This window comes from Amia ocellicauda, chromosome 9, assembly GCF_036373705.1.
Source record: "Amia ocellicauda isolate fAmiCal2 chromosome 9, fAmiCal2.hap1, whole genome shotgun sequence".
NCBI classification, from domain to species: Eukaryota; Metazoa; Chordata; class Actinopteri; order Amiiformes; family Amiidae; genus Amia; species Amia ocellicauda.
In genome coordinates this window covers 16,313,118-16,370,522 of record NC_089858.1, presented here as the reverse complement: position 1 = coordinate 16,370,522, position 57,405 = coordinate 16,313,118, and the positions used below count along the sequence as shown (strand labels likewise).

Here is a 57,405-nt window from a genome sequence, read left to right as displayed (position 1 = left end):
GCTTCGGGTTGCTGAACTCATTTCCTTGGCTATCATCCCTCTTACCTTGAAAGAAAGCACCCTCCTCATCTTTTAAATGCATCTTTTTGATCTGCAGGCATAAAGGCAATTGGGAAAAATACATCATTTTTAAATATATATTTTTTTTTTGGTTGCTGTTTTTTTTTGTATGTGTGAAAAAACCCAGCAATGCCAGATTAATGTTTTTTTTTTCCCTTTCCCTATGTGAGATTTTAAGCTCTAAAGGGGGGTGGAGATGAACCCTATTATGCTGTTGCCAAAAGCAGAGAAGCAATGATATTGACTTAAATGTGGGAAAATTAAAAGCGGCCATATGTTTTCACTTTGTGCTTTGTTTCCAGCAGATAGGGAGAAGGCTTTGAAGTCTGGATTGGCACAGTGGGGTGCTAGCTTCTGTAGAGAGGAGATGCTAAATGCTAAGGATGAGAAGGACATGAGGTACTCTATTACCAATACAGAGGCAAAGAGAAAAAGGCAAATCCAATGATAATGTACATCTGTTCCAGGGTATTTATAAGCTTTGAACATTTTTTATGTGCAGATAAGTGGATCCTTTTTCTTACAGTATCTTAGAACTTCAAAGCAGATTCGAAGGATAATGCAAATCACTGGAATATGCCAGTTTCTGCCGACTCCAAGCAAGAAAAGAAAGAAAGGAGAGGGGAAAAAAAGAAAAAAGAATTAAGGCTAATTGGTGTGGTAGTCTTTTATGTGTAAAAAAGAAGGGGGGAAAATACTTCAATAATTGTCAAGTTCGTTAAATAAAGAACTAATTGACAAAGTGTTACAGATCAAACTCGCGATCCAGCAGTTGTAAGCATACAGTTCCAGTTTTTCACATTTACTCAGAGCCGCTGAAAATTCCACCGGGTGTGTTATTAAAGTTTAATCAGAAAAAGCTTTAAAGACAATTGGCCAGTTTAACATCCTTTATTTAATCGAGCTGTGTGAAGTACAAAGGGCAGTCTGTCCTCTTCGCTTCAGTGGACGCTCTGGGATTGCATGGCTGTTCTTGAAGTGTTAGGAAACATTGTGACTTTGATGAAGTGGCTCTCCAGTGCCATGGGAGAAGCCAGGGTGACTGTAGCCCAACGTTGACTTGGTGTTGGCTGTGCATTCGCATGTTAGTCTGTGTGCTTGGATAGAGTCTTTCTGTACTGCTCCAGTGCCTCGGCACAGCATGATTTAAACTTAGCTTTACTTAATCCTTCTACATAAAACTTTGATTAAATAAAAAAATCCGCCAAGTCATTCAGCATAAATTACAAACCCAGTGCTCCATGGCTGCTTTCTGTGGAGTAGAAGCTGGAATTAAGGAATTGATCAAGGCCTGGCATTTTGAATTAGCTTTTTGTTTTGATTGTATCTGGATTTAAGGCACTGAAAAGCTTTTCAATTGGAAAAACTTGGTAATTATGTGATGTGAAGGGATCACTATGGGCCCACCCTCCAATGTCTCCCTGTCTGGAGCGCCACTATGATCTGTCTGTGATTTGGAAGTCCTGTTTCAGATTAACAATAAACAATGACCAAAAGACAAAGCAAAAGAAGTTATATTTTTCCCCACAAAGTCTTCTTTTGCTCTGTGATTTGCTGTCTGACTTTAATAACACATTTTAATTGCACAACTATTGTGGGAAAAGGAATAAACACAAACCAATTTGGCACTGCAAAAAACGACTGAAAATCCTTTGGGAATGTAAAGAATAGAGCGGCATTGAAAGTGAATGAAAACAACTTGTTTGGATTCATCGGTTTTAGTTTTTGTGTGTTTTCTCGCATGTAAAATCTTACAAGATGTATATTATTTAAAAAAAGATATAGTTTCCTACTATTTTTTATTAATTATGAAGTTTTTTGTGTTTGTTTTATAACAAATTATAGTCGTAATAATCATCATGATAAAGGATGATACTACTGTCAGTGAGGGAGGTCAGACATGTGGGAGGTCTAATGGTCAGTGTTCCTCAGGACACCAGGAAGCTGATACATCTTCATGTCCGTTAAATGGCTGGATTTAATTTGCCCAGTAAGGGAACAACAAGCCCCCCAACTCATTTGTTGTTTATGGATTAACTAAGACCACAGAGATGTGAAGGATGGGGCAGAATGAAAAAAGGAAGAGAGAAAATCATTTTCAAAGAGAGTGGAGAAGAGGAGAGGGGGGGGAGCAACCAAAAAGTTCCATTGGTTTTAGTAAATCATTGGGTTCTTTCTTTTTGTTACATCAAAGGCAGCTCTACCTCTTTGATGTCGCAGCATGCTGTTTAAGGTACAGCGTGAATGGAGAAATGTCAAGCTGCAAGGTGCCTGTGTAGTTTATGTTGAGTACTGCAGAGGACTCGAGATGAAAGGAGGAAACCGGGTTTGATAATGAATGTCCAACAAGTAGGCAACGCGTATCTAACAGCAAACACTCAGCACGATAAGTTTTCACTAACCTTGAATGCCACTCCCAAACTCTGGAAAGTGCTGGAGACGAGACTTTCCTTACTTTGAAAGGAAGAAAAAAAATCAACTTTTTCTGCTCTTGCAAAACCCTTAGATGTGAGCTTTAATCTTCTCGTCAATTAAAGCGCCAGATCGACACGCGTGCGCGGCACATGGGCTCTTCTCCCGCAGCGCTGCTCTCCTCTCCCAGCCTTGGTCTTCATTGCAGGGCTTTCTGGTGATCCTTTTAAGTTGCCGCAAAATGTTTTCCAAAAAACGAATAATGTGCCTGGAATAATTTCCTGCTTTTTGGAAATCATTGCGGGGCACTCTCATTTTAGTGCTCAGTAGGCTTTCTTCTTTGTTTGTTTGTTTTTCTACATGGACATATGGAAGCATTCCAGTGCATGGTTTTAAAATCCCATGCATGTCCCGGGTTATTTAGCTGGAGTCTGCTGTTAAAGATCATTATCGACTCTTACAGTCCACAGTAAGCATGCTTGAAAGTTCACAATATAATCCCAATATCCCCATTTGTTTTTGTTCCATCTTCATATCATATAATATATATAGACACACACAAATATAATTCATTTTTATTTTTAAAGCATTTTGCTGATCTCTGGTTTAGTCTCCTATATGAGGCTCAAAGCTGTTTTTACCTCCCATGTTTGGTGTTTTTCATTGTCTTGTATTTTGATGGATCCGAGATGGAGCTTACAGAAACAAAGACAAACAAATAGAAAATAAAAGAACAGAACTGAAGTTTGAGTTTGTTACATAAGCAGGGAGTGGCAGTACTGTGATGTGTAAAATATGTCCAGTGACAGAAGGTATACAGCCTTTAGATATTTCATTGAGGTTCAATGTGGTTTTAATTTCCTTTCCTTTGTACTATAACATTATGTGACCATTGTAGTAACAATGGGAACACTGACAAACTGCCATGTTGGTGGTGCAGAGTTGACATTTCCCAGAGCCTGGAACATTGTAAGTGTAGCTCTTCAGTGAACATTTTGCAAAAAGCTGGCAAGTTCCGATGCAAAGCTGTCAAAATGGAACACTGAACCTCTTTTTTTCTGGAACCCCTGTGTCTCCCCATTGGTCTTCCGATTTAAACTCACATTTGCACCATCCAGCACATCAACACAGCATTGGGCCGGACAAGATGGCACGAGCAGTCCAGATGTTTGTTGCTTTGTGTCGTTTCTTCCCTCATGCTTTTAAAGAAGAGATCTGAGTGCGAGTGGAGGGGATGGCCGCAGGAATAATAATATTTCACTTGCTGTTCAGCTCTGCATTTAACTGCATCCCTTTCTAGTCATGACCTCCTTTCACTTTTATCTTGAGTTGAATAGCATATGGCTTTGGCTGAAGAACCCCCCCCACACTAATGAACCTCTCTGGTATCATGTTACTAATGAGGGGAGCAGTTGGTCTGTCCTGATACTGTAAGCTGGTGGGAGATATCGGGCTTGAGAGAGCAGGGCTCGCTGACAGAGGGCTGTGCTTTGATTTGCATGTGTGCTGGAGTTTTCTACTGCCTCTGCTTTGTGTCCAGAGCAGCCCTTGCATTTATAGTTTCTGCAGATGTTGCTTTGCAGAGCAGTGTGGCAGCGTCCACTTCCCGCACCAGTTCAGCTGTGATGTTGAGGGCAGGGTTTTGGAGATTGCTCATACTACCCAAAGACATGGGACTATTCTTCCTCCAGCAGTCTGACATTTACCATGGCCCACGAACTGTTCAGAGCCTGCTTTTGTCAAGGGGCATTGTGCACTCTTAATATATATTTTAATATTTTTGGAAAACAGTGTATTGTCCGCATGTATGGAATTTGATGACGCAGGCCTTGCATAAACCTACCAGCATAATAACGCATCCTTTCACAAAGCTGTGTTCCATTCCATTCTTTTATGGTCCAAGATGGCACAGAGCTGAAAACATCCCATGGCCAGATCAGAGTCCCAACCCCAAAACTGTGGGATGAACCAGAAGGGACAATGAGTAAAAACAAACAAAACTGATATGCCAACTTTCTCCAAAACTTCTGCACTATTAGAAAGTTTATCCTTGGCACTTACCATGCAGGTTATATCAATTAGCATGACCGAGACCTACCCTCAAACAAAACCGTGTCCTACATGCTAATCAGAAATGTACAAACCAGAACCCAAGTATTGCACTGTAATTTGTGGTTTTGCAATTAGTGTGCAATTTTCCAAAGCTCTGATTGGGTCTTGGCCCAAACAGAAATGCAAATCATAAGCAGTTGTGAATAATGTGATGATTGTGCGATTACAAGCTTGCAATCTGTGAAGAAATGGTACATTTGGAAATACTGAACTCAACAGTTTTCCACTGAAACACTTGGCTAGGGATGTGGAGTGGAGCACAGCTGTGCACCATTGCGCTGGTGCGCAGGTGGAAGTGGTCCCAATGCAGTCCTTGATCGTAATCACGCTCTTAAAATGTTGCACGTTCCAGCACTGCTCTCTATAAATCATGACCTACAGGTACCTTCTCCTTTAATGTGTGCAGAGTGAACCTGGCCTGGACTGTGTGTTATTAGATGTGTTTTTAATATTTGTAGTGGAGAAATACATGAGGCTGAATGGCATTTGCAGAGCAGGTTATTTATTGGTGTGCTGCAGCTTTAGTGTGCTGAATGTAGCCCATATGGAGCACAACTTCACTGTACTGTCAAATAAACCACATTCAGATGAACACTTCCTCCATGTTGGGCATTGGCAGGGCTAGCTGTGCGTTCGATGGAAAGAAATGCGCATTATCATCATCTCCACGTCAGAGCCCCCTCTCCTTCCCTCTGGGCTTCCTTTTTTTTTCTTTGGAACAAATTTAAAACAAAAGATGTGAATGTATCTGGCCGTCTGGGCTTGGAGAATGAAACTAAATCCTCCTTGATTTTTCTCTGCACTTTCACACGTTTATGGAACATCTGTGTTTTAAGCAAGATGCTGCGTCTCCCAAAAATGACGCTACATTCTGCTGATTAGAAGAGTGTGTGTTTGTGTGTATGGTGTTATACCTAGCCTGTTGCCAGCATATACACTGTATAACATATTGGAAGACATATGTTCATAATCCTAATAATAATACTGTAGTAACAATACAGCAATTAAAAATAAACCAGTATTTATAATGCCTTCACACACTCACACAAAAACACAGACACACCTACACACTACTACTAAAACACACACGCCTACACACTCACACCCTCGCACAAACACACAGACACACCTACACACTCACACCCTCGCACAAACACACAGACACGCCTACACACTCACACCCTCGCACAAACACACAGACACACCTACACACTCACACTAACACACAGACAGACCTACTCACTCACAGACACACCTACACACTCACACCCTCACACTAACACACAGACACACCTACACACTCACACCCTCACACTAACACACAGACACACCTACACACTCACACCCTCACACTAATACACAGACACACCTACACACTCACAGACGCACCTACACACTCACACTAAAACACAGACACACCTACACACTCACACCCTCACACTAACACACAGACACACCTACACACTCACACTAACACACAGACACACAGACACACCTACACACTCACACCCTCACACTAACACACAGACACACCTACACACTCACACTAACACACAGACACACCAACACACTCACACCCTCACACTAACACACAGACACACCTACACACTCACACCCTCGCACCCTCGCACAAACACACAGACACGCCTACACACTCACACCCTCACACTAACACACAGACACACCTACACACTCACACCCTAACACTAACACACAGACACACTCACACCCTCACACTAACACACAGACACACCTACACACTCACACCCTCGCACCCTCGCACAAACACACAGACACGCCTACACACTCACACCCTCACACTAACACACAGACACACCTACACACTCACACTAACACACTAACACACTACAGACACTACAGACACACCTACACACTCACACTAAAACACAGACACACCTACACACTCACACTAAAACACAGACACACCTACACACTCACACACTCACACCCTCACACTAACACACAGACACACCTACACACTCACACTAACACACTAACACACTACAGACACTACAGACACACCTACACACTCACACTAAAACACAGACACACCTACACGCCCACACCCTCACACTAACACACACACACCTACACACTCACACTAACACACAGACACACCTACACACTCACACCCTCGCACCCTCGCACAAACACACAGACACGCATACACACTCACACCCTCACACTAACACACAGACACACCTACACACTCACACTAAAACACAGACACACCTACACGCTCACACTAACACACAGACACACCTACACACTCACACTAACACACAGACACACAGACACACCTACACACTCACACCCTCACACTAACACACAGACACACCTACACACTCACACTAACACACAGACACACCAACACACTCACACCCTCACACTAACACACAGACACACCTACACACTCACACCCTCGCACCCTCGCACAAACACACAGACACGCCTACACACTCACACCCTCACACTAACACACAGACACACCTACACACTCACACCCTAACACTAACACACAGACACACTCACACCCTCACACTAACACACAGACACACCTACACACTCACACCCTCGCACCCTCGCACAAACACACAGACACGCCTACACACTCACACCCTCACACTAACACACAGACACACCTACACACTCACACTAACACACTAACACACTACAGACACTACAGACACACCTACACACTCACACTAAAACACAGACACACCTACACACTCACACTAAAACACAGACACACCTACACACTCACACACTCACACCCTCACACTAACACACAGACACACCTACACACTCACACTAACACACTAACACACTACAGACACTACAGACACACCTACACACTCACACTAAAACACAGACACACCTACACGCCCACACCCTCACACTAACACACACACACCTACACACTCACACTAACACACAGACACACCTACACACTCACACCCTCGCACCCTCGCACAAACACACAGACACGCATACACACTCACACCCTCACACTAACACACAGACACACCTACACACTCACACTAAAACACAGACACACCTACACGCTCACACTAACACACAGACACACCTACACACTCACACTAACACACTAACACACTACAGACACTACAGACACACCTACACACTCACACTAAAACACAGACACACCTACACGCCCACACCCTCACACTAACACACACACACCTACACACTCACACTAACACACAGACACACCTACACACTCACACCCTCGCACCCTCGCACAAACACACAGACGCGCATACACACTCACACCCTCACACTAACACACAGACACACCTACACACTCACACTAAAACACAGACACACCTACACGCTCACACTAACACACAGACACACCTACACACTCACACTAACACACAGACACACCTACTCACTCACAGACACACCTACACACTTACACCCTCACACTAACACACAGACACACCTACACACTCACACTAACACACAGTAACACCTACACACTCACACCCTCACTCTAACACAGAGATACACCTACACACTCACACTAAAACACAGACACACCTACACACTCACACCCTCACACTAACACACAGTAACACCTACACACTCACACCCTCACTCTAACACAGAGATACACCTACACACTCACACTAAAACACAGACACACCTACACACTCACACCCTCACACTAACACACAGACACACCTACACACTCACACTAACACACAGACACACCTACTCACTCACAGACACACCTACACACTCACACCCTCACACTAAAACACAGACACACCTACACACTCACACTGACACACAGACACACCTACACACTCACACCCTCACACTAACACACAGACACACCTACTCACTCACAGACACACCTACACACTCACACCCTCACACTAAAACACAGACACACCTACACACTCACACCCTCACACTAACACACAGACACACCTACACACTCACACTAACACACAGACACACCTACTCACTCACAGACACACCTACACACTCACACCCTCACACTAACACACAGACACACCTACACACTCACACCCTCACACTAACTCACAGACACACCTTCACACTCACACCCTCACACTAACACACAGACACACCTACACACTCACACCCTCACACTAACACACAGACACACCTACACACTCACACTAACACACAGACACACCTACTCACTCACAGACACACCTACACACTCACACCCTCACACTAAAACACAGACACACCTACACACTCACACCCTCACACTGACACACAGACACACCTACACACTCACACCCTCACACTGACACACAGACACACCTACACACTCACACCCTTACACTAACACACAGACACACCTACACCCTTACACCTTTTCACTAACACACAGACTCGCCTACACACTCTTTTCCTTACACACACACATCCACACTGTCAAACCGTCACACCAACACACACTCATGCGCACACTCATTGCGCTGGCTGCGGGGTGCTTGGAGAGGGCTGCAGGCATGTCTCATTAGACTTGCTGACATCTTTTATCGCTTATCAGAGGAGCAAGTGAAAGAGAGCGCATCCCTTTGATCAGAGAGCGAGTGCAGAAGGTGCGGATAGCAGCCGCGCTGTGTGCTACGTGCTGCAGATGCCACATGGCTCCGGCGCAGGGGGCTGCAGGGAAGGGCAATTGGGTTGTTTTGAATGTTCTGACCCTTTCTTTTAGGTCTTATGCTTGCTGCACTTAGCACTGGGATTTACAGGACAGGACCACATTTTGTTTTTAGGAATGTGTGTATGTGTATATATTTGTGTATATGTATGTGTGTCTGTTCCATAACCTCTCTGTTTTGTTCAGGCCTGGGTGATTAAGAGCTGAAGACCATTTTCTCGTTTCTGATCGTTGTATGATGTTAGAGGTCGAGTGCTTCCCAGATTCCAGCTAGGTCTCAGAAAAGACCGCTCCTGCACAGCGCTGTGCAGCCAAGGTGTTCGCTCCTTGTTTTCTGCCTCTTTGTTTTATTTGTTTATTAAAGGAAATGAATAGGACTGTGTTCTGCCGGACTCTGCAGGTGTGGGGATTTCTTCAAAGGGCATCACAGTCATGGGAGAACAGTGGTCTCTCAGTGCTGGGACAGGTCCCACAGCTTGTCTGTTTTGCTGAGTTCTGCAATGTGAAAAGAATGCCCTTATCTGAGCTGCAAAATAGAGCCCGTAATTCCGTGGCTTACTGAGACTAAAAGTCCTGAGTCAGTCTACATTCCTCTATCCTCAAATGGAGGACCTACCGGTAATACCAGTTAGGAAACAAAACTTAAAACATCACCCGAGTTCTGAGGGTAGAGATTGGTTTCCCTTTGTTATATAATTATTTTCTAAATGCCTGGGATTTTGGTATTATGAAAATGGCATGTGATGGACGTGGCTTCATTTGAAACCAAAATAAATTAATTAAAATGAATAATAAGCACAATAACAGCCTACCTCTCAAGCAGTGTCTGGGGTGAAATGAATCTGTTTGCTGATAGAAAGCTGTTCTCTGTAAGTAAAAAACTAAAAAGTTATATGGCAAGTATTCATACAATTGCCGTACTAGATACTGGGATTGCATGAAAAAAAAGTGCTTCTTCATCCAAGTTTTCTTTTTTTTCTTTTTTTGCATATCTTTATAGAACACATTTAGCTGAACAAAAAGGATTTTGAAGATGCCAAACTTCAAACAGCACCAAGCCCCAGGCATCACAGTCTGTCATGTGTGGAGATGTTATCTGACTGTGGCTTCATGATCAATACTGTGAACGGCAGCACTGTGGGGGACATGTTTCTTTAGTGTTAAAAAACGAGAAGAAGAAGGAGAAAAAAAGAAGGGGATATGATTATAGCAGTCTGAAAGATTTCTAATATTGTGCTGGTAAATCTTTTGAAATTAAACTTGAATAATGCATATTTTTCTTTCATTCTTTCATTCTTTCCTTAATGGAACAAATTTGAGTCTTTGCGTTCTATTTTCAGTGGTATGTTGTTGTCCCCCATAAGAACTGTCACGTTGTACACTGCGAGAGTCCACCGAGGCTAATCTAGGAGTTACAGTGAGAGTGTGTGAGTTTACAAAAAAACTAAAACAATTGTAGGGCTCAGAAGAAGAAAAAATGCATTACAGTCCCTCACAGATTTTCCACAACTGTTAAAAGAACATTCATAATTGCTCTTTACATAGTTAACCTCCATTTGTTTTAATCCCAGTAAAAGGCAGGACTCTATCTGACACAATTTTCTTCTCTCCTGTTCTGTGTTTTCAGTACAGGGAGGCATGGCCTTCTGGTTGGCGACATTATAACTTCCAGTCTCTTTTTACTGTCATCTTTGCTTCTCATCTAGATTAAGCAGTGCTGTGAAAAGCCTGAAGGATACTTAGAAAATGGATCCCTATGGTCAATGTCTTGTTGACTAGCGAGGCCTCATCCTGCTTCTCAGAGCCTCCCTGTGCTCACCTGTGCTTCGCCATGTGCGCTCCTGAATTTTATCCAGTCGGTCACGCACAAACACACAAACAAACATGCTATTCACACGCGTTCGGCACTGTGCTATCTGAGCTCTTTAGACAGGGTTTGAATGCTTTTTGTTGTTGTTTTTTAAGCAATTAACTGTCTAATCATTGAACACGAGCCGAAATCAAAAACTCTGGCAGTAAGGAGGAAAAAAACTAAAATAAAAATTATTTTATTTCCATTAGATCAAAGAAAGCAGAGAGATGGAGAGTAAATGGCAATCGCAGTGACCTGCATTTCCAGCGATGTGCTTTTGATGAGTGCTTTCAAGATTGCATCAGAAACACAGCGTGTTGAATACGCACCCTCAAGGCCAAACAATTATTATTGCTTTATTTATTTTTTTCCTCCTCGCAGTTGGTGTCAAAGATTTCCACCAGACTCAGCCTGGCTTGTCAGTCTGCAGGCCTGTGTGCGCTGACTGAAGTCAGGGCTGTGTGAGTTAAACAGCCAAGGTGTCATGTGTAGCTCATTGGTTTAACAAACTGTGGGGAACTAATAAACTGCTTTTCTAATTGTCACACCTATATTTCAGATTAGTGTGCACAGCATCTGAGTAAGCAGATCAGTAACAAGAAGCTTATCTGTGAAAAATTACATTTTTATTTTATTTCATTTTTATTCAGTTTTTTTTTAGATATTTAACTTCCCGCATTCATGTCTTTCCTTCAGCACAGTCAGGAATGTATTATAAAACACATGTGAAATCCTTACATTGATAAGTGTTTGATTAACTGGTTTATTTGTAAAAATTCCAGGGAGTCAAAAAGCAATTAAAGTTGCACTTAACAGTTCACCGCGCTGAAGCTTTGCAGGGAACATCTAAGTAAATACAACAGCCCCCTCGTGTGGTGAATCTAGAAGACTTCAGCCTAACTTCGTGTACATGTATGCATCTGCAAATAGCTGCTGGCCTGCTGAGTGTGTGAGAGGGAGGCACGATTATACAGGTGTTGCTGTCCTGCAGGGGGACACGGGCGGTCTGAATTCTGCTATTGCACTTGGTGGGGGAAACGCATGGCCTAACTCCAGCCATCTGTGTGTGCTAGGCGTGCTCCCTCTAAAAACATCACTGTTGCCAAAAGGTAGGCTGCAGTCTGTTTTTATTTGCCTCTTACATGATGCGTGTCAGCAATATATATAAAAATATTTGGCATCAGACCTGCATAAAACTGGTCAAAGGCTTGGCTATAGTTGTAGAATGCGTGAGCGTATGTGCGCGTGTCCGTGTGTCCATGTGTCCTGTGTCCGTGTGTGTGTTCGTGCGTGTGTGCGTATGTGCGTATGTGTGTGCGCGCACATGCTCATGCTCATGTAAGAAGGTAAACAGGGGAGACCAGCAGAGTGTGTCTGTGCCTGTGTCTATTTGAGGCAGCAGGGTGAGGGGCAGGGCGTGGGGAGGGAGGAAGCGTTGGTGTGGTCAGTATCAGGTGAACTCCTGCACCACCAGCTCCTTGAGGGAGAGCTGGGACACACGCCCTCGCAGGCTGTCCTGGAGACGCTGCAGCTCCTCCTGCAGCACGGCAATGGGCCGGCCCAGCTCGTAGCCCAGGTCAATGAGTGTGGCCAGCAGGGGGGCCCTGTAGAGGTGTCTGTGAACCCTGCGGGTCAGCGCCAGGGCCCGCTCACCCATGGAGAAGGCACTGGCAGAGTCGTCCAGGTCTCGGTGGCACACCAGCACAGCACATAGCGTAGGCACCAACAGAACCGGGCTGTGCTGCACCAGCTTCTCCTGCAGATCCAGCACGGGCAGCAGGACCTGGAGTGCCCGGGCATACTGCCCCCCCCGCAGGCAGCTATGGGCCAGCCGCAGCTCGTCGTGGGTGAAAAAGGCCAGGAAGGCTGGGGAGCGGCGCACACAGTTCAGGAACGACAGCCGCGCCAAGTAGTCCTTGAAGGCGGCACGGCGCTCGGTGATGATTTCCGGCGCAAAGTTGCCCGTCACCTTCTTTCGGGGAAAAGTCACCTCCTCCAGTTCCTCGCTGAAGTCCTGCAGCAGCTCCTGGTGCAGCCGCTCAAAGTCAGAGTAGCGCCTCTCGATGGACACCTGCTTGGCATCATAGCTGCCCGACTTGATCACCACCACTTGGTACATCTGGGGAGAAAGGCACGACAGCACTGACTATCTGGATATAGGCACCTAAGGCCGCATTCCTCATTCAGGGGGTTATGGTTGTAATTAATTGTTAGTTGATTCTTAATGTATTAAAGTTGTGGGATTAAAGGATTTGCTTGTTTCACTCTTAACCGCACACTCAGGTTCTATTTAGATGATTGATGTCAGGTACCAGTCCAGGTTATGGGTTTTATCCTCACCCTATTATTGCAAGGTAGTGATGGAAAACTTTGCAACAGTCCATCAGCACATGCAAGTACAAAATCTTCATCACCTTCTAAGCATGTTAGAAGCCATCATTTCTACTGTCTGTACAACAGCCCACTGTGTAGTCAGCGCCACAGCGGACCTGCTGCCTGTCATTTGGTTTGCCTGGCCTCACAGTGAGCTCACCACATATCTGCAGAGAGGCAGCTCCACGATGCGGGCGGTGGGAATCTCGAACAGCAGCTTGACGGGCTTCCTGTGCGACTTCATCTCCCGCCAGTACTCCTGCAGCTGCTTCGTGGTCATGGTGGAGCTGGGGCCAGCGCTGCAGTCATCTACTACAACACACACACATGCAGGAAATTACTCAGTACACCTACAGAGACACACACACACACACACACACACACACAGGCAAATACACAGTACCAGCATGGAGGCACACAGATGGCATGTAAGAAAAAGAGTATAAATATATATACAGTTAGGTCCATAAATATTTGGACAGTGACACAAATTTGTCATCATTTTGGCTCTGTACGCCACCACAATGGATTTGAAAGGAAACAATCAAACTTGAAGTGTAGACTTTCATCTTTAATTAATGGGTAGCTACATCCAAATTGGGTGAACGGTGTAGGAATTACACCCATTTTTATATGTGGTCCCCCCAGTTTTAGGTGCTCAAAAGTAATTGGACAAACTAACATAATCATGAATTAAATTGTGAGTTTCAATACTTATATATATATACACTCACCTAAAGGATTATTAGGAACACCATACTAATACTGTGTTTGACCCCCTTTCGCCTTCAGAACTGCCTTAATTCTACGTGGCATTGATTCAACAAGGTGCTGAAAGCATTCTTTAGAAATGTTGGCCCATATTGATAGGATAGCATCTTGCAGTTGATGGAGATTTGTGGGATGCACATCCAGGGCACGAAGCTCCCGTTCCACCACATCCCAAAGATGCTCTATTGGGTTGAGATCTGGTGACTGTGGGGGCCAGTTTAGTACAGTGAACTCATTGTCATGTTCAAGAAACCAATTTGAAATGATTCGACCTTTGTGACATGGTGCATTATCCTGCTGGAAGTAGCCATCAGAGGATGGGTACATGGTGGTCATAAAGGGATGGACATGGTCAGAAACAATGCTCAGGTAGGCCGTGGCATTTAAACGATGCCCAATTGGCACTAAGGGGCCTAAAGTGTGCCAAGAAAACATCCCCCACACCATTACACCACCACCACCAGCCTGCACAGTGGTAACAAGGCATGATGGATCCATGTTCTCATTCTGTTTACGCCAAATTCTGACTCTACCATCTGAATGTCTCAACAGAAATCGAGACTCATCAGACCAGGCAACATTTTTCCAGTCTTCAACTGTCCAATTTTGGTGAGATTGTGCAAATTGTAGCCTCTTTTTCCTATTTGTAGTGGAGATGAGTGGTACCCGGTGGGGTCTTCTGCTGTTGTAGCCCATCCGCCTCAAGGTTGTACGTGTTGTGGCTTCACAAATGCTTGGCTGCATACCTCGGTTGTAACGAGTGGTTATTTCAGTCAAAGTAGCTCTTCCATCAGCTTGAATCAGTCGGCCCATTCTCCTCTGACCTCTAGCATCAACAAGGCATTTTCGCCCACAGGACTGCCGCATACTGGATGTTTTTCCCTTTTCACACCATTCTTTGTAAACCCTAGAAATGGTTGTGCGTGAAAATCCCAGTAACTGAGCAGATTGTGAAATACTCAGACCGGCCCGTCTGGCACCAACAACCATGCCACGCTCAAAATTGCTTAAATCACCTTTCTTTCCCATTCAGACATTCAGTTTGGAGTTCAGGAGATTGTCTTGACCAGGACCACACCCCTAAATGCATTGAAGCAACTGCCATGTGATTGGTTGGTTGCATTAATTGCATTAATGAGAAATTGAACAGGTGTTCCTAATAATGCTTTAGGTGAGTGTATATATATATACTGCAGTCAATGAAGTCTGGAACCCATAGACATCACCAGATGCTGGGTTTCTTCCCTGGTGATGCTCTGCCAGGCCTGCACTGCACTGCAGCTGTCTTTAGTTCCTGCTTGTTCTTGACTTAGAAATCAAAACAAACCAATCAGAGAGATAGCAAACATTAGGTGTTGCCAAATCAACTATTTGGTACATTCCTAAAAGAGAGAACGCACTGAGGAGCTGAAGAACACAAAAAGCCCCGGAAGAACAACTGTGGTGGATAACAGAATAATTATTTCCCGGGTGAAGAAAAACCCCTTCACAACTGTTGGCCAGATGAAGAACACCCTCCAGGAGGTAGGTGTATCTGTGTCAAAGTCAACAATCAAGAGAGGTCTTCACCAGAGTAAATACAGAGGGTTTACCACAAGATGGAAACAGGAAACGGGAAGACCAGATTAGAGTTTGCCAAAAATCATCTATAGAACCCTGTACAGTTCTGGAACAGCATCCTATGGACAAATGAGACAAAGATCAGCTTGTAGCAGAATGATGGGAAGAGAAGAGTATGGAGAAGGGAAGGAACTGATCATGATCCGAAGTATACCACCTCATCTGTGAAGCATGGTGGAGGTACTGTTACGACATGGGCATGTATGGCTGCCAAGGGAACTGGTTCCTTGTATTTATTGACGATGTGACTGCTGACAAAAGCAGCAGGATGAATTCTGAAGTGTTTAGGGCTGTATTATCTGCTCAGATTCAGCCAAATCCTTCAAAACTCATTGGATGGCACTTCACAGTGCAGATGGACAATGACCTGAAGCATACTGCGAAAGCAACCCAAGACCAAGGCGAAGAAGTGAAATGTCAATCAGCTGACCTGAATCCAACTGAGCATGCATTTCAGTTGCTGAAGGCAAAACTGAAGGCAAATCGCCACAAGAACAAGCAGGAACTAAAGACAGCTGCAGTGCAGGCCTGGCAGAGCATCACCAGGGAAGAAACCCAGCATCTGGTGATGTCTATGGGTTCCAGACTTCAGTCATTGACTGCAACAGATTTGCAACCAAGTATTGAAACACACAATTTAATTCATGATTATGTTAGTTTGTCCAAATACTTTTGAGCCCCTAAAAAAAGTATTTATATGTGGGGGGACCACATATAAAAATGCGTGTAATTCCTACACCGTTCACCCAGTTTGGCTGTAACTACCCTAAAATTAAAGATGAAAGTCTAAACGTAAAGCACAATTCAAATCCATTGTGGTGGCGTACACAGCTAAAATGATGACAATTGTGTCACTGTGCAAATATTTATGGACCTAACTGTACTTGCCATTAAATCATCATATTCGGGTCGAGGCCCACACACAGCATTCAAGGCTGAACGACACCGATACAGATGTCTCCATCTAAACAATGGAAAGGTTACACCAACCTAGATCTGTGCAGTGCTCGTAGTGTTGCTGAGCTGGAGCGCAGGCCTGGGGCAGCTGCTGCTGTGTCCTACTGTCAGACTGGCTTCCCCCATTGTCCTCTGCCAGGCTGGGAACGCTCTGCTCGGGATCGCAGGAATCTCCCATTGCAAACAGTCTGGGCCACCCTAACATAAGTAAAAGACTCTGAGTCAGCACAGAGAGAGAGAAATTGAAATATTTCTGTATAAAAGTGATGAATATTCCATTGCTTGGTTGCATTGCTTTTTGTGTCTCCTTTAAGGTTTGTAGGGGTTCATTTCCTCTCCTCTCCCAGTCAATTCAAACTTGAAAAGCCATCTCTTTTTGAAATGCGCTTAGTCTAGAGTTAAACTAAGCTGGGTAACTGAGATGGAGAAGTTGTGTCTAGCTGGAAAAAGGTTAGTAGAGGTCAAATTAAAAAAGGAAGAAGAACCACACTAATAAGTACTGTCTTGTATGTGTTTGACAAATTTGTGTTAATAACAAGCCCCTGTTATTATTATTATTATTATTATTATTATTATTATTATTATTATTATTATGTATTTCTTAGCAGACACCCTTATCCAGGGCGACTTACAAAATAAGTTCACTATTGTCACTGGAGTGAATAGAGGCCGAGCTAACGGGACTTTGTAGTTTGTTTGTTAAAGCAACTTTTGCTGTGGTCTTGCAAAAGGAACTGCTTTCTTAGAAACTGACTTTAGGGAATTACCCAGCCACAGGAAAGATAAAAATGGAATCAAGAAACCACGAGCTCTCAGACTGCACTGTCTGCTGGAAAAAGAGAAGGAGAAAGATGAACTCATGTCATCAGGCCGACTGCAGTCTGTCCCCAGATCCCTGTGAAGGAGAGGTCTCCGCCATCAACACCCTCCACAGTGGGTAAACTGGGGCCTTCCTTATTTTAATTTGTCTTGCTTTGCTTGTTTGCGTTGCCATCCAACTGAAATTCTGCACTTCCTCAATCGCTACTTCCCTGCCCTGTGCCCCCCGTCAACAGGGACTGCAAAAGAGGAAGTCTCCCCCTTCGGAGCCATAGCACACAAGCAGCACTGTGACCAAACGCGGTCCTGAAACCAGGGGTTTACCGTGGTGGAGCGGATCCTATACCGCCTCTGACCTGTGATATGTCACCGCATCCTTAAGTACACCTGGGCTACTCGACACTGAGCCCCTGTCAGTCAGTTGGGATCAGGAGTCAAACAGCAGAGATGAATCAGGATAGAGTGCTTACCCCTGGGCTGAGATTCCTGTGCTCCCCTGCTAGGGTGTCTGGTGGCAAACCATGCTCTCACCCCTCTGGATCTGTAATGTGAAAATGAGCTGGCCTCTCTGTTTGCCAGCGTGCCGGCCCCTGGTGAAATCCCCCTCTGTCCCTCAGCACTGCGCTTCTGGATAATAAGTGAAGCGAGAGATTAAGTTTGGGGGAAGGAAGTATTGGCCTGCTCAGTGACAGTGAGTGGCTGTCTGCCCTGTGATTGGTTTATGGTTGCAGTGCTGGAGGGGGGAGTGGGTTGTTTCAAGTGAAACTGTAATTTGAGTTCATTAGAAGTAACTCCATGTACAGCACAGATAGCTGCCTTGAGATCCAAGCAGCATCGAGAGCTGGCTCATACCAAAAACAATGACAACAATGCAGTTTTCCTATGTTGGTTGTCTCCGTACACAATAGTATATTTACACATTACTTTTAATGTGCATTTACAGTACATTTAGTGTATTCAACCACAATTCCTTGGCATACGCTGTTTAAATCGACTGAAACATTTGTCTGTAATACTGACGTTTAGAACTACTGCTGTTTGGCAGTTCATGCTGAAATACATTTGTGTTTGTGGAAATGTTCTTCATGAACAGAAAAGAGGTCGCTTTCTTGTAGCGCAAATGTGCGCAGTTCTGCAGAATCCCGCCCATCCCACTGGTAGAGCAGAGGAAATATGCGCAGAACTGCACATGTATGCACATGTCCAGGGTGTGACGACAAAGGTGTGCAGATGAAAACACACCAACTAATGCATCAGACAGGTAGCAATCCTACCGCGGGGCTCTTATTATGCCTTTCACTCTCGAACTGCCTTTAAGGGGACAATAACTGGCCAATCAAATGAAACGTAGATAAAACTAAAACACATTTCCTCCTGGTGTTGTGGAATTAAACAGGCACTCATCTGTGACGTCACCAACATTTCCACTCCCGCAGTGGCAGAAGGTCTAGTAAGTTCAGTTTGAAACTTGGCTGAAGCTTTTAATTGCCAAATCGAAAAAAGGAAACTCTCACTGCGCATTATCGCAGTTCTTCAGAGAGGAAGCGAGTGCAGAGATGGCATTCATTAAAATCCCCGTAGATACAAATAAGTGTTGGTTTGTGTTTTTTTAATCTATGGCGACAGGTTCGTTGAGAGGACGCGGAAAAGGCCGAGCACCGTCTGGCTTCGGCTCTGAGTGATGCGCAAGGTATTTGACTGCTGTTGATACATAATGATCAGGGGGTGGGTGTGAGACTGGCATTACACTATTAGTGATGTGTACACCTAGAGGCCGCAAATAAAGGCTTGGCAAACATACAAATCTCCTGTCCTTGCTTGCTCAGATAACATATATGTTTTGAAGTTTGGTTTGCAAATAATAATAGTAATAATGCATAGTAAATAAATACGGAGACAGATGTTTTGGGTCCAGCAGTGTAAGAAACCCCACCCCTGAGCAAATCAGGTGAAAGCTGAAGATAATGAGGCGGAATTCCTGTTGAAAAGTAGCCTGAATTACATTGGCTGACACACAAATTCAATATCTGTCTAACAGGCACAAGCAAGTCGTACTGTACATCAGTGTGGAAAGAGGCTTGATGAATTTTATTTTCACTCTTCTCACGTCACAGAGGAAGTGTGTCCTAACAGTCTTTTAACAGCAGTGTTTCCTGAGTGGTTTCTGTCAGTGACAGAGGGGGAGAGAGGTGGTAGATGGAGATGTTTGCCTTCAACTCCACCCACAGCAACCCATTAATTCAAAATGCAGTTTTGGCTGAACCAGTTCTGCACTCATCCTCATGCCTTTGCTCTGAGGTCATTTTGCTCCCGGGCTGGATTTTGGTGTTTGTCTGCGTGGTGCCTTAGCGGTCACTGTGGGGAGTGAACAACACTTGCTCAATGGCAGCAATTTCTCTTCAGCCTTACTGTAAACTAGAAGATATCAGGCAATACAACCCAAAGAAGATCCAAGCGGGAGCTCCAGCTCAGTAAAACCCCATGTGGATGTGATTACCTTGGTGTGTGTGTGTGTGTGTGTGTGTGTGCATGTTGTCTCCCCCTCCACAGTTCACTGCAGGGCTTCTGTCTTGCAGGATCTCCACAGCTGCGCACTGGAAGATGAGGGATGTGTGCCCAGCGCCTGGTCCTGAGGCAGAGACAGGAGCTGGTGAGGGTGCTGAGTTGGGGTGGAGTGGAGGGGCTGGAGAGTGTGCTGGACATCCTGCTGGCCTGGGATGCTCTGCAGTGGGAGGACTATGAGAGCCTGCGGACACTGGGGCGGGCTTTATCTCTCACCACCCGTGAACTGCTGGACCTGCTGTACGCCAAGGGGGAAGCTGCCTGTGCATTGCTGCTGGCGGCTTGTAACCAGGCCCTTCCGGATGCCCAGAAAGCAGGCCTGTCCCTTGGGAGTTATGGGCCTCCCTCTGTGGTCATGGCCCCACAGCCCCCTCTTAGCAGCGCCCAGGTCCTGCAGAGGGACCGGCCCCAGGTGGTGAGGAAGCTCCGGGGCCACACTGAGGGTGTGCTGGAGACCCTCTTGGAAGCAGGCTGCTTCACGCTGTGCGACTGCGACGAGGTGCGCCTCCCCATACATACCCCCTCACAGCAGGTAGGCAGGGCCAGATGAGTATGCAGAGTTTTTACTTCACAAACCACCAGTTAACATTGTTTTGGTGTGATCTATGCACATTTCGTCTGGTGCTCCATCTATAGTGTCGCTTTGTTGTACAGGCAAGGAGGCTGCTGGATCTTGTGAGGTCTAAGGGGGAGCCTGCTGCGGAGGTCCTGTTGTTGTACGTTCAGAAAGCAGGAAATGGAGCTGCGCTGTCCCTCCCTGAGGACAGACACCCTGCAGGTATGTGAGGATGCACGTCCGCACTAATATCTCAATTGACATAATCGCAGGAACTGAACTGTTCTGTTGATTTCCTGACAATCTGTGCTGCGAACCTCCCAGCAATAGTGCCCATATTTTAGTTTTGGTGCTCTGCATGACTGGCCTACTGGTTCAACGCCCTGCAGGAGTTAAGTTACTGTTTGTCTGGAGATATTTGATAATCCTCCCCTGAAAACAACCCAAGCACCAGTATTTTAAATCAGGCAAACATCTGCAGTATTGTGGTACGTTAGTTCATACTGAAGCCTGATGGCACTTTCGTATGTGGCGTGGCAGTGACTGATATGCAGGGTGTTCTTGTTGCCTTCCCCAGATGTGGTTTACCAGGCATTCCAGCACAAGCTGCGGAGCATGGTGGCGGCCCAGTCATGCTTCCTCAGCACGTACGGCGGCATGGAGAACATCTCTCTTGAAGATGTCTATACCGAGGGGGTGCTGGAGGGCTCTGGCGAGGCACAGTGCCCCCTGGGGCTGGAGGATCTGCTGGGGTCAGTGGGGACAGTGAACGAGGAGGCGGACACTGTGCTGGTTGCAGGGGAGGCTGGCAGTGGTAAAAGCACTCTGCTGCAGCGGTTGCACCTGCTGTGGGCCAACAGGGTGGCACTGCAGGACTACCTGCTGCTCTTCCCCTTCAGTTGCCGGCAGCTGGGCGCCCTGGGTTGGAAGCTGTCCCTGCGCGAGCTGCTCTTCCAGCACTGCTGCTGGCCAGATGGTGATCAGGACCTGCTGTTTCGCTTCATCTTGGACCACCCAAACCGTGTCCTCTTCACCTTCGATGGGCTCGATGAGCTTAATCCACGCTTTAGTGATGACCTCCGTCACTGCTCCCCCACCCAGCCTGCCCCCCCGTCCACCCTGCTCTTCAACTTGCTACAGGGAACATTGATGAAGGGTGTGCATAAGCTGGTGACCAGTCGACCCGAGGCGGTGGGCCCAGTTTTGAGGAAGTACGTCCGCAAAGAGGTCTCCCTGAGGGGCTTCTCTCAGGAGGGCATCGGTCACTTTGTCAGGAAGCACCACAGTGACCCTGCCATCGCTGCCCGTGTCCTAGACTCCCTGCAGGCCAACACTGCCCTGCTGGGCATGTGCCATATCCCTGTCTTTTGCTGGATTGTGTCCAGGTGCTATGAGGAGCTCCTGGGGCGAGGGGTGGGCAGCCCGCAGACCATTACGGATGTCTACCTGATGATCCTGCAGCACTTCCTACAGCATTCCTGCCCTCAGCAGTGCCTCCTTGGGCCAGATTGGTTGCAGGTTCATGTGGACACAGTCCTGCATCTCGGCCAGCTGGCCCTGTGTGGCCTGGTGTCCTCCTGTTACGTTTTTTCAGCTTTGCAGCTGCAGCAGTACAGTGTGACCGAGGAGGACATCTCCACCGGCTTTCTTGTTCACAGCAGGAACCTCACCCCCCCAGGCAGCCCTCACTACGAGTTCCTGCACGTCACAGCGCAGTGCTTCTTTGCTGCTCTCTTCATTGTCCTGAACAACAATATAGAGAATTCCACCATCCCCAAACTCTTCCACCCACGGAATAAGCCACTGTCTGCCCTGGCCAGCATGTGCCTGGCACCCTGCCTGCACCCCAGCTCCGTCGGGGACGCTGGTGCTGAGGGGGACATCCAGGCAGCAGAGACGATCAACCTGCAGATGACTGGCGCCTTCGTGGCCGGGTTGCTCTCTCGACGCCACTGTGACCTACTAGCTCGGTGCTCCCTGGGCCCCATCCTGGACAAGAAGCGCAAGCAGGTGGTGAAGAGCCTGTGCAAAGGGACACAGAGACACTTCAGGTCCATCCCTCCTCCTGTGGAAGGAGAGAAGAAGAGCATGCACGCCATGCCAGGGTTCGTCTGGCTGGTGAGGTGCATCTACGAGATGCAGGACTGTGGCCTAGCCAAAGAGGCTGTGGCCCGGCTGGACGTGGAGCACCTGAAGCTCACGTACTGTGGTGTGGGCCCAGTGGAGTGCAGCGCGTTGGCCTTCGTCTTGCAGCACCTCAGGGCTCCCATTGGGCTGCAGCTGGACTACAATTCGGTGGGCGACGTCGGGATTGAGCAGCTGCTGCCCTGTCTGGAGATCTGTCAGTCAATTTAGTAAGAGTGTTATCTTGTTTCTATCAGTAGAGGGCAGCATTTCAGTGGAGAGAGAGTGTTCTAATTTGATGCCTAGAATGATGCCAGTGTTTATTTCTGGAAAATGGAAAAAGTAGGGATTTGCTAGGGCTCAAGGGATTTCCTCACCTGTATTTACATGAATAATCCTCAGTGCTATTTAAGATAATGCTCATCTTGAATTTATGAAGCATATGTATACGTTTGTATTTCTGACAATTTGTTCTTGTTACTTTTCAGCCTGCGCCATAATAACATTTCTGATGTGGGAATCTGCAAGCTGATCGATAAGGGAATCCAGTGTGAGCACTTTCAGAAAATTGCGTGAGTACCACATGAGCACAGCACCGCACACAGCAGAGACAGACCGGTCATTACGATCACAGCTGACAGGAGCTAACAGGAGAGAAATTAATATTATAGGTGTCATACTGAAATTGAAATCATCTGCATCTCATCCCTAGGCTGTTTAACAACAATCTGACAGACGAGTGCACAAAACATTTTGCAAAACTCCTCAGAATGAAGAAGAATTTTCTCTCATTGAGGTAAGCAGTACTGAGCTTTTTCCATCGCCTCTCACAGAATGGCTTGTCTGCCCAGATGTGTGTGGTATACACACAGAGTCTACATTTTTGGATTTCTTGATTGAGTTCAGTGCCTATAGAGAAGAGAGGAGGCAGTGGAAGAGGTGACTGACAGATATCGTTGCTGGTTCCTGATTCGCTCCTGTTGTTTTGAAGGCTGGGCAACAACCACATCACAGCAGCCGGAGCGGAACAGCTGGCAGAGGGTCTGAGGGAGAGCCGGTCTCTGCAGTTCCTGGGGTGAGACTTGTGGCATCACAGTGACTGCAGTTAGCTGCACAGACTGAAGTGTGATGTTAAGAATGAATTTCACACTTACTTGTAACTTGCACATTTTACTTGATCTTTTGCAAGTGAAAGATAGGCTACACCACATAGCATTACATTTTTTTTGCGCTGCAGGCTTTAAAGAGGAAATCTTAAACTACACCCTCACAAAGTATCTATACCTGTTATCTGTTTGTGGTTTGTGGATCATATTCAGAACACCTGCTCCCTGCCTTGCATGAGTCATTGTGTCTCAGCAGGGATCGCCTGGCTGTGGAACTAGAGGGAGCATCTGCAGTGTGTCTCTCAATCATTAATCTTGATTTGTCTGTGTGTCTGCCTGTGTGTGTGTGTATGTGTGTGCTTTCCTTTCCAGGCTCTGGGGCAATAAAATTGGAGACAGAGGCACAGAGGCACTGTCTCGAGCCTTGCAGGACAGTCCCAGCCTGGTGTGGCTGAGGTAAGCAGTGGGAGCCTGGGAGCCAAGGTGGTTCACATGGGCCATGATAGAAGACAGAGCGGGGGGTGTCACATTTTCTCTCTTAGCAGCAGATGCCCCTCTCAGCAAGACCATGTATTTAGTTCTGATTTCATAATTGGAAGGAACCATACAGTCTTAGCCTCTCATTTGTTCCTACTTTTCATAGATTTACAGTCCTGCAGCCGTACCAAATGATTGACTTGGATAGGAATCGATTGCATTCCAGAAGCTCGGTCACGTCTGTATAATTGATAGCTGCTAAACAGCGGAGGGGTCAGAGGACACCCATTTTTTGTTGATCTCTTCTAACTGGGGTGTGAGTGACACAGGGTCGGATTATGACATGCTGAGGCAGCACTCATTTGTATGGTAATTGCTCAATTCTACAGATTCTTAACTGTATACATTTATTTAGATTGTGGGGAATTTTGCGATTTGCGGGACAGATTCTGTGGAGCTGTAGAGAACAGGAGACAAAGAAGAAGTCTGTGATAAAGTTGGGGTGCCTCACTGAGGTAGTTGTAGATGCTCAGAAAACCAAAGGGGTAATATTCTATATGATAGTATATTCTTTAGGAAATCTTCCCGACTGTCTCTGGAGCATTTTGTTATTGTTTAATAAATTACTTTGGTATAATTCTAATTAATTGGGCCCTGAGTGTTCCTTGTGTGCCTGTCTATTTCGGGTGTAGTTTTGCCTAGGACATTTTTTGTTTTGTAGACAGTTGAATTGCCTGTGTTTATTAGATTTAGATTTTTTTTTTAAGGAAACATTTTTTTAAACTTATTATTATTGCAAATGCCATATTGGGCTCTCCTACTGAGAGATCACAGCCACTGTGGGAGGGGATACAAATGATGGCTCTGTGGCAATGTGTGTTATGTGTATCCAGATCCATTGATGATGCTGATTTGACCGCGTCTGTGCCGTTGTTGTTCTTACAGTCTGGTGGACAATGGGGTGGGCAGTGCTGGGGCACGGGCTCTGGCTGCAGTGATTGAAAGGAGCAACACCCTGCAGGAGCTCTGGTAGGTCTCTCAGCACTATAAGAGTTTCTTAGTGCTCTGGCACAGTTTAACAGTCCGCACTGGTATGTGTGTAGGTGGAGGCCGGGGGCTGGGATGGAGGGATGTGGTTTTGCGTGGGTGTGCTGAAGGGTGAGCATACAAAATCATGCAAGATATTTTTATTTTATTTTATTATTATCTAATTATCTAATTATTATATTGTATTTATTAAAACCAAACATCCTGACATCTGGTGCACTACACAACACTACATATTTTAGTTGCACAGGGAAGAAAATACCACCAAATACCAAATGACCAATTCTGTTTTCAGCCCATCAAAGTCCACGTTACTTGTATTATGATGTCCTAGAACGCACATGGTCTTTCCCATGTTTAGAAAAGCACGTGTTTCATAAATGTTATTAACAATTTAAAATATGGGTCCTGCAATCTGTGACTATGAGTGACTTCATTACTGGATCACCAGTGCACATTGTACAATGTCCCCCAATGTACAATGTCATTATCTGATTATTATGGTAATTACATCCTCAAGACATAATTCTCCAAAAGTCGTAGGGAAGCTTCACATCTACAGAAAGACCTGGGACACATTAGATGCAGTAATTGGAGCTAAAGTAATTAGCAGAAGACTTAATTAGTGGCACAGTTGGCTGTTTTTGAGTGCTCTCTTAGGATATAATCTGCAGAAGTGGAGGTGGAGGGTGCCACCTGCTGGAACAGAAAGCACTTTACTCTGGTTATCAGCCCTAGTCAAAACACACATCCATGGAAATGCAATCAAAGTCACAGGATGCACATTATGATTTGTAAGCCGTGGACTCTGGGCAGACAGAGACAGACTTGCATTTCACTGTATTGACATCAGGGACATCACTACCAATCAGATTGTGTGCTGGGGTGTCACATGCTATTTTATGAACCTCTGGGACCTTAACAAAAACAAGGCTTGCGTCTCCCCGGTCTTAGGTTAACCAAGAACTCCATTAGCAGAGATGGGGTGCAGCACCTGCTGGAAGCGCTGCAGAAGAACACCAGTGTGAAGTCTATCTGGTAAGATAACACACATGCCCATGCTGCGTTGCGTCACAGCAGTAGAAAATGAGATGAGTGTAAGTGGCTCTCGCTCCTACGACAGAGCAAGACGGACAGAGTGAGCTGAAGGACCACCCTGCTCTCTGCAGCAGAACCTTTTGCCAAAATCAGCCTGTCCCAGAGTTCCCACTGTGATGAAGTGACTGATTGAAAGTCTGCCCATGCAGAATGCTGTCATGCTGGTGATCTCCCGAAAACAGCGATGGCTCTGTACTCTGATTGGCTTCTGTGCAGTTTGGTGCAGTCCTGGTATCACAAAGCAGCCCTGTTCAGCACCACTCTGGAGATAATCTAAAATTAAACAAAACATGTATCAGTTAAACTGCCCTGTTGAAGGCAATGGCCAAAAATGGTTGTACTTGTATTATTTTAGGTGGTCTCCTGAGTATTTCTGAGCTTGTATTGGTAAAAAAGGAATCCCCCTTTTAACAGATGCTTCCTTTTAATTTTTCTGATGAAGGTTGAGAGGTAACAGTCTGACTGCAGATGAGGAAGAGGAACTCAGCCAGGTGGAAAGCCGGCTGACATTCTGAGAGCGGCTCTTCTCCATCAGGGGCATTTTTACTCTTCCATTTCTGTAAACATTTATTTTCTCCATGTCTGAATTTTATTATTAATTTATAGGGTGAACTGATATCATTTTACTCCAGCTTATGTCCAGATGGATTCCTCCATGGTCTGGGTGGTTGCTCTCAGATCTCAGCTCTATTATTATTATTATTATTGTTGTTGTTGTTGATGTTGTTATTTTGTTGAAGTTGCTGCCTCAACCCCAAGGCATGATTTGTAATTGTATGTATGAGTTGGTGGTTGTATTATTTGAAGCTGGATAAATGTTCTTTTATCTTATCGTGATTTATCATCAGTGATCATCATTGAGCTGTGTGAATAAAAGGTGCGGATCAGTTCCCGAAATGTCATGATGCTACTAATCAAAGAACAAAAATAAATGAATGAATATGTATCCCCCAGGCTGTTGTCTGTGTTACTGAAGAATACAAGTCATTTCTGTTGTGTGTGCTTAAGTTCTGTGCAGAGTCGCATTTTCCTCTTGAAATTGAGTATCCTGCCCTTTAACTATTGTCCTGCTCCTGCTGGGTTTAAGAGGCAAATCTGTGAAGCCCTGCAGTGTGTCTGTTGTCACAAGCAGGCCGTGAAAGTCTCCATGGCTGCGTCTTGGGAGTTAAGTGCTAAACCCCGAGGGGGACACAGGCTGTCTGGCCCCTCGGCTCCACTTGAACTTAAACTTGTTTACACGATGCTAAGCAGACACTGGCTTTTCACACGCTAAGGCCATGATATGACGGGCTCAGACCTTGTGTGGATTATCTGATGTCCAAAGGCGCTGGCATGGCAGACTAAGGGTGGAAGTTTGTGGGATTTCGCAATGTGATTCATCTGGCGACCTCAGAGTGTGAGGCCGATTTTATGGTTGTCACTCTGAGCTTCTTTGGGTCTGCTTTGCATTTGCATTTATGTAAACCAGGTGCTGGTATTGTTCCAACAAAAGCAAATGACACACATTTTATTCCAGTGTAGAAAAGCTACCTGACCTGCTGACTAGTTGCTGGGCAAGCAAGGGCTGGGGTCCTAGTCGCCTGAGACAGTAGCACAGGGAGTCGGGGACAAACTGAATGGCGAGCTTTATTGTTTTGTTTTTTCACTACCCATTCTTTAAGCTATCTTGATCAGTAGTTCGTTACAATTTACCGCATTTTTTATTTAAATCTCCAGATGCCGACCTCGTGTTCTTTGACTATTATAATCAATTATTCAGTGTGGCCTCGTTAATATATACCAGACCACCTTAAGCAAATGAAGTGCGGTACTAGTCCCTGAACACGACTGACTGAAGGATAGCACTTTTCCATTACCCTGCGGTACAACAAAAGCAAAAACCCCCGACCCGTTCACTTCGGAGAAGGACACGCCCCCATCACCTGCCCACCGCTGTTTTAAACGTGAGTCGGCCTGTCAAGTTTAGAGTAGCCACGCCCCTTTTCGCGCGTCAACCAAACTTCGGAAATCCCCCAGTGGGCGGGACAGAGTGAATGACAGGTATTCTGTCCAGTGACAGCTTCATGCCAGGGTTGACCGACCAATGGCGGCGGCGCAGAGGCGGGATTTCATAAGGCTGCGTTAGTCGAGCTGGTTCCTCTTGTAAATAATCTAACATTTGCTGAACGCTGCTCTATTTTTAGAAAGCAACACCGTTTCTTGTTTTTCTTCTTTCCCACAAGACTGAACCCAACTGGACGAATGTCAGTTGTGTGAATCATTGTGTTTAGATAAGGTCTTTGACACGCAGACCGGGCTGTGTTGGTGGCGGTTTGGACTCGCTGCATGGCTACGGCAGCTCGATGAAACTGCGCCGGTCGAGAAACAGGTCGCCTGCCTGCCGTCTGTTGAAGTGAAGGTAAGCCAGAGTGAGAGTGCAGAGCAACTGCCAAGCAACTGAACTGTGTTCGCCAATCAAAGAGGGAAATGACCTAAAAACAAGAACAGATGCGGATTATTGTATTATTATTAACCTTCTGTTTTTTGTGACCGGGAAGCTACAGTTATGTCATCACCACCGTCATGATACTAGTAATAATACTGGTGATGCAGTTAGCTAATGCAGTAATAGACTATAACGATGAGCAGCGAGCTGGCAGGCCTGCGGACGCACGACAGTTGTTTTCTGCCTTCGCTGTCATTCGCAGTGGTAGGGCTGTGACGTCACCCTGACCCAGGATGCATGTAGGTGGTCTCGCCAGAACATCCTCAGCGAGCTGGCAATGGCGTCCAGCTGGGTTGTCATGCTTTTCATTGTGTGGTGATGGTGGTGGTGATCACAGTGATTATACACAAGCACAGTGTCGGTGTCCTGGTGCCCTGAACTGCATAATTAATTGATGCAATTATTCTGTCTAATGTCATCAGTGGACTGGGTTGTTTGCGCCACGTCATTTTCATAATGAATAGTATGCTGAAATAGACACCAAACTGTATTCGACCCTGACTCATACATAGTCATATATATTTGTGTGTGTGTGTGTGTAAGACAGGCTTTGTCAACTAATTTTAATTTAACAGACCTGGGACTCTCCTCTCATCACCTCTTGTGGTGCTGTCAAGATTGACATATTAACTATTGGTTGTGCTTTGAGTTGTCATTTCAGCCACAGTGATACAGTATTGTTCAATCCGAGTGATTTTCAGAAGATTTGTTAGTCATTCTGTCACCGGTACACAAAAGGTTACTTGACATTTTGTTATTATGGTAAGTATTATTATTTGACAGAGTTGAGTGGGACACATTTGGTCACTGCTGTCAAAAACAAGAAACTTCTGAGCGAATCTGTCAAATCAGGCCTATGAATAAATACATTTTTTAATTTTAAAGACATCACTTTTGTAGATCACAGAACTTGATATGCTGCCTTGTTTCTTATTTACTTGTTACCCTAATGTGTGGTGTGTGCACACATTTTTTACTTAAGGCCTTTCACATTCAATGCTTTTAAAAAGTAAATGAGAAAAGTGTGCATTGAAATGGGCTGGAGTCATGGCTGGGAGGATTCTCATAGCCCCTGCTGATCCTTCGCCCACCAGTGTTACAGCAGTGGGCCAATAATCAAACGTCTGGTGAATCACTCTGATATTACAAAACTAGTCAAAATGATTGTAGTGAGTACCTATTTCACTGGCCTCATGCCTTTACATGGCACTGCGCTGGCCCAGCGGTGCGGAAAGTTACTGTAACTCAACAGTGTGTTACCCTTCATGCAGTGAAATGGATCCTGGATCCCAGACACACACATCTCTCCCATTCATTGTGAAGGGAGCAGTACACTTTGTGCAAGTGGCTTTCCTAAAACATAGAACGGAGCCGTAGAAGGGTGCTCTGTGTGGGTCCCTGTGGGCTGGTACACCCCTGTGATGTGGTGAATTCTCAGATGGAGCATCACTAGGCAGGGGTTGCTTTGTGAAAATGCCTCACATGGCTCTAAATGTTCAACACAAAGCTCTATTATAACATGGTGAAAGGCACATTCATTGCACTGCAGCAAAATGATCACCAGTCTCCACTGTATCACTCCTCTCTTTCCATCAGTGTAAGGCTCATTCTGGAGGCCGGGCCATCCAATTGCACTGCCTAGGGGAAGCGAGTAGTGTTTAGGAACAGAGTGGCCCAAGTGAAGAGCTAATCCCAACTCTGTATTAAAATGCATTTGATCCAAAGTGAAGCATAAATCCAGCAAGAAAACATTTTTATTTGTCACAAACTAGAAAACAATTTTTTTAAAAACAAAACAATTTTTTCTGTTTCCTGTTTCTCCCAAGAGTCCTCTTGACATACTGCTAGGTCCTAACATAAATACAAAATACAGGCACCACTGCAGTTATTCCCATGAATATATTTGTGAACAAGGATTCAATAGATTTGTTTTACTGAAGGGAAGAGGAGATGAGCAGACAAAGGATGACAACTGTGGTCAGAACTTGTGAAAAGAACGCCTCTCCAGTTGGTTTTCTTGATAACACTGTAATATTTGGATCAGAGTGTGCCTGTCAATACTGCAGGTGCTGCATTCAGCCCTCCTGGCACACTGCAGGTCAGACGCTTGGCATTGCTGTTGATGCCTATGTTTATGACATCCATGATAAAGCACTTTTCTTCATAGAGGATCTTCCTTTACAACTGTAGGGTAATTATCGTGAAATTATATTTTTTCCTCTGCTCTCTCTCTTTTTCTCTTTCTCTTTCTCTTTTGTTCTTGCTGTTTTTACTTTAGCGTCCACTTGCCATACAGTAGTAAATGTTAGGCTACTTGTTGAATCTCACTATAGTTTCCTTGAGGGATGCCACAGGAAATGCAATCTCTGCTTTCCAGGTTTCATGGTCTTTCAGTAGTCAAGCCTCTCAGGTAGCATGCTTTTCTCACAGCTGTGCAGCATGTGTGTGTGCGTGTGCGTGTGTGTGTGTTGGAAGAAGGAGGCGCACAGTGAGATGCTCAATCTGAGAATTTCCCTGAAACTCCTTTAGTATTTCTGTGGCTTCATCACGGGGTTTCTATGGGCAGGGGAAAATCCGTTCTTGATCAACTGATAGCACAGGCCTTGGTTATTTATTGTTTTAGTACTCTACATGTAAATTGAGTTGTTGCATAACAGGCAGAGCCATGATATGAACAGAACTGCCTTAAGTGCTTCCTAATGGATGACCTTTGGATGACAGTAAGGTCACAGCAAAAAAGAAAAAAATGTGTTAAACCCCCAGTGTTAAAAGGCCCAAATGTAAACCACACTTCAGATCCTCCCCTCAGTACAGTTTTTCATACTGTGTGACACAGGCCTGAACAATTATTTTAAGTAGCTGACAGATGAAGTAAGGCTTTGTTTCAGTCCATGTTTGGCTAACAGCGTGACTGCAGTGTGTAGCATAATGCCCCGTAAAGCACCTGGCCTGAGAAAAGGGGATTTATAAGAAAAACAACAACCAAAAGTTATAATCTAATAATTTAGGATCAGGGCAAATACTAAAATGCAAATGATTTTGGTTTGGTCAACAAACAACTGAACAAAAAGACTCACAGTTTTGTTTGTTTGTTTATTTATTTATTTTCTTTATTACACATAATACCTTTTTGAACTTCCTTGTTGGGTGGACACCATACCTTACTACTGTAGATGTTTCACTTTCTTATCACTAAATGCTGTGTGTGATATAGCCCAGCTTTTGTTGGTGACTATGCATCGGGAGGGATTACACTGTTGCTCAGTCTGAGGCAGAGGACCTTGCTTCAGATCAGGCTCCACTGAATTCTTTACACATGTCACATAACCCTGCCTGAGCAGTGCATGTGTGCAGCCAAGCAAAGTCTCGTGCATGGATGATAGTAGATAATGACCTCAGCGTGTTAACCGAAGGAGGAGGTAGCATGCCAAAATCTGTGATCTTTGCAATGGTTAAAGGTTTTGTAAGATTTACCCCAGATAACTCTTTGCTCTGCCTACTGATGTATGGTTTAAAATCCATATGCAGATTAAAGAAGAATGCAAAATATAGGCCAATATCTTAAACTGACCTTTGGCGCCCTCGTTTTTCCACTTCTTTGGTCTAGCAAATGATTTACCATGTATCAATGCGGGATGATGTAGTAGTGCAGTGCTGTAGCTTTGCACTACATGTTCACACCAGAAATGTCTACTCGTAGTTATTTCTTCAAACTATAGTGAGTCATATCCTTTCTTGAAAGATACAAATGACTAAGCCATGACCATCATTTAATCGTTTTTTAATAAGCATGCTTATTTTCTGTACTTATTGACTTGGGGAATCTGACACTGCAAAATAAATCTGCTTTACTGACATTGTTTCAATCGATTTTGCAAAATGAGTCAAGCATTGCAGCAGGCTGTTTCTGTGGTAATGTAACGTTTCACGCTGCTTTTTCTTCTTTCCCTTTTTCCAGGTGTTTGTTGGTAATGAACTCTGCTTAGCACAGATGATGCAAAGAGACCCCAGCGGAAGGATGCCGGAAGGTCAGGGCTTGGTGGGAGGGAGCCCATGACTTGGCAGCCGTTGGTTTCCCAGTTTGGCTTTCGACTTCAACCCGTGTTTTCTACTCAGGAGTTCCCCCGTCTGGACATGCAGAGGCCTCAGCCCTGACTCTTGTCGCCATGAGTTCCGGGCTGTGGAGTCAGGAGAAAACGAGCGGGGGCTTCCGGGATGACCCGCGCTACTACATGGTGGTGCAGGAGTGCGTCCTGGAGAAGCCCCCCCAGAAGTCGCTGAAGATCCCCCGAGGCAGTATCGGACAGACCTGCCCCGAGCGCAACAGTCTGGGCCGCCCGCTGCCCCCCGCCAAGGGCAAGAAGAGCCTGCGCATCCTGGACCAGACCAATGTGGTGCTGAGCTTCGATGAGAAGGACCTGCAGGAGCTGGAGGAGAAGCTGGCCGAGCTCCTGTTTGCCATCACTAACTGCGAGGAGCGCTACTTCCTGTTCCGGGACAAACCCCGTCTGGAAAAGGCCCGCGAGATTGACAGCGGCTCCAAGGTCCGGGTGCAGCTGCGCTCTGGCGAAGAACGGCTGCCCGGCGTAGTCAGGTTCAAGGGGCCGCTCATGCCCGAGAGGGTCCTGTCCGGAATCTGGTTTGGAGTGGAGCTCCTGGTAAGGCTGCGTGGGTTTTATTATTGTCGGTCTGTTTGTAGTCATCATCATTTTTTGGTGGAAGTAGTAGCAGCATTGGGGTGTTGTCTGGAACTGTACCTGGGCACACTTCACAACATTTAAATGCATTAACCCTTAATCGAAAGCGAACTTTTATATTTTCGGGTGTACCCAGGTACACAATGTAGCCGGCAGCAACATCAGTGTGGATTAGTATTGTCAGTACAAGTGTTGAGCTTAAAGTGTTGTAAGTGACTTGAGTCCTTTTAGTCATCTTGCCATTTCTCCTTCATTTGAAACCTTTGATATCCAGTGTCTTATATTACTGGAAGATAAACTGACTTCTACTTTCTCTGTAGCTCCCCACAAAGTCGACAGGAGCTCTCTATACTGTCTCTAGTCAGTGGCTCCTGCCCCACCTCAACCTCAACATCCTCCTTGATATTATCACTGTACTGGGCCGACGTGATGTAATACACCTTACTGATAACCGCCGTCTAGTGTCAAACGGTCTCTACACATCTTTCCAGTGATTGGTGGGGGTCTGAGTCCGAATGTTTTTCCTACTGCTAGGCTTCGGACAGAAGTCAGTGAAGAACCATAGCTCATTGTTTTCATTTCCCCCTACACTGGCCTACTTTATTAATTTGTCTTCGTTAAGCTCTCGAGTGTGCACTGTATTGCGTGGACAAGTGTGGCGTGGGCAGAAACAGTAGCAGGCTTGTTTGATGAGGGTGCGGAAAATGCACTGACCTTCAGCAGCAAAACTTCCACCAGGACATACTGTTCAGTGTGTGTGTGTGTATGTGTGAATGTGTGTACGTGCCTGTGTGTATCTACCATGTGTGAGTGTGCTTGCGTGTGTTTGCATGTCTATATAGTGTGAATGTGGATACATGAATGTGTATATTCATGTGAGGATGTGTGTTTGTTCACCCTGGGTGTTGTAAGCGGTGCCTGAGCTGCTCTGTCCCTCTCCCCTGCAGGAGGAGGGCCGTGGCCAGGGCTTTACCGAGGGCTCGTACCAGGGCCAGCAGCTGTTCCGCTGCCAGGATGAGTGCGGGGTCTTCGTGGCTCTGGACAAGCTGGAACTGTGGGAGGATGAGGAGGAGCAGGATGTGGATCTGGAGAGTGACCACGTGGGCCTAGTTGACCCCCGCGACGCAGACTTCCCGCCTCTGGAGCTCAACTCGCGCGTGCTGGTGCAGCTGAGGGACGGCACGGAGCATGGCACTGTCATCTTCTGTGACCTGCTGCCTGGCAACGAGAGCCTGGGGTACTATGTGGGCGTGGACATGGTGAGCGGGCCGCTGTTGCTACGGTTTTGTTTTCTGTTTTCTAGGACAGCACTGGGAAGCGCACAATGCTACCTATCCACATTCCTCCCCAGGCACATGCTAACACACTGTACCCTGTCCCTCCACCCTGCGTTGCTTGGGGGTATAGGCCCATCTTCAGGCTATACTTTTGGTGCCATGCAGCCACTGTCCCACACACTCCTGGGCACCACACAGTGCCAGTGTTGGCACCCGAGAAGAGCCTGCTGGGAAAGCTCTGGGCCACATCAGTAACATTTATTGTTGATCATGCTTTTTGGACAAAAGCGCTATACACGAGTGTGTGCAGGATGTGGTAATGAAATATGCACATCCTTCAAAATGGCCTTCTTAATAAGGAAATAAAATTATATTTAATTCTCTGTGTACTAAGCAGCCGGGACATGATTGGTTGATGTTCACAAAACACAAGGAGACCAAACAAGTGCATGATTGTTACTAAAACTGCACAGCCCAGATGTTTTTGCTAGATGCATTGGACGGCCAACCTGTCCCTCAGAAACAAGGATCCAAGACAACATCTGGAAATGATACACAGGCCTTTTTCTGGTTTACAAGAACCTAGTTTTATTTGACTCTAGCTGGATTCAGATGAAAGAAAATAGGGGAGGAGATGTGGGGGGGGGATCAAGTCAAAAATTAGTTTTAACGGCATCTGGCTTCTAGATGTGCTGCAGTGGCTGTAGCCAGGAACAAAATGCTGTCTGGCTGTGTGTGAGGTTGACAGGGGTCTGTGTAGGGCAGAGTCTCACAAACGGATACAAGCAGGCAGCGGGGAGTCAGCAGAGGAACAGATGTTTAGGTTGTAGAGCTGATGAGGAACACAGTGGAGTGGAGAGCACCGTCCTGTAAAGCAGTGAGAGCCCGAACTGTCCTCCGTGCTGCACTAGGATAGCTTTCTCCCACTCTCATTAGAGGAGAGACTGGGAAAGAATGGAAAAAACAAAAGCATATGTATATATATACTTCTAAGGAGAGAAAAATAATAGAAAAATAAAAAGAACAGAACTCTGTCACTGGGTGGAGTGGATGAGGTCAGAGCTGAAAATACACAGGCCGGACAATAAGTGCACGTTTGGGAGATAATGACACCCTGCAGCAGTAATAACGCGAGGTGTTGTGCTCTTGCAGGACAAGCCCATCGGCGACTGGGATGGTGTCTTCGACAGCAAGCTGCTGTGTAACTTTGCCAGCGAGGAGCACACTCGCCTTGTTCCCATCGGCGATGTAATGCCAGGTCAGTATACCATCCTCTGCCATTGTTCCTTTACGCGCTACCTTAAACATGCAGGTTATTCTGTGCTGTCAGCCAGGCCAAGGAGCTTGTTGATGTTGTTGTATGAATGGTCTGCACTGTCAGCTGGTCAGCGGCCGTCCTGCCAGAGAAAAGCTCCATTGTCCAGTCGCTTGTTGTTGTTTTCCAGCCTAGAACTTTTGCTACATTGTCCTTCCATTTATGGATTAGTTCTTCTGTGTTTTGACAGGTATGCTCAGGGTGCATGTTATGTAGAAAGGATCCAAATGAAATAGCAGGCTTTTGTGTTTGTTTTTTTAAGCACACTTATAAACTTGTTCTGAAAGTTTAAGAATTACAGACAAGCAGATTCTTCTAATGTCTTTGTTTAAAGTGCATGCAGTGAACTTTTGAAATGGAAGGATTTTTTTTGTACTGATTTGTTTTGTTTCAGATAAATTATATGTGGCGAATGATATATATCTCCCTAAAGCCAAGAACTGAAGGATGGGAGACCATTACATGCATTTATTTTATACTGTAAGAGAATTAAACATGCTCAAACGAGCAATAATAACAACAACAAAAGCAGTGAGGATACAGGGGAGTCTGCGAGGGCTGCTGTGATCTGTGGGTTGAGCAGTGTTTCTTTGTGGATGGTTACAGAGTTCTCCATGCAGGAACAGAGGCTTCCGCAACGCAGCTGTGTGCCAAGAGGCAGCAGCAGCAGCGGTGGAGACAAGTCCATTTCCACCCAGAACAAGCCAAAGACCAAAGGTACAGAGAGAGGGGAAGCGGCAGGGACTGGGGTGTTCACTCGCTCGGTGGCGTTAGGCTATGCAGAGCGGCCCGGCATGCTGTGTGGGTTTAGTTTGAGACGCAGTGCCCAGCCAGACCGTCTGAGGAAATGTTGGGAGGCATGAGTAAGCAAGGCAGAAGGCATGACGCAATCCTGGCCTTGCCTCCTGAGGATGCGTCCATGCAGGATCCTAACCTGCGCCGCTGAGAACAAAAAGCTCTTCTTTTCTTCTGCACAAAGACGTGGCCATGAAGCCCTCCTCCTTCACAGCTTAGGTCATGCTTGTCTGCTATAAGGTGGCCTGCATGCATATATGTGGGAATATGAACTGATGCATAGATTTAAGTTCCACACAGGCATCAGCAGAAGCCACTCTGAGCATGTCTTCTGCCCCTGGATCCATGTGGCCATCTAGTGGTGGTTTTGAGTAAATTACCTGATGGTTAGAGATTCATTCAGGAGGCATGTGTTTTTAAATAGGCAGAAAGGGGGGGGGGGATTACTCCTTGTAAGTATCGACAAGAGTGTTTTGTTAACAAGCTTGATAGTATCTTCAGCTTCTTTTCAGTCTAACTGGTATGCAAGCATGGGGCCTTAACGTGTGACTTCAATGTGGAGAGGAGAAAAAAATAGTTTCTACTCCTACTCCTCCTCCTCCTCCTCCTCCTCCTCCTCCTCCTCCTCCTCCTCCTCCTCTCTCTCTTCTGGCTTAGCCTGACTCTGTATGCTGCCCTGGCATGTGCTGCTATTGCTGGCTGCGCTCGTTTGCTTGGGTCCATAAAGCCTCTCCGTGCCCCAGTGCAACAGAAACACGGCCCTGCGAGGAGCACCGCCGGGGAGGTGTCGGGGGTGTTGCAAGACCGAGCTGTTACTCTCGATTATGTAAAGCACATTGCCAGAATTGAGCAATGCATACTATAAAGGAAAAATATGAATGTGCCCAATCTTAGAAGTGTGTCTGTCTGTCCTTTTTTTTTTTTTTTTTTTTTTTCTGCTTGTTCTTGTGTCACGCTCTTAGATGTACAAAGCTCAGCTCTTTGTCTCCCTCGTCAGTGTCATTCAATCAGTGCACACTGTTGCAAAACAACAACCATATAAACAAATGCATGCTTGTCTTGAAGGAAAGATTAAATGATTTTCGCTCATCACTCTGCACAATCAAGAGATATGCACTATTGTGTTAGTGAAGTCTGTGTTTCTTCATTATATTTAACATGCATTACAGTATTGTAGAAGGAGGTTACGGTTTTGTGCTTAAACACAAGTCGCCTTTGAAGAGTGAGACATTTGAAATGAAAACATGAAATACTGGAATATCTACATATATATACTTGAACTCCTGACTGAAGAATCATAATGGGCACAGCCCCCAACTCTGATCCATTCAGATCTAAAAGAGTCTTCTGGTTTACTTTTTTTTTTTTTTTTTTACATCTATATTTATTTATTTATTTATCATTGAACTTTGTCGTCTGCAGGATTAGGTCCCCAGAGTGGAAATAGAAGCAGGTCTGAGTTTTATTACACTTTAAATGGCAGCTCTGTTGACCAACCACCACAGTCAAAATCTAAAAGCACGTGGTACATTGACGAAGGTAATGCAGGCGGTTGGGCGGGGAACTCTGGGACAAGTCATCTTGATATCAGGGTCCACTGTTACACACCATATCATGTACACTGGCATTTTGGATCTAATTTATTTAGGTAAATTATATATGGATTCTTCAGATTTCTCTTACAGTAAATGTATGTAAAAAATATATTAAAATATTAACAAAATAATGCTATCATCTATTGCTTTTACCAGTGTCTTTGGACAGGCTTGCACTGGAATTGTGACAATCTATTCCGAGTGATGCAACGCACACCCCTGATAACAAGATCCTTTGTTGAGAGTTCTGTTCCATTCTCCTATCCGGCCCTTCATACGCATGTGTGCATGTCTGCACTGTATCAGATCGCCAGAGGCTTTTAATCATGCTCGTAGAGCACCCTTTTATTCCACATGAAATGGCTGATGTCTGCTGAGCACTGAGCTGAAGCATTGGGTTTAGCACTGGCTATTGGACTCCAGTAGTTAATTTGCCTTTGCAGTTACCATGTTCTTAAAGTGGTATTGCATGGGAAACTATATTGTATTAATTATAATATAAAAAATGATATTTGCAATTTCTGAATATCCATTATACCTAAGGATAAAAACTTAGTGTTGACCAGCTTTGTTTCCTTTCTTCTTCTTCTTCTCTTGCATTCTTTATTCATGATGTATTAAAATTTCACCTGATTCAGTTACTTGTTTATTGACTTTGCATGTACCGGCCTGTGACAGCCTGTTCTATTCAGCATGGTGCATTGTTAAAAGCCTTATTATGTGCTGTGTGTAAAGAGCAGCAGTGTGAACTCTGACCTGGCTGATACAGTCGCTGTGTGGATGGAGGCAGTCCCTGAATGTGATGTCTGCGTACTAATCCTACAGTGTTGTCTACAGCAGTGGTTCTTAATCCTGGTCCTGGGAACCCAATGTCCTGCTGGTTTTTGTTCTCTCAGTTCCTTAATTGAACTTATAATTGGCCTAATCAGAATTTTAAACCATTAGAAATTTCAGGTTAAATATAAAAATATATAAGTCAGCCAAATTCTCAATCATTTTCCAAGTCAAATAAAGCAAATTATTAGTTCAATTAAGGTTTCAGTTAATTAACTGAGGGTTCAGTTGGATGCAAAACCAGCAGGACAGTGGATCCCCAGGACCAGGATTGGGAACCACTGGTCTAAAGTATAGCTGGGGTATGTGCTGGTATTGGAAAAGGTTTTGGTTCCGGTGTCTGACTGTGAAGGTGACTGAGGAAGGTCAGGGCCCTGCTGATGTGGCCCAGGTCCTATTGCCTTCCCAGCAGGCACTGCTTGGGTGCATGCTGTCGCTGTGCGGTGTCTGGGAGCATTTGTGGGACAGTGGCTGCATGTCACTGCAGGGAGAGCCTGCTGGAGCATGGAGATGGGCCTACACCCCCGTCTACTGCAGGGCAGGGGGCAGTGCGTTAGCGTGTGCCTGGGAAGGCCTGTGGATAGGTAGCATAGTGTGCTTCCCAATGCTGTCCTTGTACCAAGTGCACATCTGTCCAAAAAGCAGAATAAGAATCCCAGGAGCTTTGAAACTCAAGATGTTTAAGTATTTCAGGGAGTTGAATATTTTGGAGACGTGTTTTCCATCTGTGATTATTGTGCCACACTGTTAGTGTGCGGGCTGTGAAAAACACTCTGACCACTGCCTCCCCCATCTCCACACATGCTCTGGCCTGGCCCAGTCTGTTCCCGTTCCGGAGAACCCTGTGCTTGTGTGGGCCCTTGGTAATTGTCCGTCTCCTTCTTTTGATATATTTTGTTTTGTTGATGTCAGATCTGCATCAGTATTATTGAAATTGTTCATGTTTCACAATGAATGTCCCTGTAAGACAGGGAAGTTCTCTGAAATCATGCAATCGAAAAGCAATTGTCCTGTATACAGTTAGGTTAATTTTACTGGAGAAGTAAATGGAGAAGTAAAAAAGGCAAACAAACCAATAAAGAAAAAAACACGGGAAAAATGAACAACCACACCTAATCAAGTGGCTGGTCTGTAGAGTCATATGTAATTGAATGTCTTTTAGAATTAAATACTTTTTAGCTCTGACAAAAACCACCAGGTAACACCCTGCTTGACAACTCTTTTGAGGAGCAGCCTGTTCTGAAGGAAAACTAAAATACAAATCTGTATGAAGAAATACTCCAGTTCTATTGGCAATCCTTCCCCTTCCTACAATACTAAAAATATAACCATGAATATGAGCCTGTGGCATTTCTGATTATGGCCAGATAGCAGACAATATGTTTTAATTGATTAGAGAAGTTGAATACTTTTAAAATGACATATTTGCCATGTGTTTATTTATGTATTTTCTTTTTCACACATCAATACAGTGCTTGTGCTATGACATGTAAATAGACTTTAATGTTTTGATGATGTTTATATTGATAAAACACACTTGCTCCAAGCCTTTCAGAGTTGAGCTTTGAAAAGTGTCTGTTTTTGTCTTCCTGTTTCCTGTTGATGGCAACCACAGTCGGGGAGGACCCTGCCAAATCGCTCACGGACACGCCGCCAGATTTCAACCAATCGTCTCCTCCCTCTCGGGCTCCACCCACCCCAACACTGTCCAATGATAACAAGTTCCACTCGCTGCCCTACAACCTGACCAAGAAGAGCGGGCCCAATGGCAGCATGAGTCACAGCCCGCTGTCGCTGTCCGTTCAGTCAGTCATGGTGGACCTCCATGAGCCGCTCCCCCTCTCCACACCCCCCCGCAACCAGTACGGCCTGGAGGTGGGCTCCCTGGTGGAGGTGGAGGTGAAGGAGAACCCGCCCCTGTGTGGGGTGATCCGCTGGGTGGGGACGCCCCCTGGGCTGACTGAGCCCCTCGCTGGGCTGGAGCTGGTGAGTACAGCTCGAGAGGCAGGACTGCGCTGCTACAACACCACTCTTCTGTTGTCCATTGTCAAAACCAAGGGCTTTTGTAGTTCTCTGTCTAGTTTACATTTGGCTCGACAGAAACTCCACTGTAGTGCTCAGAGATGAAGGGGAGTCCCATATGGCGGAGTGGTCTGGAAGATTACAGATGGGGGTGCTGTGGCGAGGAGCTGCTTATACTCACAGTTTCGCTGTCTTTCAGGAGGAGGAGTGTGCCGGCTGCACAGATGGCACCTTCAAGGGCACCCGCTACTTCACCTGTCCGGCCAAGAAAGCGCTCTTTGTCAAGCTGAAGTGTTGCCGGCCGGACTCCCGCTTCCCCTCACTGCACCACTCCTCCAACCCCATCGAACGCTGCAACTCCATAGGTAAACCGGCCACCAGCCACCGCAGCCACCGTGCACCTGCCATTCAGAGTCCCAGGGCTGGACCGGGGCCTTTCCACTACGCCAGATTACACAACCGCAAAGATCAGGAATGTGTGATGAAATTTGTCTATGAGCTGTGCCTTACAGCGTTCGCTTGTCTGCTCTGTAGGTGTGTTGATTATTGCTGGGCTGTGCTCTGGATTATCTCTTGGTAGTGCCGAGTTTGTATATATGTGTGTGTGTGTGTGTATATATATATATATATATATATATATATATATATATACACACACATACAGTACTGTACAAAAGTTTTAGGCAGGTGTGGAAAAAATGCTGTAAAGTAAAAATGCTTTCAAAAATAGACATGTTAATAGATTATATTGATCAATTAACTAAATGCAAAGTGAGTGAACAGAAGAAAAATCTACATCAAATCAATATTTGGTGTGACCACCCTTTGCCCAAAACAGCATCAATTCTTCTAGGTAGACTTGCACACAGTTTTTGAAGGAACTCGACAGGTAGGTTGGCCCAAACATCTTGGAGAACTAACCACAGTTCTTCTGTGGGGGCCAAACCATCACTTCCAGGGCTCCTTTTTCTTATTTACTCTAGTTCTTAATGACTTCATTGTATGTGTGGGGTCATGGTCATGCTGCAGAATACATTTGGGGCCAATCAGATGCCTCCCTGATGGTATTGCATGATGGATAAGTATCTGCCTGTACTTCTCAACATTGAGGAGACCATTAATTCTGACCAAATCCACAACTCCATTTGCAGAATTGCAGCCCCAAACTTGTAAGGAACCTCCACCATGCTTCACTCTTGCCTGCAGACACTCATTCGTGTACCGCTCTCCAGCCCTTCGAACAAACTGCCTTCTGCTACAGCCAAATATTTCACATTTTGACTCCTCAGTCAAGAGCACCTGCTGCCATTTTTCTGCACCCCAGTTCCTGTGTTTTCATGCATAGTTGAATCTCTTGGCCTTGTTGCCACGTCGGACCAGACTTCTCCGGACAGTAGATGGGTGTACCAGGGTCCCACTGTCTTCTGCCAATTCTGAGCTGATGGCACTGCTGGACATCTTCCAATTGCGAAGGGAAGTAAGCACGATGTGTCTTTCATCTGCTGCAGTAAGTTTCCTTGTCTGACCACTGTATCTACGGTCCTCAGCGTTGCCCATTTCTTTGTGCTTCTTCAGAAGAGCTTGGACAGCACATCTGGAAACCCCTGTCTGCCTTGAAATGTCTACCTGGGAGAGACCTTGCTGATGCAGTAGAACTACCTTGTGTCTTGTTGCTGTGCTCAGTCTTGCCATGGTGTTTGACTTTTGACAGTAAATTGTCTTCAGCAACCTCACCTTGTTAGCTGAGTTTGGCTGTTCGTCATCCAGTTTTATTCCTCCTACACAGCTGTTTCTGTTTCAGTTAATGATTGTGTTTCAACCTACATATTGAATTGATGATCATTAGCACCTGTCTGTTATAATTTAATCATACACCTGACTCTATGCCTACAAAATCCCTGACTTTGTTCAAGTGCACCTAGAAGAATTGATGCTGTTTTGAAGGCAAAGGGTGGTCACACCAAATATGGGTTTGATGTAGATTTTTCTTCTGTTCACTTTCTTTGCATTTAGTTAACTGATAATTATAGTCTATTAACATGTCTATTTTTGAAAGCATTCTTACTTTATATCATTTTTTCACACCTGCCTGAAACTTTTGCACAGTACTGTATACAGTTATATCCATAAATATTTGGACAGTGACACAATTGTCATCCTTTTGGCTCTGTATGCCACCCAAATGGATTTGAAAGGAAACAAGATTTAAGTGTAGACTTACATCTTTAATATGAGGGTAGTTACATCCAAATTGGGTGAACGGTGTAGGAATTACACCCATTTTTATATGTGGTCCCCCCAAGTTTAGGGGCTCAGAAGTATTTGGACAAACTAACATAATCATTAATTAAATTGTGAGTTTCAATACTTGGTTGCAAATCCTTTGTAGTCAATGACTGCCTGAAGTCTGGCACCCATGCTGGGTTTCTTCCCTGGTGATGCTCTGCCAGGCCTGTACTGCAGCTGTCTTTAGTTCCTGCTTGTTCTTGGGGCATTTTGCCTTCAGTTTTGCCTTAGAAATCAAAACAAACCAATCAGAGAGATAGCAAACATTAGGTGTTGCCAAATCAACTATTTGGTACATTCTTAAAAGAGAGAACGCACTGAGGAGCTGAGGAACACAAAAAGGCCCGGAAGAACAACTGTGGTGGATGACAGAATAATTATTTCCCTGGTGAAGAAAAACCCCTTCACAACAGTTGGCCAGATGAAGAACACCCTCCAGGAGGTAGGTGTATCTGTGTCAAAGTCAACAATCAAGAGAGGTCTTCACCAGAGTAAATACAGAGGGTTTACCACAAGATGGAAACAGGAAACAGGAAGACCAGATTAGAGTTTGCCAAAAATCATCTATAGAACCCTGTACAGTTCTGGAACAGCATCCTATGGACAGATGAGACAAAGATCAGCTTGTAGCAGAATGATGGGAAGAGAAGAGTATGGAGAAGGGAAGGAACTGATCATGATCCGAAGTATACCACCTCATCTGTGAAGCATGGTGGAGGTAGTGTTATGGCATGGGCAAGTATGGCTGCCAAGGGAACTGGTTCCTTGTATTTATTGATGATGTGTCTGCTGACAAAAGCAGCAGGATGAATTCTGAAGTATTTAGGTCTATATTATCTGCTCAGATTCAGCCAAATGCTTCAAAACTCATTGGACGGCGCTTCACAGTACAGATGGACAATGACCTGAAGCATACTGCGAAAGCAACCCAAGACTTTTTTAAGGTGAAGAAGTGGAATGTTCTGCAATGGCCAAGTCAGTCACCTGATCTGAATTCAATTGAACATGTATTTCACTTGCAGAATGCAAAACTGAAGGCAAAACACCCCAAGAACAAGCAGGAAGTAAAGACAGCTCCAGTATATACAGACGTGCTCAAATTTGTTGGTACCCTTACAGGTCATTGAAATAATGCTTCATTCCTCCTGAAAAGTGATGAAATTAAAAGCTATTGCATCATGTATACTTGCATGCCTTTGGTATGTCATAGAATAAAGCAAAGAAGCTGTGAAAAGAGATGAATTATTGCTCATTCTACAAAGATATTCTAAAATGGCCTGGACACATTTGTTGGTACTCCTTAGAAAAGATCATAAATAATTGGATAATAGTGATATTCCAAACTAATTAGTTTCTTTAATTAGTATCATACATGTCTCCAATCTTGTAATCAGTCATTCAGCCTATTTAAATGGAGGAAAGTAGTCACTGTGCTGTTTGGTATCATTGTGTGCCGTACTGCCTAGTGTCAGAAAGCTCTGTCTCAGTCACAGGTCATGGGTCTAGAGGTCTTCACGGGTCCACCCGAACCCGAGGACCCGGAACCCGACCCGGGACCCGACCCGGGACCCGTACGAGTTCGGGTCCATATTTTAAATGGTCAGTCCGGCTCAGGTCCCATTCTTGTACTTCGGGTCCCGGGTCTGTTTAACGTTGTGTGTATTACCCGAGTGACACAATGACTTTACCAATTGACGATTGGCTCTTTTATTTAGAAGGCGGGACTTATTCCACCATATCGGTGGTTGACAGATGACGTAAACCGAAGTGCATTATTGGCGTTGGCGTGATTTTTTAGATATCGTGGTTGGACTTTGTTTGCTTTGTAAATCTAAAATCTATGGCAGACACGTCTCAGAGAACACAGATCACAGCAAATAAGTAATGCTAACATCAGCGGTCTTGGCACTGAACGAGCAGTCGTTATTATAGTTCAAAAGGGCAAACAGTGGAAGATATCTTATTATGTGAGAAACAAAAAAAACTGCAAAGCTTCAAAGTCGCATTTGTCATCCGCCACCGTGACAGCAAGTGGACTTTTGAAGCTGAAATAATGAGTGGATTATACGCGCTTTCAATCAGTGAGAGAGGAACAACATGGATATTATTTTACAAACTTTCTTGGCAAGGAGGACGGACTGTATCCGTCACGGTCAGGTACAGGAGAGAAGCTACTAACGTTACATTAGGTAAGACACAAAGTTTTAGTTTCACAACTTGTAAATTAACTTGTTAATAGCGATTATCTGTGGGATCTGTGCTGATCGGGTTCAATCGGGTCTGTGTATCCTGGCCGGGTCCGTGTCCAGATTTCAAATAATAGACGGGTCTGGGTCGGTTCCAGATAGCACATTTCTGGGTCTCTTTGGGTTCGGGCACACATTTTTGGACCCGTGAAGACCTCTACATGGGTCCTCCAACAGGATAATGACCCAAAACACACAGCTAAAAGCACCCAACAATGGATAAGAACAAAACATTGGACTGTTCTGAAGTGGCGTTCTATGAGTCCTGATCTAAATCCTATCGAACATCTATGGAAAGAGCTGAAACTTGCAGTCTAGAGAAGGCACCCATCAAATCTGAGACAGCTGGAGCAGTTTGCTCAGGAGGAGTCGGCCAAACTACCTGTTAACAGGTGCAGAAGTCTCATTGAGAGCTACAGAAAACATTTGATTGCAGTGATTGCCTCTAAAGGTTGTGCAACAAAATATTAGGTTGAGGGTCCCATCATTTTTGTCCATGCCATTTTCATTTGTTTTATTATTTTACAATATTATGTTGAAAAACAAAATCAAAAGCAAAGTCTGATTTCTATTAAATATGGAATAAACAATGTTGGATGCCAATTACTTTTGTCAGTTTCAAGTTATTTCAGAGGAAATTGTGCAGTTTTATGTGGAGGGGTAACAACAAATTTGAGCATGTCTATATATACAGACACAGCCTGTATCAGAACTGTGCCTGGTGTGAAAGAGCAGTGCCGCCAGCCCACAGACAGTGTGAGTGCAGAGGTGGGGGTGTGTGTGTGTGTGTGTGTTGGGGGGGATTCTTTCTGTGAAGACGGAAAGGCTGTGCTGAGTTTCTGTGCTTTCCCTCCACAGCATTCGGGGGGTATCTGAGTGAAGTGGTGCAGGAGAACACACCCCCCCGCACAGAGAATGATGGGCTGGAGGTCATGATGGGCAAGAAGAAGGGCATCCAGGGCCACTACAACTCCTGCTACCTAGACTCCACGCTCTTCTGGTGAGCCTGGCAAAAGTGGGCCAAGGTGCAGCTTAGCCAAGGGCAATGAGTTCGACACAGTGTGGGGATGACCACTCTCATTCACCTGGCAGCCATAGCCATATAAGCATGGGGTCAAGTTAATGCATTATTAAATTACTTAATTAGTCAATTAATTAATCACAAATGGAAAATTGACTCCTGCCCCCCCCCCACCACCAAAGGGACCAGTCCCAGGCCATGCTTCCAATGGGAAGCCCTGCTGTGGGTCATCATTCAGAGCAATCGTTATGTGAATGTCGTTAGGGCTTTGCTATCTGTGAATTGATTGCACTTAATCAATAATCATGTTAATCAGGAATTGATAAGAGGCTCAGCGTGCATATTGACCTCTCTAGAGGGTGCTGCAGTAGTGTTGAGCTTGTGGGAGGCTAGGGCTTGGCTGTGTATGCACACACACGCACACATACTCGCACAACCTCACAGGGAAGGTCTGCTGCAGCTCCCAGAGCGCTCTCCCTGATCACCTGCTGGTGTCGCCCCCCGCAGCCTATTTGCCTTCAGCTCGGTTCTGGACACTGTGCTGCTGAGGCCGCGGGCCAAAACTGATGTGGAGTATTACAGAGAGACCCAGGAGCTGCTGCGCACCGAGATCGTCAACCCCCTGCGCATGTGAGTGTCACACCTGGGCACCGCCAGGCGCTCGCAAAACCTGCCCTTCCCCTCTGAACACTCCTCCACGCCAGACTAAGACTTCACTGGCCTGGCTACTACATTCATTCAGTGTGTTCTTTCTATTTTTCCTACTATTTAAATTATTATTAGTAACAATAATATTTTTTCAAAACATTGTTTTGCTTTCTAAATGTGCAATATTGTTTAAAGTGGCATGGGGGCAACCCTGGACTGTCAGGATTCTGAGTAAGGTCAGACCAATGTCATCCATGGCTTTAGTCATCCAAAATAAAATCCCAAACCCACACCATTGATCCCTCTGGTGTGAGGTCACTTAACTCTAAGCTCTAAATCGAAATGTTCTAGTAGTATTTTTCTATTGCATTATATTGTATTGTATACTGTATACATTGTTTTTATATATACACACACATATATAAAAAAACAACAACAACAACTATACACTATATGTACTGTTGGTCCTAGTAATTCATGTTTATTATAGTTCAGATTGACATAGCATTTATGCATCATTGTGTGATTACACTGGGATAAAGGCATCACCCATATGCCTGTGTATTTGTTGACTGTACTAACTGTTGTGCATGGCCACTGTGTGCCGGCGTTCCTCCCGTCCTCAGACACGGTTACGTGTGCGCAACCAAGGTGATGAAGCTCCGCAGGATCCTGGAGAAAGTGGAGGCAGCATCTGGCTTCACCTCCGAAGAGAAAGGTGTGTAGTGCCTGTGCCCGTTTTGTGCTCAAGGAAATTTTGCTTTTCCAGATTTATTTTGTCAATTTTTTTAAATATATAAATTATTAAAAACACCTATGTTTCTGGTCTCTTGCGCAGATCCGGAGGAGTTTCTCAATATTTTGTTCCATCACATTCTGAGAGTCGACCCGCTGCTGAAACTGAGGTAGGCCTCTGTAGTGTGTCTCCCTCGTGCTCATCTTAGAGGTGTTGGGCACGGTCATAGGTCAGTACAAATATACTGGGTTACAATGACTTCATTGGAACATAAAAAAACAAGAAGCAGGACTTTCATACAGACACAGACTTACACACAGAAACGCACACTAGCATGCAGATTCACACATGCATACATGCACTGGTCGGTGCCAAGAGATGTGAATGCCCACGCTCCCCTGTGCTCTTTGCTGTGTGTAGGTCAGCAGGCCAGAAGGTGCAGGACTGCTACTTTTACCAGATCTTCATGGACAAGAATGAGAAGGTGGGCGTTCCCACGAGCCAGCAGCTGCTTGAGTGGTCCTTCATCACCAGTGATCTCAAATTCGCAGAGGTACGGAAGTGGGCTTCCCTCGCTGTGAGCCGTTCACATACAGTCTTGCTTGATTTCACAGTTCAGCAATCAGAGACGGTGCAAATGTTATTTTGTGTTTAATTGTAATTTCCGCATCCAGACCCCTTCCTGATTTTTAAGAATATTCTGTTGGCTCCTCTCCAGGCTCCATGCTGCCTTATCATTCAGATGCCTCGGTTTGGGAAAGACTTCAAGATGTTCAACAAAATTTTCCCGTCCCTAGATCTAGACATCACGGATTTACTTGAAGACAGTGAGTATGAACCTCCCATCCACACAGGTGTGCTCTGGGTGTGTCCACGTGGGCCTGCCTGGCAGCCTGGCCGATGCCCGGTGGCTGTGGTGATGGTGGCGTGGCCGTGGTGTGACGGGGGCGCTCTTGTCTTTGCAGCTCCCCGCGAGTGCCGGATCTGCGGGGGCCTGGCCTTCTTCGAGTGCCGGGAGTGCTACGAGGATGCCGATATCACCGCCGGCAAGATCAAGCAGTTCTGTGAGAAGTGCAACACACAGGTGAGTGCAACACTCGAACACCGCCCACCTGAGGTGTATATCCGTTCTTATGGATACAATATAACCGCGTCAAACAGTCCTGTGTGGCGCCTCTTAAGGGTTCCCCTGCATTCTTTCATGATAGATGTGAAACACTGAGGTTTGTACCGAGCCTGTAATTTGAACAGTGTGCACCACTTCCTTTTGGGAGAAATGCCACTGCTGCAGGAAAACCCAGAATTACTATAGGGTTAACTTTTTATAACCAGGTTGTAATAACAGGGATGTCCACTAGGTGGCAACATATCATAAGAAATTCTTTTTTTTTTGTGGTAATCTGTAAGATTCTGTTTTTGTTACAAATCACTTCAATTGAGCAACTGTATGTTTGTTTATTAAAGTGATTTCAGCCAGTTAAGCGCATTGTCAATTCAGAGCTCTGTAACTTGAACTTAAGAAGGATATAATAAACAACAAATAGTTTGCCAAACTTCACGTACAGCACCTTCAGTGATCCACTTGTGCACTAGACCATGTTGGTATATTCTCCTGCTGTAAGCCTGGTGAGGTTTTATTAATGCTGTTTTTCTTAAAGTACTGCTTAATTAAGATTTAACTCCCACTTCAGTCTCAAGTGTCAGTCAGTCAGTCAGTCGATGCTCCCAGAGAACCCAGATCTGCTTAGTCCCACAGTAGTCTTGTGCAGCTCTAGCTGGGGCTTCTGACCGCCTGCCTCTCTGTGCCCTGACAGGTGCACCTCCACCCCAAGAGGAAGCCGCACCGGCAGGGCAAGCTGTCCGTGCCCAAGGAGCTACAGGAGAGCGGCTGGCGCCAGGGCGGCTTCCCCCGGCAGAGGATGGAGCTGTTTGCGGTGCTGTGCATCGAGACCAGTCACTATGTGGCCTTCGTCAAGTACGGTGCAGCGGACTCGGCCTGGCTGTTCTTCGACAGCATGGCTGACCGTGATGGTAAGACCGTGTCTGTGTGTGTGTCAGGCAGAGACTATTGCAACTGTGCAATTTATATTTATATTATATTTAATGATCTGAATTAATGTCCACTATGTATAATAATCTCTCCTCTCTCCTCTCTCCTCTCTCTCTCTCTCTGCCAGGGGGTCAGAATGGCTTTAACATCCCCCAGGTGACACCCTGCCCAGAGGTGGGCGCGTACCTGAAGATGAGCCCTGAGGAGCTCCACGCTCTCGACCCCAAGAGCATCCAGGGCTTTGCGCGCCGGCTGCTCTGTGACGCCTACATGTGCATGTATCAGAGCCCCACCATGAGCCTGTACAAGTAGAGCACACTGCTTCTGGGCCAACACCCAGGAAACCTGCCCTCGCTTCCAGGGGGGTCAAAGTCACGGACCGCACAAGCGCTTGCAAGTGCTTCCGCCCAACATGGCGCAATAGACTACGCAAAGACAAAAGAGAAACTCAAAACGCCGCATATTGCCCTGCGCATCCTGCTCCACTGGTGTTTCTTGTCTGTATCAGTGTTGAACTGCTGAAAACTCAACCCGTAGAATTTGTCAGATATGAGCAGCGTGTGTGTGGGAGCATAGGCAAGCGGCTTTCCTGCTGACAGCTGTGTGTACAGCAGAGCCCCAGAGCGGGAGCGACAGAGGGCAAGCGGTGGGTTTGTTGGGGTTGACCACATTTCTTGAACACAAATGACCTAAAGGGAGATTAAAGTCCTGTCTGCCGGTGTGTTGGTTTAAAGGTGTTCGTTGGTTAGTTTTTGGAAGCGGAAGGCCCATAAACAACGACTAATAAATAACCGTAAAATAATCCTTTGTATTGTCTAACGCCAGCAGAAGGCAGTGTGGTGCTGTCCAGGTGTGGCACATCTGTCTGGCCAGCCAGCAGTGGGTGCTGTTTTTAAAATGTGGAGTCATTGGAAATGGCAGCTTGGCTAGAGGAGCAGGCGCACTCTGTGTTTGTGTCGACTGTCCTGTTCAGAACAACAATAGGGAACAGTAAATTAAATTAATCTAGTAAGATACTATTGAGAGAAATAGCATCACTAATAGGAACATACATGAGGGTAGATTTTGTTACAAATTACCCCCACACGTATATAATTTATTTACTGTGTACAAGAGTAACTCCATCCAGCCTGGAAAGGTGAAAAATAAAACTTACTAAAGCCTTCAGACTGCAGTCATGGGAACTTACACCAGACTAGTCTCAATGTCTGATTCTTACTTGTTCAGTGCCTGTACACTAACATCGATGGTGATTCTATAGGACCATGGGAACCATCTGTTCTCTATTAGACTGCAGTTTGATCGGTACCGGAAGGTTTGGACGAGATCTGAGAAACTGAAAAGGGTTTATCTGAGAGCTGCGGTTCTGCTTTACCCGTTCTCTGTCTCGCAGAGGAATATGTCCATTCACAGACACGGCTCCACGAGAGACTAGTTGCAGTGCAGCAGATACGCAGTTTAAAATGACTTTTGGCAATAAAATGGTTACCGTGGCACTAACATCACAATCAAATTAAGGACGTAACAATAACATTATATTAAGGGAATCGATGTAAACAAGTAAACAACTCGGGCCAAAGTATGAGGCTTAATTAATGTGCTGGAATATAATTATACAGAGTGCATTCTTCCTTGATAAATACCGTCTTAAACTACACTGAAGTGGAGGGTGATTCTCAGCAGAGCGTATAGCGCCAAAAACAGGAAATGCCTCTTGGTGTTTGTGATTATTTGCCACATTTTAAAGTTGACTTCTGGAGCCTCAAACCCCTTTTTTTTCTGTGAAACGCAGTCGCACACAGAAACCCACAGTAGCCCAAGTGCTGGCCGATAATGGTAGATATAAATCATTTTTTGACAGTGAAGTTAAGACTGTTTGTTTTTCGCTGCTTACAATGTAGTTTCACGGGGACTTTCCTTTTAGCGCCGATTAGTTCTGAGTAAGGGTATGAAGAGGAGTGCAATCAGTCATTTATGCCTGAGCTCTGTTCTAGGCCTTATGAAGTAATGCGGAGGTCTGCACGGGGTTTATTGTTGCGGGGTTTAAGCAAGCAGTTTAGAGCGGGGAAAATAAACAGGCCTCCGACGGAACACCAATAACTGTGAATCGCATTAGTGTGGTTTTCTTTCTTTTGTTTTTTGTTTTGTTTAAATACTGAAAAATAAAATAAAGTTGGATTGAAGTTGTGTGTAGAAGGCGTGTGGTGGCGGTGCGAATGGAGCAGAGATGGCCGTCCCCGGGCTCGAATCACCCCCCACCCCGAGCCCCTGCTTCCTCCAGCGTGATGTCATTGTGTAAACCAGTTTATTACTGTGCAAAGAACTGTGTAGCATCGTGTTCCTCACCTGTAAATACAGCCAACGGACTGTGGTCTCACAGCATCTGGAGAGGACACAGAGGCATGCGTCTTGTATATCTGTACAAAAACAAAAATAATAAATAAATAACAAAACACACAAAAATAGATTGTGCCTTGTTAATTTCCATGTCTCCTGCTGCTCCGTCCTGGTGAATGTTGACTTAAGTAAAGCTCCATTTTTGAAAGATAAATATTTCTGATGCTCGTCGCACAGCCTGGAGACACCTGCCTGAACGCTGCTCTGAGACCTGACAGGCTTGACAGCGCTCTCCCAGGTATCTCTGTTCTTTCCCAACTCCAGGCTAAAGCGGTGGCCGGCAAACCTGTCACACCCGATACGTCTCATTAGCATAGAGTCACTGCAGGAGAGAGGAGTAAAAAACCACTTGCTAATTCTGCCCTTTGACCCCTGAGAACCTCAAGAGCCAGTGCGGTAGGAGGACAGATGGGCTTCCCCCAGAGGCAGGGTGATAAGCGCCTGGAAGTCCATGAGATATCAATCAGGAGCTCGACTCGTGGAAAGTTCATGCTGGTAAACATTAAAAGTTTTTTTTTTGTTATCTTTTTAATCCTTTATAAGTACATCAGATCTTAATTGTAGTCGGCTGTGATTGGTGGTAACATGAAACGACGACAAATGCGAGGGTATAAATCAGGTTCTCAACCCTGGGGTCGTGACCTCATTGGGGGGGGGCACCATAAAGAAATGAGCTCACAATGTAAGGGTGATTTTTGTTTATCATGTGTTTTTTGTTGTTGTTCTTGTAAATATAAAACAAGTTCAAATGTTTTTTAATTGAAAGTATAAACAGCATTAACATGCATTGTAGTGCAATATCTATGATTAACACATCGATCTTGTCTCTGAAGCTGTTTAGGGTTGGAGAAAAATGTGCCGGTGTTTAAATGGGTTCTGGCCCAGTGAAAGGTTGGGATGCCCTGGTAGAAAAGCGGACACGTGCTGCTGGTTCACTTGGCAGCAGTGCCCAGGGGACCCGGTGCTGCTGATCAGAGTATCCCCAGGACCTGTGTGTTTGCCCATAACGATTCCGGAGGTGAATGCACAACACAACTGCTAATTTAACAATTCACACATGCACACAAGTGGCTCGCCGTAATGTAACCAATATAACACGTCAGGAGCTGCGATTGGTTTTCAGCAATTAGTACACCGAGTGAGTTCTCCCCCTAATGTGGCGCTTTACACACCGCAGTCAATGGCCTTTTATATTTCCGCAGGCATTCAACTAAACTCAAAACAAAGGCGTCTATTGACTTGGAGGTGCTGTGTGTAAATGTGTGGAGGGCCCTTTCTTATGGCAGTTCAGCGCCAGCGAACAAAAGCCTGGACATGCCGTTCCAGCACACACACCACACGACAGCGCTCCCTCACCGGAGGAACTTGTTTTAGACCCACAGCCTTCACAGCTACTGCTCCCCACACCCCCCACCAGAGTGCCGGAGAGGAGGGATGGCAGACTCAGTAAATAAATATGAAATGAATCCTCATAATTCATACTCACAAATAATATTTTTTGTAAGAACACCGCAAAAATTAATACCAACAGAAAGCTTGCTGTGTTGTTTTCGTGTGATTTATATCTAATGAAATTATCCCAGTTGTTCTCCAGCGTTATTTAAAACACGAACGTCATGAAAGCATTACCCCATCACTGAATCACTTTTACAGACTTATAAACACAAATATAAAATGTATTTTTAGAGCTGCATTACTCCATTATTGCTGTAAATAATCATGCATGCACACCCCTACCTCCTCCCTTTATATCATAAATAAATATAAAATGATTTTGCATTATTGATCAGGGATTCTCAGCTTGGGTCCAGGATATTTGATCCAGCCCTGCATCCCAAGACCTCGTTTTGAAATGGACACTGCTTTACATACCCAAGGCCTCGTCTGTACTGAAGTCTAGGGTGTGATACATTTGCAGACACACAGAACAGCAGTGTAGGGTGGCGAACGTCAGTCATATAGAAGCACGAGACTGCTGTGGCTCCCCAAGGACGGTAGCTGTCAGGCCCTGGAGTAAACAATCGGAGAAGTCCCCTAGCACAGCTTTAGCACTTTTAGGTACAAGGCTCTGTAACCCTGCCTTTCCCAGCTCCGGCAGTGACAGTGTGGGTGGCAGGGTCACAGCCTGTCATGGTTGTGGGTTTGGTGGGGGGGAGAGAATTGGGCAGGCATGCATGTTTATTTACAGCAATAATAGAGTAATGCCAGCTCTTAAAACAACAACAAGGAAAACATGTTTCATAATTCCCCAGTTGGGATCTATAATGCGAAACCCAGCGGAATACAGAATTATTCACAAATACTAAAATGTGTCCATCAGCTCCAGATGGGAAATCCTGTTCTTACAGGAGTTTAATTCATAATTATATGTTTATTGTTTATTTATTTTAATCAATGCTTCACTGACTCTGGTGATCTTTGGTACAAACAGACACATTCTGAACAAGTCTGTCTGTCGAACTATGGCATAGTCATTCAAATTCAATTAAACCTGTGCGTGAAATGCATGCATGCAAAATTCAAAATGCTTTAAATGCATTCTAGAGATCAAACCAGCCTGGCTGGAAACACACGGTCCTGGGGGCCCAGCTCTGGGCTGCATGTAATTTACCACGGTACAGACTGTGGTAAAACTGTTGTACAGGGGGGAGCCTGGCCTCTGTGTAGCTCCGTTGCCAGCAGTGCAGGAGTTTTCGGTGTTTATCACAAATACAAACGAGCCCGGAAAGGTCCATCTGCTTTGATTTTATTTAGCAATTCCCCCAGGGGTTTTGAGCTGGAGTGAGAATAACAATACTTCAGCCCATCTGCTCGTGTAGTATCAGCCCCAGCTAAATTATCACATGCTAGGAGCGGCTGGCATATGTTGTGGCATAAAGCTACAAGAAGGCATTGTGAGCCAGCTGTTGTGTTGACAAATACTTATCTGGCAGTCATTAAGTCAGCTTGGTAAGCTGGTTTAAAGTTTTACTAAAACTAAATGTATATAAGAAAATAAAGAAAGGAAGGGAAAAAAGTCATTAGTATGAGGGGATAAAAGGAAGTCTGATATCAATACACATTTTTATTCTTTAGTAACCTGCAGAGCATCCTTCTCCATAGCTGAAGGATTTGCAAAATCGTATAAATGTAAAGAACGTCAATTGTAATTTTACAACGCACAGTCCACATTAAAACACAAGGAGCAGCTGTGTACATGCAGACAACGCATAAATTGTTTCGGGAAACTTTGTGACATGGGAGGATTGCGTCTACAAGCTCGCCATGCCACGCGTTAATGACAGGGTAGCTCTTATAAGGGCTTATATTAAAGCCAATCAAATAATTAACAGATCTGTTTGATGAACTGGACCCAGGCCTGTATTCCCCAAGGCCCTGGTTATGTGGTGTCTGTGTGGGTGTTATAAATAGACAACATTACACGAGACTTCTCAGCGTAATTAAGGGACACATCAAGAGACGCTCACTGTGGACTCCCCAGCAGAACAAAGCAACCAGTGTGTTTGTGCATCAATTACTATTTTTTTTATCCTCGTGACTTCAACAAACAAACAAACAAAAAACAAATAAACTGTGAAGAAACACAACAGAAATGAATATAATGACTTTTGTTGTGCTAACACAGAGACTGGAAGTCCTGAACAAAGCCTTGATAAATATATGTATATTTTTAAAACGAAAGAAAATCGAGTCCGTAGTTCAGGCTTCAAGATACGCCAGACTGTTCAGTCTGGAGATGAGGTGCCAGGGCCTGCTTGGCATGAGCCCTCCAGGTCACCATGGCTGTTGTGCACCGGCCGCTCTGCAAATTAAGAGTCCTTTGGTTACATACAATCAGTGAATTCCATTAGAAATTCCACTAATGAATTACAGTTGAGGCCAAGATGCCCATTATGATGTAATACTCAGACGTTTCACATTACTGGATAATAGTAAAAAAAAAACTATTATTATTATTATTATTATTATTATTATTATTATTATTATTATTAAAAACCTGCAACACATTATTAATTATTAAAAGACATTATAAAACAACAGATGAAAAAAATTGCATCTAAAGTATTCTTAATTTGTGTAACTGATTTATTGTTCAAGATTAATGTGAAATAATGTACAAGACAGATTGACAGATTAAATAATTAAATAGAAAAAATATTATTAGAAAAGTAATGGAATATGGAAACCTATGAAATCTTCAAGACAATAACAGTACCTGCTCACTGGGAATAATCATATTAATAATAATAATAATACTACTAATGAGAGCTTTTTCAATAGCGTGTAATAAAGCTCTGTAGTGCATTTGAGACAGACTGAATTGTCTGCTAGGCGTGACACTGATGCACAGCAGATGGTTTT

At 45.1% G+C, this 57,405-nt stretch overlaps 3 protein-coding genes across 7 annotated transcripts; 2 read left to right on the top strand and 1 right to left on the bottom strand.

The window, feature by feature from the left end:
- Positions 1 to 11,733: 11,733 nt before the first annotated feature.
- Positions 11,734 to 18,302, bottom strand: snx20 (sorting nexin 20). 2 transcript variants are annotated; one of them, XM_066713450.1, is made up of 4 exons: positions 18,140 to 18,302; positions 16,884 to 17,048; positions 13,663 to 13,814; positions 11,734 to 13,248 (listed from the first exon to the last, which is right to left on the bottom strand). In XM_066713450.1, the coding sequence occupies exons 2-4, from the start codon at positions 17,026 to 17,028 to the stop codon at positions 12,580 to 12,582; spliced, it is 966 nt and encodes a 321-aa protein (XP_066569547.1). In that variant the 5' UTR covers positions 17,029 to 17,048; positions 18,140 to 18,302; the 3' UTR covers positions 11,734 to 12,579. The 2 variants fall into 2 exon arrangements, with proteins under 2 accessions (XP_066569547.1, XP_066569548.1); XM_066713451.1 differs by having other exon boundaries at positions 13,663 to 13,811.
- An 811-nt stretch (positions 18,303 to 19,113) lies between these two features.
- nod2 (nucleotide-binding oligomerization domain containing 2) lies at positions 19,114 to 27,585 on the top strand. 2 transcript variants are annotated; one of them, XM_066713448.1, is made up of 11 exons: positions 19,114 to 19,359; positions 20,246 to 20,763; positions 20,886 to 21,009; positions 21,365 to 23,141; positions 23,400 to 23,483; positions 23,624 to 23,707; positions 23,903 to 23,986; positions 24,390 to 24,473; positions 25,440 to 25,523; positions 26,496 to 26,579; positions 27,082 to 27,585. In XM_066713448.1, exons 2-11 carry the CDS (start codon positions 20,278 to 20,280, stop codon positions 27,152 to 27,154), a joined length of 2,964 nt encoding a protein of 987 aa, XP_066569545.1. In that variant the 5' UTR covers positions 19,114 to 19,359; positions 20,246 to 20,277; the 3' UTR covers positions 27,155 to 27,585. The 2 variants fall into 2 exon arrangements, with proteins under 2 accessions (XP_066569545.1, XP_066569546.1); XM_066713449.1 differs by lacking the exons at positions 23,903 to 23,986; positions 24,390 to 24,473; positions 25,440 to 25,523; positions 26,496 to 26,579; positions 27,082 to 27,585 and adding an exon at positions 23,818 to 23,902.
- Positions 27,586 to 28,746: 1,161 nt separating this feature from the next.
- On the top strand, positions 28,747 to 51,820 carry cyld (cylindromatosis (turban tumor syndrome)). Of its 3 annotated transcripts, XM_066713445.1 has the most exons (17): positions 28,747 to 29,037; positions 33,083 to 33,782; positions 34,769 to 35,080; positions 36,251 to 36,356; positions 37,020 to 37,130; positions 38,631 to 38,747; positions 41,253 to 41,623; positions 41,859 to 42,024; positions 47,050 to 47,191; positions 47,720 to 47,842; positions 48,487 to 48,578; positions 48,699 to 48,765; positions 49,017 to 49,149; positions 49,315 to 49,423; positions 49,562 to 49,680; positions 50,411 to 50,627; positions 50,774 to 51,820. In XM_066713445.1, exons 2-17 carry the CDS (start codon positions 33,291 to 33,293, stop codon positions 50,956 to 50,958), a joined length of 2,862 nt encoding a protein of 953 aa, XP_066569542.1. In that variant the 5' UTR covers positions 28,747 to 29,037; positions 33,083 to 33,290; the 3' UTR covers positions 50,959 to 51,820. The 3 variants fall into 3 exon arrangements, with proteins under 3 accessions (XP_066569542.1, XP_066569543.1, XP_066569544.1); XM_066713446.1 differs by lacking the exon at positions 38,631 to 38,747 and having other exon boundaries at positions 28,748 to 29,037; XM_066713447.1 differs by lacking the exons at positions 37,020 to 37,130; positions 38,631 to 38,747 and having other exon boundaries at positions 28,748 to 29,037.
- Positions 51,821 to 57,405: the final 5,585 nt, after the last annotated feature.

Coding starts and splice junctions, on each gene's coding strand:
- snx20 (XM_066713450.1), bottom strand. CDS start 17,028: ATGGGAGATTCCTGCGATCCCGAGCAGAGCGTTCCCAGCCTGGCAGAG. Junction 13,815..16,883: donor CGAGCACTGCACAGATCTAG/GTTGGTGTAACC, acceptor TGTGTGTTGTAG/TAGATGACTGCAGCGCTGGC. Junction 13,249..13,662: donor TGCCTCTCTGCAGATATGTG/GTGAGCTCACTG, acceptor CTTTCTCCCCAG/ATGTACCAAGTGGTGGTGAT.
- cyld (XM_066713445.1), top strand. CDS start 33,291: ATGAGTTCCGGGCTGTGGAGTCAGGAGAAAACGAGCGGGGGCTTCCGG. Junction 37,131..38,630: donor GAACAAGCCAAAGACCAAAG/GTACAGAGAGAG, acceptor TGTCGTCTGCAG/GATTAGGTCCCCAGAGTGGA. Junction 49,681..50,410: donor GTGAGAAGTGCAACACACAG/GTGAGTGCAACA, acceptor GTGCCCTGACAG/GTGCACCTCCACCCCAAGAG.
- nod2 (XM_066713448.1), top strand. CDS start 20,278: ATGTGTGCCCAGCGCCTGGTCCTGAGGCAGAGACAGGAGCTGGTGAGG. Junction 23,142..23,399: donor GAGATCTGTCAGTCAATTTA/GTAAGAGTGTTA, acceptor GTTACTTTTCAG/CCTGCGCCATAATAACATTT. Junction 23,708..23,902: donor AAGAATTTTCTCTCATTGAG/GTAAGCAGTACT, acceptor GTTGTTTTGAAG/GCTGGGCAACAACCACATCA.